The sequence below is a fragment of the Ursus americanus genome, chromosome 9 (genome assembly GCF_024610735.1).
Source record: "Ursus americanus isolate L20-20 chromosome 9, mUrsAme1.1.p, whole genome shotgun sequence".
In the NCBI taxonomy this organism is placed as follows: Eukaryota; Metazoa; Chordata; class Mammalia; order Carnivora; family Ursidae; genus Ursus; species Ursus americanus.
Window position 1 is genome coordinate 33,226,720 of NC_142135.1, and position 72,089 is coordinate 33,298,808.

General features: G+C 39.7%; 1 protein-coding gene across 2 annotated transcripts; it reads right to left on the reverse strand.

The window, feature by feature from the left end:
* Positions 1–7,239: 7,239 nt before the first annotated feature.
* Positions 7,240–49,655, reverse strand: ATP6V1C1 (ATPase H+ transporting V1 subunit C1). Of its 2 annotated transcripts, XM_087864680.1 has the most exons (14): positions 49,480–49,655; positions 33,509–33,560; positions 31,982–32,152; positions 30,694–30,761; positions 25,065–25,150; positions 24,071–24,165; positions 22,425–22,516; positions 21,331–21,429; positions 19,466–19,534; positions 12,324–12,416; positions 12,138–12,231; positions 10,371–10,468; positions 9,455–9,581; positions 7,240–8,157 (listed from the first exon to the last, which is right to left on the reverse strand). In XM_087864680.1, the coding sequence occupies exons 3-14, from the start codon at positions 32,111–32,113 to the stop codon at positions 8,062–8,064; spliced, it is 1,149 nt and encodes a 382-aa protein (XP_087720806.1). In that variant the 5' UTR covers positions 32,114–32,152; positions 33,509–33,560; positions 49,480–49,655; the 3' UTR covers positions 7,240–8,061. The 2 variants fall into 2 exon arrangements, with proteins under 2 accessions (XP_087720806.1, XP_045661783.1); XM_045805827.2 differs by lacking the exon at positions 33,509–33,560 and having other exon boundaries at positions 49,480–49,654.
* Between the last annotated feature and the right edge of the window lie 22,434 nt (positions 49,656–72,089).

The following is a 72,089-nucleotide window of genomic DNA, read 5'->3' on the forward strand; positions in this document are numbered from 1 at the left end:
ATAAAAAATAATACTAACAAAAATGGCCATTAACAAGTTGAACCCCCCTTCCATGCAGGTACCTTGTCAAAAAATCTGAACACACCATGAGGTTTAATCATCCCAATAATCCTGCAGGTTATCACCATCCCTCTTCTATAAAAGAAGAAATGGAGTCAGACCCAGGGTGGCAGGCTGCCTACGATCATAGTAGGACCTGGACCTAGCAGACAGGGCCAGCTCCAAGGGGCCGGAAGAGAAAAGCAGAACATGAGAGAGCATGCATAACAAAAACCCATCAAAGAAACTGCAGACAAAATTAAAAACAAACATTAAACAACATCCTGCTTTCAGAAAACACAGAGAAGCTAAATTACAAAGAAGGAAACAATCCAATTTGAACAAAGGGACTTTCTTCTGTGGGTAAGTGAGGAGCTCTTCAGGATTTGTGAGCCATGAGCTGAGAGTCTTCTGGCAGCGGTGATATGAAGGTGAGCAGGGAGAGGACGAGGAGGCCAGTTAGGAGGCTCTCAAAACAAACTGGGGAAAGGAAGGGCAGGGAAGGGGAGAGGGGAAAACCTCCAAAATGCCTGAGTGCCTGGCGCAAAGGGTGAGAGAGAACACGAGGTGGGGAGCCCGGGGCTTGAGGGAGGAGCTGCGTTCCTCCTTTCGACTGCACTCTTTCCTGCCTTGGCCAGTTGTCCTGCAGAGTGGTGCTGCTGGGCTCAAAATGAAGTAAGACCCAGGCCAACACACCACAGACGGGTGCTATCTTTCATATACAACTCTCCTCTTTCCAAGGGTTTCCTATAAACGGTCACTCTTCTTGCTAGAGACCTGAACTACTTCACTATTCTATGAACTTCTTAAATCCCTAAGAGAGTCAATAGAGACCAAAAAAAAAAAAAAAAATGTCATTCAAGAACGTGTGCTGAACGTCTCCTTGCTACCTCCCTGCAGAGCCTGGCATCGTGAATGCCCTGCACACAATGAGTGCTAAGTGAGCACTGACTGACAGAAGAAATTATATCCCCATCAGAACCACACAGCTGTGTTTCCAATTCTGCTGATTCAATATTTCCCATCAGAAACAGCTTTTGGTCTTTCAATATTGCAACCAGTTTACCCTCATGCACATAAAGGCACAAAGTATATGTAGTTGTCTTTTGTGAACAAAGTGAAAGCTGTCTGTGTAGCAATCTGAGGCACATCAACAATGACTCAGAAAGCATTCCTTTCCTCCTTTCTCAGGCTGGTAGGGAAATTAAATCTGGCAATCAGAGTGATAGAATCTAGGCTGGCTCTTCCAGTTATAGGAACACAAAAAGCCAAAGGACATGGGGCATATTGGAAACTCAAAGGCAACACAGCTCACGTCTCAAGCATGGCCAGCTAGGCCCGTGCAGGCCAGCGCAGCGGCCACTGGCCACAGGCAGCGATTTACATTAAAGTTAAAGAAAATTAAAAACGCACTTCCTCAGTCACACCAGCCACATTTCAAGTGGACTATGGTCCCATGAGGCAGAGGCTACCACAGTGGGTGGCATACTGTGGTGGCATAGACACAGAACGTCCATACTCATGGAAAATTGTTTGGATAGTGCTGAACCAGGCCAACTGTATGGTCATATTCGGAGGGGAAAAAAAAAGTCTATTCTTCACTCACTGACTGATATTATAGGTTGACTTCTCTGGACAGATATCCTCAAGGATTTCTTCAGACTTGATTTTACAGATCAGTAATTACGATATTTTTCCTCATTTCTCACTGTGCCTTTTTAACGCTCAGCATCACACCCCCGGTACTTAAAACTAAGCCTGATTCCTAGTACATACTCAATTTGCTGAATAAATGAACATATGTGCACACAGACGGACAGACATATCGACATGCTTTCCTTTTTTTCATTTTGTCTTGGGGGAAAACTATCACTGGCTGGCACCAGTGTTTGGGTTCTAAACACTGGTTCTATACACAGACACTTGCACAGGCGGGATTAAGTCACAAAATGAATATAAATTGTCTAAAATTTTCTGAGACCCTTATATTAACATTAATTTGTAACAAAATATCCCAAATCAGAACACTACCTAGTGTTTGTGGGCTTCTCTAAATTAACTATGTTTTGTAACCAACCAAGAGGGGGAGTGGGGGATTAAATTACCGGTTTGCTTCTAAATGGCACCAGAGCGCCCTCTTGTGGTGAAATGTAGTACCTGTGTAGTCACAATTCCTTTTTATTCTTATTTTTTAATTTTTTTAAAAAGATTTTATTTATTTATTTGACAGAGACAGCCAGCCAGCGAGAGAAGGAACACAAGCAGGGGGAGTGGGAGAGGAAGAAGCAGTCTCCTAGTGGAGAAGCCTGATGTGGGGCTCGATCCCAGAACGCTGGGATCACGCCCTGAGCTGAAGGCAGACGCTTAACGACTGCGCCACCCAGGCACCCCTCACAATTCCTTTTTAAAGAAAAGAGTGACTTTATGCTTCTAACAACACATTAAAACCTGTACTGACCTATAACTACTCTGAGAATCAGCTCAAATAGGTATCTAGATAGTCAAATTTAAAATGTGGCAAGTTGTGTTGGCGAAAAAGGTAATTATGAATTATCTATCACTCAGGGTGCCTGGGTGGCTCAGTCAGTTAAGCGTCTGCCTTCGTTCGACTCAGGTCATGATCCCAGGGTCCTGGAATCGAGCCCTGCATCGGGCTCCCTGCTCTATCTCTCTCAAATAAATAAATTTAAAAATGTTTTAAAAAAGAGAGAAAAAAAGAATGATCTGTCACAGAACTATCCAAAGAGGTCATCCACGTACTTAGGAAACCACAAAATACATCAAAATTACTCTTTGGATTTGGTATTCTCAAAGTTTCTGTTCATCCTCTGGTTTAAAAAAAAGATTATTTTCAAGTTCAAATCTATGCAGTTTTTCCTTTTTTGGTCTAACGATAATCTTTGCTGCATCCAACTTTTTTCACTTTTCTCTTAATATCCTTTTGTTTTGTTTCTTTATGCAAACCATTCTTCGAAAATCTGTTCTGGTTGTTCTTTGACACTTTTACAAGCAGAATATATCATGCCCAAACTGGGTTTTCAAAAAAGGACAGAAATGTGATTTTGGTCACTTTAGAGTTTCTGCAATTCCAATTTGATATTCTATGGCCTTGTAAGGGTAGAGGACACCTACACTGATCAGTTTCTGCTGAGGCAGAACTTTCTGGCTCTGTTGATTAATAATGTAGAATGCTTCTTTAAGTGGCAGAGTAGGAAAAGCTGATTTATTCATAACGATCCTACTAAGTGTAGTCTGTGTGAAAGAGAGAAAAATCACTCTTTGAGAGAGACCTCAAGATGCTCCCAAATCCTAAGTCAACGACCCTATCTGGGCATTCAGAGGAAGCCTCTTTCCAAGGCGGTCTCATTTGACTGGTCACCAGCATCTGAGTCTCCTGAGTGTTTAGTAAAAACGTAGATTATGCCTTGGATCTACACAAGACTTACAAACCACATCTCGGTGGAGTTTGGCAATATATCTGCATTTTTATTAAATTCCCCAAGTAAGAACCACTGTGGATCTAATCAATTTCAATATTAAGCAACTGTCAGAAAATCTCCTGTTTGTGTTTGCTCATGAACTTTTGCTTCGTTTTAAACTTTTTTCTTCTTGCATTATATTGACCATTCTTGGTGTGAAGGATGTTGTCTTGTTTCTCCTGTTTCACTTTCTTCTCCAGCTAAACCTCCCTGGGAGCTATTCCCTACTGCTGATTCCTTCCATGGTTTTACCTTGCTCCCTTTTTCTCCTACAAGTCAAGGGGCCCGGATCCAAAACCATTCTAAAGGTGAATCTGCTGGTAAATAAAATAGTTCTGGTAGGTAGTATTTCTTTTTTTAAGCCAGAATTACATTTATATATTAATCTAAAGCTACCTAGACTAGAAAAATAAAGACCCTAAATAAGTTTACATTACTGAAATGCATAAACTTCCATTTACAGACAGCTAAATTCGGAAAGTTTTCAACGCACTTCCTTTAGAACATAATACTGTTACAGACCTGCTAGGATAAGCCATCTTTTAGTGATGTTAACAGAAAAAAAGAACCACTTTTTTTCCTATAGAATAGCAAGGTTTTCATTGTAAGCTGTTCTATAATATTTCTATACATGGTTTTTAACCTACTCATTTATTACTCTGATTTTTTAAGATTTATTATTCTAGAGAGAGAGAGAAAGAATGCGGGGAGGGGCAGAGGAAGATAGTGCCTTAAGCAGACTCCACACTGAGCGTGGAGCCTGACACGGGGCTTGATTTCACGACCCCAAGATCATGACCTGAACTGAAACCAAGAGTCAGAGACTCAGCTGACTGCACCACCCAGGCACCCGGTTACTCTGATGAAAGACAGACAGACAGACAGACAGACAGACAGAAAGAAAGAAAGAAAGAAAGAAAGAAAGAAAGAAAGAAAGAAAGAAAGAAAGAAAAAGAAAGAAAGAAAAAGAAAAGGAAAGGGGAAAAAAGAAAGAAAGAAGCAGCTAAGAATAAAGGATAATAACTTCATATCTAGATCAATTTCTTATATTTTATTTCCAACATTTGGGACTATTTAAATTTGAAGTTCATGTTTGCTGAGTATCTGTGATGCACAAAGTATTACTTGAAAAGTATTACTTGGTATATGCTCCTTCAAAAAGCTCCATGGGAGTCTGTTCCACCCAGACCACACAGTGTCTGCGTAAGTGCAACTTCAGCAGGCAGGAAAACGTTCCAGTTTGAATAACTTGGGCTACTGAAATTAGCATGCAACAGCTAGACACATCATTACCCATCACCAAAAAGAAGGTCCAGGTTCCTAAGCTCCTGACAAATACCAGCACAATTTAATATCTCATGAACCACATCTAATGCCTTTTCTTTTTCTATATCACAGTCTTTCCTGCACTAAGTTGAAGGAAAGTGGTTGACTCATACAGGATCCTGTAGAGGGAAGGAGGCATTATATGGACAAAAAAGCCCAGCGGTAGAAATCTTAGGTTCAAATTCTGACTCTAACTCAAAATCTGTGAGATCTAACAAAGAAATCACCAAAGTCCTTTGCCCCTAAGCTTCCGTAAGTAGAATGGGGACCACCAGTCCTCCCAACACAAACAACATGGGGAAGGGATGAAGCAATGGGTACTGAGAGCACTGGCAGAAATGGTCTGTAACAGACACCCAATAAATAGTCTAATGAATCTCAAAGTGATCAGAGCTCTATCCTAGAGGAGAACCAGTAGACTCTGAGGCAAACAAGGCAAGAGTAGAAGAGTCCCTTCCCAGGAATGGCAGCTACCATCAAGGATATACAAAATCCAACATGGACTAAAGCTCAGAGACACTCGAACTGCTTTAACATTATGCTACATACACACACAATTACTTCATTCTAACCATTAAACTCTACAATGTCATGACTCTTAAAACTCCCAGATTAAACACAGGCGAAAAGAAGCTCAAGGCACTCATCTAGGATTCCGAGTCCATGCCTCAAGCTCTCACCAGGCACCATTCCAAAGGACTACACGTGCAGGTGGGATCTCTTTCACTCAGAACAACAGCCCTCTGAGATGGGCACTCTAGTTATCCCCATTCTATGAAGGAGGGATGGGGCATGGAGATCACAGGGCTAATCAGCAGCAGAACTGGACGAGAGCTCCACAAGAGCTTGAAAGCTACAGCTCAGCCACTCTGCATTCCTGAGAGAAATGACAGTGGAAGTCCTGAAGTTCCAAACACACACTGGGATTTTAAACTTGAAACGACCCTGCCTACCCATGTCAGAACAATGTGACAGTCCAGATAACACCTTAAAGTCATCATGTAGGCCTACCAGTCTTTCACTTTAATTGTCAAAACACATCTTCCATCACAGATTATGCCCACTGTACAGATACTAAGACTCGAAAAACACTTGCAAAAGAAGAGAACTACTGGTGATGGGTAGTAAGGAGGGCACGTATTGCATGGTGCACTGGGTGTTATACGCAACTAATGAATCATCGAACTTTACATCAGAAACCAGGGATGTAATGTATAGTGACTAACATAATATAATAAAAAAAACATTAAAAAAAAAAAGAGAAGAGAACCAGAATTTTCTGACACCAAAGACAAAAATTTTCAGCTTCCTCTTATCCAAAGGAAAACTGAAAATAAAATCTGCATTCTCAACGTCTTAAATTTAGAATTCTGACAGAGAACTTGGCTGTATGTGTCAAAACTTTAAATACACATACTCTATGACCTACGAACCCCACTTCCAGGGTCACTCTTAGAGAAACACTAACACAAGTAAACAAAGATACCTGTAGAAGGAAGTTTACTGCAGCAGTGTTTGTTAAGAGCAAAAACAAAAAATAACCCGAACATCCAACCAGTCAGCTGTATTATGGCAGAAATACATGATGGAAAACCATGCAGCCAGTGGGTAAAAATGAGGTAGCTCTAGATAGACTGACATCTAGCTATTGTGGATATACTAGTAAGCAAAAACGCAAGTGACAGAATATACGCAGTCTGATCCTACAATTATTTAAAAATAAACCATGTTTGCTTGTGTGTGATATATATGCTGTGGAAATATAGAGAAAGGCCTGGAAAAATACATCCACTCCCTCGAGAAGAAATATGGGGGACTGGAAGGGTCAGCTCTCATTTTTTACTTTCTAGCAGTCTGAATATGTTTGAAGTTAGTTTCTTTTGAAATAACAATATAAATTTGTGAAGTAAAAAGGATCTGGGAGGCTAATTTCTAGAAGGAATAGAATAGTTTAGAAATGCCCTGGGAGGGGCACCTGGGTGGCGCAGTCGTTAAGCGTCCGTCTTCGGCTCAGGGCGTGATCCCGGTGTTCTGGGATCGAGCCCCACATCAGGCTCCTCTGCTGGGAGCCTGCTTCTTCCTCTCCCACTCCCCCTGCTTGTGTTCCCTCTCTCGCTGGCTGTCTCTATCTCTGTCAAATAAATAAATAATATCTTTAAAAAAAAAAAAAGAAAAAGAAATGCCCTGGGAGTGCACAGGAAGGGGAGCCCTGCCACAGAAACCTCTTTTAAAAGCTCCTTTGGGATGCTAAATGAAGTCGTCCAGTTCAGAGACTTTTACAACAAATAATGCCTCTTTGGACGATGTCATAAATGATATACACGTCAAAATGAAGGCTTTTATAATTAAAAAATCCTAGGAAGGACACATGTACAATAAGGACAGAACAAATGACTGAAGCTGCACAGTTTCACTACATTTTATTCAGAGTTGGCCCCACTTCCTAATTATTTGAGGGAACTCAAAATCTAGTGTCCCAATGTAAATATCCATCACATATTGAAAAATAATCTTTACATTTGTGCTGCGACCCAACACTGGCACACTTAAATCCTACGCAAGTCAGACACAAACGGTCAACCCTTGATACGGAACAAACACCGGGAAGTAGCACAGCAAGTCAGCTCTGCTCTCCTTTATTAAACTCCCAGCCTGAACTGTCATCTTCCCAAGTTACACACACCACGATACACCTTTGCACAGGTAATTTTATTCTCTCCTGTGGGTGTCAACAGTGCTCAGAGATTGGAATTTGAAACATTCAGAAAGCACATACCTGAATATCATCACATTTTGTTACATCATGATTCAGTAACTATTAAACAGTTATGTCTACTAAATACAGTGAATGAAATGGTATAAACGTTTACCGTTCCCTTGTAAACAAGGCTTCTGTGCACAACAGTAACAAATGGAATTAATGCATACCACAATATCAATGAAGAAAGACCTTCTCTTTAAATAAACTATTCTGTTTATAAATAAACTCTGATTTTTTTAGTACACATTTACAGACCTGATCAATAAAAAGAAATAAGACATCTATTTTCCTTTAAGAAGAAAATATTGAGATGGACCACTATGGAAGAACTCACTAGGAAAAGTGGTCAGAAGCAAGCGAAGGACAATAGGGAGTTAAAAGTACTGTCACACTGCAACCTATTTCTGTTAGAATACACCAACACAATGACAGGATTGTCTGGGAAGGAGCTCATTTTTACTTGAATTCCAGCAAGTTGCAATCAATCTTGTAGTACACATAGGGGTAGTACTCCTGTTGACTCAGGTTTAAGCCTGGAATATCCATAGGAGCCTACAGAAAAATCAGACAATTATCCAAATGAGAACTTACAGAAATCAAAGAAAAGAAGAAATTAAGTATGACCATTTACCTTCTTAATGAACACCTACTCTCGGGCTAAGTGTATATGTTTACGCTAATTTAATCTGAGTTAGGCATTACTGCTCCCATTTTGCCAATGAGGAAACACAGATTTGGGTAGTAAAGCCAGATTTAAGCACTCACTGACTCCAAAGCCTATATGTGCTTAACCATGATCCTATAAACCTTTTTTATGCATAATGTATAAAATTACTTCTTAAATCTCAGGCTTGGGGTATTCAGTTTATGGGGCACATGGCTCATTAAAATGTTGAACAGAAGTATACCAAGTATGATTTTAATGATATCACTTATTATTTATACATGTTTTAAGAATATACAGGTAGGAGGGGTGCCTAGGTGGCTCAGTCAGTTGGGAGTCTGCCTTTGGCTTGGGTCGTGATCTCAGGGTCCTGGGATCGAGCCCCAAGGTGGCTCCTTGCTCAGTGGGAAGTCTGCTTCTCCTTCTACCTCTGCCCCTCCCCTCCACTCATGCTCTCTCTCCCTCTCTCTCAAATAAATAAATAAAATCTTTAAAAATACATATATACTGGTAGGAAATTATGTATCAAATAGTTGAACCTCATATTTTATTGATAATTACATGAAAATGTAGACAGTAATTTCCTGCATTTTCTTCTATCAAGAAAAACTGACGTTTTGTGGGTTCTAACTAATGCAAATATGAGATACTACCATCCTAAAAAGGAAAAAAATTAACAAGATATTTGAAATTAAAAAACATGAAATAAAAACCCACTACAAGTCTGAACAACAGCAATAGTTTGCTTATACCCTCCTGTTTGAAAGAAGATACACACCAGTTTAGAAAAATGGTAGTTCCCTTTAAAATGCTCCTCTGACTTCACTACTTGTAACAAATACAACTGAATTAACTACTTATTTTCTTCTTTGCTGCAATTTATTAACTTTGTTAAGCAAGTAGTACAGTAGCACGGTTGTTTATTTCTGCAGCTATAAACATCTGATCTATAGCAAGACCATGACTGGCTTAGAAGCAAAAGCACTGCTCTAACTAGTACAAAACAGGGTAAACAACGTAAACTACTTGCTATGTTTAACAAATTAATTGGGAACCTCAAATTAAAAAAAAGACTGAATAAATAATGCAATATTTACAATCCCTTTTCCATTTATCTCCTTCCAATAATCTTTTCTGAAATTTATTCCAGTTCCTACTCTTCCAAGGTACCTAATAAGTACTTACATCAATAATAGCTGCTGCACTGCTGTCTAGATGTTTATACAATTCATATAATACTTCTCTTAGTTTCTTCATTGTTTTCTTATTGGGCTGAAGTAGCATTGCTTGGAAGTTCACTGGCAAGCCATACCTTATCAGGAAGCAAATGTACAGTATATAACACAAGTAAACACATAAAGAGATTTTCTTTTCAAAGCAAATATTCTCATAGTCTTCTTTAATGAGTTAACAGAGAGAGAGTATCTCATTTTAATGACCACCTTTACAAGTTCAACCTCTGGTCCTCACCATCCACTAGAAATCCTTATAATGAGAGTCCACTGTCTACTAGGAATTACTTTTAATTACTCTTCAATTTTTAATCTATGAATACCCTCAGCAATAATATGTACATTTAGGAGACACCTTTGTGATCAGGAACAACATAATTACATCTTGAAAAGTCAATGAAATTTACAAATAGCGAGCAGGGCTACAGATAAGTATTTTGAACTACTTCCAATATGAGCAAAATGTACAGAGGATCACAAGATGTTTGAGATTTTTAAGTATCTCAAAATAATAAACTATTTTAAGTTAATATGAAACAGTGATTTCAAATAAATCATCAGTATAGTGTATACACCAAACTATACGTAAAGTATGTGAAAGACCTGCTTTTAAACAAACGTTAACTAGATATTTTATAATCTACTTTGAACTTAACTACAACAGCAAAGAACCAGGGAGTACAGCAGTATGGATCGCTTTTTCCCTACCTGGCACCAAGGACAAGACTAATATGAATGTATGATACTGACAATCTCTTCCTCGTGGTTGTCCCTTTGGTTTCTCTGCATCAATTTCCTATTACTAGACTGTATGTTATAACAAAGAGGTCTAACGTAAAGGGATCAAGTTTCTCGATTAACTTCTTTACCTTAAAACAGACTCAACAAAAACCCTCAATGCTTTCACATGAATCCACGCAATAAACGCCTCACTGAAATTTACTTTCAGCCACCGTACAAGTGGTCCCTACAAAAAGGAAAAAAAAAATCACCACAAATTTGGTCTTGAAAATGGCAGTTAGAAATAAATAAACCAAATATTTTTAAAAGAGTGACTATCTAGTAAAAATCTACAGGAGAATTAAATCACATCATAATTCATTTAAAAAATGTTTCATTTATCTCATTATCTTGGACACTTCATCTTAAATAAGATTAAAAGGTTAGCCACTACGCTATAACCTGAGAAGGCACCAAATTCATGGAACCTATTCACTACACAGAAAAAGGCATATAAGTAGTTTAAACTGATACACAATATAGATGCGCCCTAGGTTTGAAAACCAAAATATAAAAACCTAAACTTATTATGCGATACATTTGAGACATTTAAAATAGAATTCAACTTAAATCAACTTCTCAGGAACAGGATAAACAGTTATGCAGTAAGTCATTTAATACATATCCCTAGACCTTAATTTTTTCATCTATAAAATCAGGGGTGTTGGTCTAGATCTCTTAAACCTCTTCACATTCGAAATTTTTAATGATTCTATTATATAGGATAACTTCTCTTTGAACTTAAAATATTCAGTATGATTTCCAGTACTAAATAAAAATACTCCTTTAAACAGATTTTAAATAACTTAATAGCCTTTCAATACGTAAAAGACATACGTCATCAGTTCAGCTAAATTATTTGGAGAACATCATTAGGTTTACTTGATGTACCAACCAATTAATTTAACCAAAAAGGACAAGACAAAGTGAAAATCTTCAGTTAAAGTATCTGTTCTTTAAAAAGGCTCTGGACCTTCATAACAAGTTGGTTTTATTGGGCATTACTTGGTTAGGATTAGTTTTCTCCCAATTTGAGATGATATGGTTTATATAATACTTAGGAATAATTTTAAATGGGATTTGCTTTTATTTTCTCTTGCATTAGAGAGAAATAAATTTTCATTCATCACACCTTCCATTCAAGCTTGTAGTCTTGGCAGCACTGGATTCAGCACTTAAAGGATTCAGCACTTAAAGATGACAAGGAAGTTGACACCATCTTCCTCCCTTGTCACGATTCCATCCCCTTTCCCCATTTTGCCTAGAACATACTAACTCTCCAGTGGTTTAAATAGAAATTGCTTCAGTATTAATACTGCAGCATTAAAAAAATTTGCCTCAAGGAAATGAAAAATCTTTCTGAAAGAACTATTACTTCGTTAAAATAAAACCTCACACTACAGAGGCATTAATAACTGCATTTAAAATTAATTCCTGACATGGATTAAGATGGAGAAATTAATTTTAAGATATGGATTTTAAGATTTAAGTTTGCTTAGAGAAAATTCATTTTGATTAATAGAAAAAATAACTAAAATCAAATGTCTTAAAAGTAAAATCAGTTTTCTTCTCTTTTAAATAAAAAGGAAAAAGCAACACTTCTTTTTCTTTTGCTTAACACTGACAATAGTAAATATTAAGGGGCGCCTGGGTGGCTCAGTCGTTAAGCATCTGCCTTCAGCTCAGGGCGTGATCCCGGTGTTCTGGGATCGAGCCCCACGTCAAGCTCCTCCGCTGGGAGCCTGCTTCTTCCTCTCCCACTCCCCCTGCTTGTGCTCCCTCTCTCGCTGCCAGTCTCTCTGTCGAATAAATAAATAAAATCTTTAAAAAAAATAGTAAATATTAAGAACACATACAAACTGCTTTTTCTTGTCAGTAGAAAGCCTGTTCATTTCTTCTTTATCTGCTTTCATCTCTTCTTCATTATACTGGAAGTCACGAACGATGAATCTAAATTTGGGGTGGGGGGAAAAACAAAATTGTCAACACTGTGTATATAGGTGATCTAACAAATTTAAAAACAAACAAAAAAATAATCTTACTTGTTTTCCCTGGCTTTGTGTCTGAAGTCATCAACTGCCTTCCTAAACAAGGTGACATTACAAAGGTAACTGTCTTGGTCCTCTGAGAGAACACTATGAGGGGAAAAAACAAAAAAGTCCATTTAAAGCTTTGTATTTATCGCTCTCTTTCACACTGAGGGCAGAATTCACAAACAGGAGGAGGAGGAAGAGTAGGGTATGGAGCCCTTCCCAAACCACCTCAAGGCTAACTACCCGAATGGCCTCTGACGCTGAGGACACTGCGCGTTTACGATGTGTTTATTTACAATGCCTTAACAGCCCTATGCCATTTACCTCTTCCTCACCCAACAAAATCCACAACATTTACTCAAGTGAAACATCCAAACTCCAAGAACCATGCTTTTCCATCTACCCAGTGCCAGACTGGCTGAGGCAAAACCAGTAGCTAGTTTCTTCCAGAGTCTCCCTACTTCCCTGCTAATAAGCACCTTCTTCTCTTCTGGAAACCGAATTCTCTCTACCTCTGTCCAGCCCAGCCCAGCCCACTGAGGCCTGACTCACCCTCTCTGCACTGCCAATACCTCCTACCTCAGATCTTTCCTTCCCACTGCCCCCAACACCCTAACTCAAAAACAGACAAATGCAATGGTCTAGCTATCCTCTGACAAAACACACTTTTATGCACCTCAGGGCTTCCTCCTAGGCTCTAGAAGATCCCAGCGAGGTCAGAACTTCTATCCAGTCATGGGTCTCATGGACATCACTGGAAAGACGTTTCCAGACACAACTGTAGGGAAATTTTAACTGTCGTATAAATTTCTAATGCCCTGGGGAAAAGCTGTTTGGAAAGGCAGACTGTACGGTTCATGTACACTGTGATTCTCACTTGGCTTTCAAAAGTTACCTATAGCTACTTATGTAGAGAATCCCAGATGCAGAGTCGACGAAGCTATACACTGAACTATTCAACAGTGATGTTGTTGGGACAGGAGCATCACTTAATGGTGTGTGGAGGGGTCTCCTTTCCCTTCTATCTTCTAAGTATTAGGGTTTTTTGTTTGTTTAGTTTTTATTTACAATGTGGTACTTCTGAAATTGGAAAAAATAATGTTTTACAAACCTGAGGGAGTGCTTGTGGAATTCAAAGATACTTTACTAAATATGGCGGAGAAAAAAAAAGCAAGTTTAGTTTTTCCAAGAAGTCTAAGAACTGCCTGGTCAGCAGTTAATTCAGGTAAATTCAGGAGACAACGACAATACTTAATGGCAGAACAGCTGTAGGACTGAAGCCACCCTGGCTCTTGGTCTACCTCTCCAGCAGTAGGACCAGCAGAGGCCTCTGGGAGGACTGACCACTGTCATCACCAACACAGAGAGAAACTCAGCTAATTTGGATTTAGAACATTTAAACTTCCTTTTCAAAGTTGCCCTCTCAGGGCACCTGCGTGGCTCGGTCAGTAGCACGTGTGACTCTTCATCTCTAGGTTGTGAGTTCGGGCCGCACACTGGGTGTGGAGATTACTTAAAAATAAAATTTTTTAAAATAAGAATTAGGGCTCCTGGGTGCCTCAGTCAGTTAAATGTCTGCCTTCAGCTCAGGTCATGACCCTAAGGTCCTAGAATCGAGTCCCACGTCAGGCTCCCTGCTCAGTGGGGAGTCTGCTTCTCCCTCTTCCTCTGCCTGCCACTCCCCCTACTTGTGAGCTCTCTCTCTCTCTCGCTGACTCACTTTCTCTCAAATAAATAAAATCTTTAAAAAAAAAACTTAAAAATTAAAAAATAAATAAATAAATAAGAGGTGCTCTCTCAAAACTATTACCCTTAATTCTTGCTCCTGGTGCCTATCAAATCCAAGGCAAGGCAGCTACCAAGTGCACAGAACTCAATAGAAAATGTTTAATGATCTTCAGATCTCCCAGGCTTAACTCTGTAAAATGCACACTGCCATCAAACAAATCCAAATCCAACCTGACAGGCTAGTGCAGACCCCGAACAATATTCCTCCACTGTCAAAGTTATCTTTTAAATTCACACAGTACTTGGCCGTTTTAAAGCATTCGATGTTTGCCACAGCTCTGTGACAATGAGCCGGGTGTCTATTACGCAGGCGCCTCTATCATGCAGAGACCCAAGGCACAGCAAAGTTGTCTGGCTTTATTCAAAATCCTTATGGTGAAGGAAGACAAGATAAAAAGTCAGTCTTATTTTATGACTAAATCCTGCTGTGCTACCTCATTAAGAAAAAATAAACAGAAACCATTTGCTTTTCCTTCCTATCCCCAGGAAAGGTATTTCTTAAAATATTATAAAAAACAAACCACGAGTCCTTGGGATAATGGACTTTCAATCATTTAACATGTACCGAGCCTCTACAAAGGTGCCCACCTCTCGCTACATATTAGGAATAAAACTAAGACAATGTGGTCTGCTGACCTCAAGGCATGGTCTAATCAAGGAAACAGAGAGAAACAAGTAATACAATACAGAACTGCAAATGTTATAATAGAAGATATATGTGATATATTGGGGCAAAAAGGGAATTAATAACTTTATCTCAGGAGGCATTAAAGAGTTTCACAAAAGCAGTGATGCTAAGTGGAAGTCTGAAAGACAGGCAAAGCAGAGAACATGCCAGTAGAGCCCCACAGGCAAATGCACACAGGTGTGGAACAGCATGGCACATTTGGGGCTCTGCCAGAAATAAGCATAGCTGGAACACAGAGTACGGGGGTGGGCGTGTGTGCACACACGTGTGCCAATAATAGATTGGTACACCACAAAAATGAAAATGGCAGCAATGCAGGAGACTGATGAGAGGAAGAAAAGAGTAGAGATAAAAGAGACCAGCTAATGGCAATTACAATAGTCCAGGCAAGAGACGGGAATTTAAACTGAAGCAGAGGCTGTAGCTACGGGACTTGGCGAGGCGGGGCGGGGGGGGGGGGGTGTTAAAGTCAGTTGAACCATATGAAGTTGTTGGTATCTGACCATTTTTGACCTACAAAATAGCAATTTCATATGAGTCAACCAAATGCTACTGCAGGTAGAAATAACACAGCTGTTAGATTGGGTCCTGGGAGGGTGGGTGGTGAGGGAGAGGTAAGAGTTCAAAATGACTGACTACCACAGTCTGGTTTGGTAACTAGGCAGATATTGCTGCCACACACTATAAGGGAGATGGGCGACTAGGCTGAGATTGGGGAGATGATGTCCTATTGGTAGCTACCTGTGGCGCAGACATGTGCAGTGCCCAGGAGAACCCAGGTGTGGGAGTCTGAAACTATGGGGATAGCCAGGCCACAGATGGGAGATTTCGGAGTCCCAGCACTGTAGGCAGAGGTCAGAGCCCTGGGTGTGGTTGAAAAGGTGCTGACAGAAGATAGGCTGTCCTGGTAAGACAGAAGAGCCCAAGACTAGACTCGCCAATACTCAGAGCTACCAGATTCTCTCCGGCTAGCTCAGGCAATTCAGGCGTAGAAGCCAGCAGGCTGCATTACAGATTAATTCGGGGAGGGAGTTTGCAGGAGGTCACAGGGGCCAGAGATGATGGTGCAGGCAAGACAACAGCTAAAGTGATGACTCGAGAGTTCAGGCTCAGCAGGAGGGGAAGCATGACTGGAGGAAATCAACAATGTCAGAGCAAAGGGGTGGGGACTAGAGATGTGGACAAGGTCAAAGAGCAGGTTCTGGGACAGTAGAAAAGATGAAAAGGAGGCTCTGGTTTAAGAACTGGATTACCGATTTAAGATTCCAGAAGTAAAGCCTTTCTAGAAGTTGAGGGTAAGGCAAGAGACTACAAAACTCAAGTGGAGGACGCCTGGGTGGCTCAGTGGGTGAAGCGTCTGTCTTTGGCTCAGGTCATGATCCCAGGGTCCTGGGATCGAGTCCCACACATCAGGCTCCTTGCTAGGCAGGGAGCCTGCTTCTCCCTCTGCCTGCTGCTCCTCCTGCTTGTGCGCTCTCTGACAAATAAATAAATAAAATCTTCTTAAAAATAATAAACAACAAAAAAACTCAAGTGGAGGTGATGGTTTGTGAGCTGCAGGGATTGGGGAGATGAGAAGCCAGAAGCTGGGGGGTTTATCAAACAAAGCCAAAACCAGCAGCGACCTTAAGTGACATATGAGACCAAGGCAGAGAAACAAAATGAAAGCCAAAAGGAGAGGAAAGAGTTAAGAAAGTGCCATCTTCTCATGATTAAACAAGGACTTGGACTGTGCCTGAAAGGGAGCTTAGTTTAGCTTAACCCAGGCGGCACAAGTTCTACTAGGTTCAAATAAATGACCCAAATGCACCCCTCCGTTTAGTGCTACTATTTATTACCTAGTAGGAGCAGCACCATCCTCACACAGGCATAACCAGGCCTGAAGGAAACGCAACGTTCTCCAGACACTTCACGGCATTTTCAGTCACCCATGTGAGTATCCGTGCTCCTGGAGCCCACTACCTCGGCCTGCTGCTCCCGATTTCTTAGCTTGGTCCCAAAACTCAGACCTGCCATCTTCTCTGTCCCCTAAATAATCTGCCTGTGTCACTGCCAAGGCATCTCTCCTGCTTTTCTTCATAAAAGTTATCTTTGCAATCCCAGCTCCAAAACACAGGGGAAACTTTTCTCTGCACAATGGCTAGAACAGTTCTCCCTAGGCTTTCGGAGCTGGCTTCCTCTAGCTCCCTGACCAAAACCCTCTGTGAAGCACCAATGCGTTTGTGGTGCTGCTTCCAAGAACACAGAAAAGGCAAAAGTTAACTAGTGATCGGACCTGGTCAGACTACCTTCACAAGGAAAAGTAGACAAAAAGAAAAGTGGTAATTCTGAGTACAAGTGAAAAACACCTCTTTCTGAACAGTTTTTCCAACGAGAAGTAGAACAGCCGCCCAGCCCCCACTTCTCTGGCCGTAACTGTGCATGGCATTTACACTCATCCCTGCACTTATCCACACAACAATGGTGGGAGTTCAAATTCTCCAATGATTTTAAGACTTAAGTAGAATATTTTACAAATAGCTGGATTCTAAGCATTTTTTCAGTAAAGTTATTTCCTTCCGGTTTGAAGACAGTATTTTTCAATTCATTCTTCACCTCACAATTTCACTTTCATCTTCACTGCTCCTAAGAGTCAGGACTCAAGTGCCAAAAAGTATTACTACTTACAAATGACTTAAAAATGAAGCACTTAGAACAATTACTAGCACACAGCAGCTACTCAAAAATGTTGTTATTATGATACGCTAAAATTTCAGCATCAAGTCACAGAGATCTTTCCTGAACAGTGGCCAAAATTCCAAACTAACCCACCACAGCCTGTGTGCCCCACATGAATGAACCATCCTGTCACGGGGCTGGTTGAGCTGCTGCTGTTCTTGTGAACGAAATTTAAATAGCTACGCTTTCATGTCAGTGGTTCTAAACGTCTTTTGAACGAGAAGCAGGTAGAATACAGGTTTTCACTGACTGGTGGTCAGGGAGCACTCACTCATCATTCAGAAGACAGGTGTTGTCTATGCTGAACTCTTACTGCTTGGCATTTTTTTCCTTTAAGCTACTAATGTTCAAGAGATGTAAATCTCTGAAGTAATATTTTTAAAGTCCTTCTTTCGAAAGAGTGAATCTGAAACTTATCTACACACCACTCCCCTGGACCTTGGGTCTGGCATATGTACTAGCTGTGAGGACATGTGTGTACACTGCGTCTCTGGTCTCCTCCCCCCCCCCCCCCCGCCTCTCAGACATAAAGCCAACCTCTACCGCTTTAATGTCCTACAGAGTACAAAGGTATAAGAAGTTGTTATTTGTCAGGATAAACAGCTTCACTGGGAAACTAATATGAAGACTAAGGCTGTCCTTAGTCTTCAGTTTACCATGTGAAGGGCTGGTATGAATTGAAGGTATTCCCCAAAATGGGAAAAAAAAAAAATTCGTGATGAGCAGAGGTTTGCGGTTTAGTTCTCAAAAAAACCAACATTTGTGAAACTATCATAATCATATTACCTTATATTTTGTATATCTTATCAAGCCTTGAAATAGCCTCATAATGTGTACTGGGAAGGTACTATGCTCATTTTACAGACAAAGAAAAATGAGGCCCAGAGAAGGTAAAAGACTTACCCCAGGTCACACAGCAAGTTGGTAGCAGAACCAGCAACAGAACTCAAATCCCTGGGCCCAGCACTCTTTCCATTATACTAAGCTACCTCCCATATGACACAATGAAACTGGAAAAGAAAATATTGCATGGGCCTAACCTTACTAATACCACTTCTTCACTATCTGCTATACCTTTCTCACCACATGTTGCCACCTCTTGAGGCATAGCATACAAAAGAATCCTTGGGGGGTACATATACACTGTATTTAATATTTTCTCAAGAACATCTCATGTGGAATCACAGAATACAGGAAAAAATAACATGGTAGTGTCAACAGTACAAGACCTAACATTAAAAAACCTGACTTTCAGTCCTAATTTTGTCACTGGACACTAATACAGTCAATGCAGCCAAATGCCTTAGGCAGCTAATATTTAATTCTTCTGTATTTTTACTTCTTTATCCACAAGAATAACTGCTCCAACTATTTCAAAGAATTGTCATAAATACCAAATTAGACAAAGTATATCAATCCATAAATTTAAAAACACTTAATATAAGTTTTTTATAATGGAAAATATAGATTAGGTAGAATCTATGCTCACTGGAAAATGAGATCACGTGGTACTCTAGTCTAGCAGCTGTTTTGGTACACTTACTTTCCAAGAGAAATGAAGAATTACAGACACACAGTAGGTATACAATAAATATTGAACGAAGAATTTTCAGAAGGTGGCACAGCATGGCAGAAAAAGTACCACACCAGTGACCTGGGTTCCAATTCTAGCCCTGCCATTAATGAGATATGTGACTCTGGGCAAACCACTTCACCCCTGTGGTCTCAAACTTCTCCATCTACAAACATGAGGCAGTCGATCAGACTGTACAAAGTCCCTCCCAGGTCTATAACTGTGATTACTAGAGTTAACGTAACTTACTCATATGATGAAAAAGATGGTTCTGAAACCGTAAATTTACCACAAAGAAAAGATAAAGCTATTTCCTAACCCAACATCCCAACTATAAAAAGGAATTCTAGGAAAGAAATGGGTTTTACAAAGACTACTACTTACTTGCTAGACCTTGGAACTACCATTTCAGCTAGTGTTTCATACTGCTTAATCCAGTCGTTATGGTTTAACCTGCAGAAAAGGTACAGTAAATAGTGGAAAAGAAAAACAAGTCTTACCTCCTGCCATATCCAGAAAGAGAAAAAAAATATGGGACAAACAGGAAGTTCAACTAAAGTATACTTCAAATCTATGTAACCAAAAAAAAAAAAATTTCAAGTTTCCTACTGAGAATGAGTTTCAAACACAGTAAGTGGTGAGGCAGGAAATACAGTTCACCACTCTTATATCCACTAACTATTGCAAAAGAGGCACACCCCAGAACTAAGTTTGGAAAGGAAGTAAAGCGAAGTACAGATTCTAAATGACTTTCAAACTTCAGAGTTAATATGCATTACCTTATTAAAAATAAATTAACTTAAAAGGCCACACTGGAAATCTCTATCATGTCTATTCACTGGCTGTTTATGAAAGGCTGAATCAAACTATATTTACTGACAGCACAGCATACCAGGAAGCATTGAGTAAATTAAGTGACAGCAAACCATGCTGCACAGAACGTTGTGCAACAACCCTCTCTAGAGACCAACGGTTTGGGGCGTGTGCAGAAAGACAGTTATGTTTCCAATTTAATGAACTGTAGTATTTGTAGGCCAGATAGTGAACAATTCAACACATAAGGTACCCTAGGTCCCATAATGTACAAAAAACTAAAAATTTCTGATCTTAAACAGAAATTTTCAATAAAGATTAAGACGAATCTTTTATCTGGGCAAAGGTTATTTTTCTACCTATAAGACACAGATACACAGAAATTTATTATAAATAATCAGTGCTCTAGTATTCGGCAGTAAGGGGAGAAAAACAGAAGTCATATAATATTGCGGCCATGGTAAATTCAAGGCAGGTGCTTTCCCACCCTTTCCAGGACATACCACTTTCCAATATTCCCAGTTCCTTAACCAGACAGAAATGGAGAGCACAGCAAAGGAAGAATTCGTGCAATGATACTATGAAGAATCCCCAAATCTCCCACCTCAGTTTGGATCCTCCAAAGATTCCCTGATGGCGAGACTTCAGTGCAAGTCAGGAAGTGAAACCACTAACAGTGTCTCTCTCCCATACACATGCGTGCATGTGCACAGAATTACTAATCCTTCCTATGAGTATCGAAAAGGTTTCATTTTACCAAGATTAACTATGATCGAATGTTACTTAACACAGAAGACCTAATCTGAAGAAGATTTCAAAGGGTTCTCTAATCCAGCAAACTAGGCCCAGAACCTATGCCTGTTTTCGTAAACAAAGTTTTACTGAAACACAGCCACACCCATTCACAGTATGGCTGCTTTCAGCTACAACCACAAAGTTGACATGGCAGAGTTGAGTAGTTTTAAGGGACCCTTGGGCTTGCAAAATGTAAAATATTGACTATATGGCCCTTTAAAGAAAAATTTGCTAGCCCCTGACCTAAACCAGCCTTTGCTTTTTAAAGGGTTTAATTCATCCTAACCAATCATAAAGACTTTCCAGAAAAATACAAAGAGCTTCCTACTTTGAAAAATCTAAATTCTGTATTTTTAAAAAAATCTAATAATTTAGCATTATTTAATTTTTAAATAAGCCCACTCTACTAAGCTGCTAAAGTTGATTTGGAATCGCAATTTATAACTGATGTCTCCATTACCAGATTATAAACTCAATTCTACTACGTGTGCCACATGAGTACATGTTGGTTCACAGAATGAAGGACAACGTAATAGTTCCTTCACAATTGGGTTCTATGGAACACTTCGAATTACAATATCAGATACTAACATTTTTCTTACAATAACAAGTAAAAAAACTTTTGTAATTAAAAGACATACTTGGGAACTACAACCAGTAATGTGACGAGATACTCTGAATCAAGTACAAAGTCATCCTTCTTCACAATTTCTGCTAAACTTCTAGTTAGCAAACTTCCTCTGAGGAATAAGAAAAAAATAATCAGGCTGATAATGCCTCCATAACACAAGTAAAGAAAGAGCAGGCTAATTATATTCACATATATATACATCTCGAGAAACAGATTAATCTTAACATTTTTACTTTTGTAAGAAGTCAAATTTAGCTATTTCTCGCCCCCACTATTAAAGAAATGTCAATATTTATCAAAATTTGCCTCCTGTACCTCCCTTTGTGTTTGCTTTAATTATTATAACTCAGCTCTTCTCTTGATTACAGATATAATACCTTGACTGGGCAAGTGTTATTCATTATATGTCAATTAAAGTCTATTTCATCATAATTACAACATTATATCATCTAAAGACAACCTTTGATTTTCCTCCCTCTCCCTGGGTATCATCTGATACTAGGCAATTTTGGTTGGTTAACCCAATAATCAACTCTTTCAAATCGGTCTTCATTTGGTCTCCCAGTACATTTCATAATGCAAATGACTTGCCCTGTTTGTATCACTGATGGTATCCAACCAATTTTCCCTCTGGAATATGAACACATAACTTGAATAGTTAAATGCTTAAAGCTACACTTGCAGGAGTCATAGTGCAATGAGATCAAGAAAACAAACATGTACTATTTTTTTTAAATCTAACATGTAAAAAAGCTAAAACAGAAAAGCAGATAAATTACATTGTAAAAGGATTCTTCAATAGAATTCTTTTAAGCAGCAGGTAATTGCTATGCAATTAAACTATGATTTGATTTAAAACAATTTTAGACAATTTTTCAGTAAAACCTCAAACGCATAAAGGGATAAACTAAACAAGTACAATAAATCAGCCTCGCATCTGTTTTGACTAGCCTGAATTAATAAACTTTTCTCCATGAAGTAAACACCGTTTTGATTACAGAAATGGCATAAACTGGAATTCGCTAAACCCCAACAATAGCTCGTTCAGTGTATGCTAGAGTGCTTCCCCAATCCTTAATATTCACATATACTTGATACACTTACGCATTCTTCCGTTCCAAATTCTGAAGATTTCCTTTCAAGTTATTATATGCAGATGCTCTAGATTTCAGGTCATTGTCAATTTGAGTCACTCCCTTTAAAAATGAAAAAGAAAAATAGGCAAGATTTTCCTAAATCTGCCTCTACTAACACAAATAAAGTAGCTGTACTTGAACATTTACTTTTAAAAACACCATCACTGGTTGCCAATGTTAAGAACTATTATTTTAAAAGCACAACTTTAAAAGGTCATTTTAAAAAATAATCTACTTCATTTTTAATAACCCTAGTAATTTCCATATGAATCTTTTCTACTAAAGATAATGTTTTAGTCCACATGTACTTTAATTACCATTATGATATTACTTAAACCACGTAAATGGAATCTATCTCACTGGGTACAGAGATTATTGATTAAAAGGCTTTAATTTCAGAAGGCCAAAGGATTAATTTCCAAAAGGAATAAACTACACAGTTTTGTTGTTCACAACACCACTATTCTTACACAAAATACTTTTGTGATTAAATTACAATTGTGGATGAATATATTTATAAATGTTACAGAAGCTGATTTTAAAAAAAGGCCTAAAACTACTAACAATTTAGGAAGAAAATACAAATCAGCAGATTCAGCATCTGAAGAACTAGTTTTGACTCATATCTACCATTATTAGCTATCTGGCACCAGGGTAAGTCAATTCACCTCTATGAGCCTGTTTCCTCATCTATACTAGTATCAGAAGATGATGATTAGATCCTTGATAAGAATCAAAAGAAAATAAGGCTCAGTCATAGTGAGAGCACCATTTTATATAATCAAATTACTCGTTTTCATTAAATTATAATGATGAATTCAGTTTTAAAATCCTTAACAATCTACTCATTTATATTTAACTATAGAGCACATTGTTCAAATGAAGTCATTGGGAGCCAGGAAAAAGTCTATCCAAGTAATTTAAACCATACTTTTCATCCTAGCCAGATCATAACAATGTTGTCTACCTGCCCTGTGTATAGTTTCAGGTATGACTTTTACATTTTCTCTCAGGTTCAAGGATACAATATAAAGGAACTCTTAACTTGGTGAGCTCATGGATGAGCTTCGCAGGATCTGTGTACTCTCTGAAACTGTACATAAAATCATGTGTACATGAATACTAGCATTTTTTTGGGGTAGAGGATCGATACTGAATGTCAGAAGGCGTCAGAGAACCCCTAAAGTTTAATGTCTGAATCAGTACTACACGTAACCATGCTACACTAATCACTGTCATCTACCTGAATGACTACTAAATCTTTAACAGATTCCAATTTCCTGTTCTACATAATCTCAGTTACCCTTAAATTTGTATAAATAATAAATATAGAATTTTAAAGTTTACTTTCTTACTTAAACAGCACTGATACAATATTTAAGTTAACCACTTAAGTAAGTAAATACAACTTGGATAATGTACGCAGCAAAGTGTTATATTTCAACATCTTTCTTTTTGGGCAAAGTTGCACTAAGGGTACTTTCCGTTTCTATCCAATCACATATCATTTAAAGTTGCTTTGTCAAAACCTAAAGAGCATTTCCCAGCTAAAAACTTATAAAATAAATAAAACCACTATAAATGTGTCCTACCTGTGTCATTTTTTTATCTTACCTTGGCGATTATTTCAGAAATATTTTTCAGGGACTGCTTGATTGGATACTTAGCCATGTCCCACTGAAACCTTGTTATATAAGTAACCAAGTCAACTGAAATAAGGAAATAAGTTAATTACTTTTTTTTTTTTTTTTTGCTGAGAAGCAACAGAATGTTTATAGTTTCCTACACAGTAATAACTTTTAATGCTGAAACTTGCACTGAGAAAATCAGTAAAGATGTCACCATTGCTGGAGAGTACTGATTTTAAAAATGTGAAACTATTATTAAGTAACATAGAATAATCAACATTTTTACCTTGTAATCTGACTGGATCTCTTCTCCTTACTCAAAAATTTATATTTTTACATATACACATATATATGGGTATGTGTGTGTATATATAGATATATATCCATACACATATATATTAAAATGCTAATTTGATGACTTAAAAAATGGGATATGCACATACCCATCATATGCCTCATATGTAGGAGAAAGAGACACAAGATTAAGAAACTACTTCAGGGGCGCCTGGGTGGCACAGCAGTTAAGCGTCTGCCTTCGGCTCAGGGCGTGATCCCGGCGTTATGGGATCAAGCCCCACAACAGGCTCCTCTGCTATGAGCCTGCTTCTTCCTCTCCCACTCCCCCTGCTTGTGTTCCCTCTCTCGCTGGCTGTCTCTATCTCTGTCGAATAAATAAATAAAATCTTAAAAAAAAAAAAAAAAAGAAACTACTTCAAACTGTCTCCTCAATAAGCAGAATTTGACAAAAGTATATTCTTTGCCAACTTACTCAAACTGAAAATAAATCTATTAAAACCAGGTGATAATTGTTTCTAGGAGTGTACACTTCAACTATCTTCAAAACACAGACCCTTTCACATTCAAATGAAAAGAATAAAAAATGCAGAGTCAAAGAGACACTCAACAACTATTCCCTGTTTTCATAGCTAAGTCATTCACCTTATGTTAAGTCAATATCAAATCCTGAAATATTAGCTTACCTCCATTGGCCAACAGATTCTCCTGAACTTTATCTTTACTATCCTCCAACACATCAGCCATGTATTGAGCCACTTTCTTAACCACCCTTGGGAGGGGAAAAAAAATTAACAATAATTTTCAGGAAAAAGTCCTAAATTCCATGCTATACAATGAACGCAGTACATACACACATGAATTTGACCATATACGTTCCCATCATACCTATCTGTATAATATAGAACAATGGGTCACAACTTCTATAAATAAGGTTTTAAGGATAAAAGGGACCAAGATTTTGTTATATGCAAAGCTCAACTGAATAACTGTAGAGTTTTAAAGAGACTACATGCAATATGTTTATTAAGTCTGGAAAGAAGGTAATGGGAAACTAGTGAGAAACATACATTATATGACAAAAATGGGCCAATGAATCTGACTGCAAGGACCAACAACAAAGGACGGAGGCTGGGAGCTAGCATTCACCACATACGCTTTCACTTAGGACAAAAGAGATCTGACAGGCAACAGAATACAAGCAACAGTAATGGTGAAGAATGAGGTCCGTATTATTTATTCATTAACTATTTATTGAGCATCTACTATGTGCAAGGAACAATGCTAAAGAGAAACCATAGTGCCATAACTACTGAGGCACCTAGGTATCACCTTGTCAATCCCTTCATTTTATGTAAGTAAAGACGCCAAGGTATAAAGAGAGTAAGTGACTTAATCACAAAAAGTCACAATACCACAAAACCAGCTAATGGCAAAGCTGAGACTAGAAACATGGTGTCTGGACTTTGGTGTTCTTTCTCCAGTTCTATGTCTGCCTCTGGGCCCTGGGTGGGATACAAAAGTATAGAACACAAAAAAACAAAAACAAAAACAAAACACTAGTTTAAAATTGCTTAAAATCGAAATGGAGAGATACCAGAAGACACAAATGACTAAATACAAAGTATCTATGGTTAAGTGCCAGCTGAGAATACCAGGTTACAGAGAGAGAAGCGCAAAGGAAAAAGGGATCACTTCTAGCCACTGTAATCAAAAAAGCATAATGACTCATGAGCAAGGCAATGAAGGACAGGAATGGTTCTGAAAGGATGATTACAGGGGAAGAAAGTACATTCCTGCTGCAGGGCATCCCTGAGTCAACATCAGGAGGGGCAGAAAAGCAAGGGCATTCAGAGGATGAAGAGGGATCCAGACTGCCCGAGTGCTGTGCTGAGAAGGGGCGGTTAGACTAGGAAGGTAGCCTGGAGCCAGCTGGCCAGGTGGATAGCCTCTGATGTCAGACTTTAGAGAGAAGTGTATGTAACATGGTCAAAACAGGGCTTTGGACTATTAATCTGAGGATCATATGCTCAACGGCAGGGAGGGTAAACGGGTAGACAAATTAAGAAACTCCTGCAAGGGGTGCCTCGGTGGCTTAGTAGAGCTCTGACTCTTGGTTTCGGTTGAGCTCATGATCTCATGGGTCCTGGGGACCAGTCTGGCTCCGTGCTCAGTGGGGAGTCTGCTTGAGATTCTTTCCCTCTGCCCCTCCCCTAACTCACAAGCATGCATCACGCTCTTGTGCTCTAATAAAGAAATAAATCTTAAAGAAAAAGAAATTTCTGCAACATGAACCAATAAGGGTCAGAAAAAATCCTATGCTATATGACCTCAAACCTAATACAGTAGAACTGTAGAAAAAATTATGTAAGCTGCTGTCTTCAACACATTTAACTTGCGATTTGTACATACACTTGGCTGTATCTCCAAAATTCACTTATCCCTTCAAAGGAGACAAGCCGTTATTCTCGTGCAATTTCACAAGCGTCTTATAAACAGAACCATTTGCTACGAAAATGCAAAAATGTCCATATGTTTACCACAGAAATAGTTCAGAGTGTAGAATTGCCTAGTGTCAAATTTTTAAACTGAGTGTGTAATTCAGAACTTCCCAATCTCCCTGTGCATCTCTACAAGAGTATCTATGTCAAAGTACACATGGTCACCTTAAAAACTGCTCTGATGATTAGATTACTTGATAAGTAAAAACTGTAATTTACTCCACATATCACAGTGTTCAGACTTTAAAAACTGGAACACTTAAGTCATTAAGCTACCATCTGTCAATTCTACCAAGGTCTAACAACTACAGGATTCTTAAATTCCTCATATGTTTCAGAAAAACTGACAAAGACAAGATTGCATAACAGTGCAGAAAAGAACAGAGGACAAACTGCACAAGTAACTTTTAATTCCACAACCAAATGAACTACATTTAATCCAAATACTTCCCAGATTCCTTCCCTAAAAAATGCGAGCAAACCTTACGCTATAATTCAGGACATCCCAAAGACCTACAGAGCCACTGAGGTGATTAATAAGGATCCGAGTAATTACATTCTCAGGCATCTCCCTTCCTCATGTCTCCAGTTGTCACGACCTGAAACTGTAATGAGGGGATGGGACTGTAGGGAAGATACTCACCTCAGGGATGGCAACTACAAAGAGTTTCCTCAAACTTTTTCTCAATTAAAAATGTGTCATCAAGAAACCAAGAGATGTTCATACCATAGTGCTCTGAGAATATCATCAATAATTATTTTCACATCTGCCCTATAATGAATACATGGAATTACTATCCGTAAAGTACTTTGTTACTTTTTCTTTCATCCTTTCACTCATTCTTATTGCCAAGTGCCTCGTCTTACTTAAAACTTCTAATATCTCTTGCTTAATCTACTATAAACCTGTCTCCTAAGTGGCTTTTTTGCCTCCTATATTAAAGACCATCAGTACATCTTTAGGTCTATTTACTTCCTATACACTGACATGTTAAAAGGTCTCTCTGCAACATCAGCCTCTATTACCCAGAGACATTGCATTACGGTGGTTCCATCAATAAAGAAAAGCTTAATAGCATACATAGGACACCCTTCCAAACAGACTTCAAGAAGTTCCCTTTGAGCTTCAATCAAATACACATTTCTAAGATTCTCCAAAATTCTGTATCTTACAAAATTGTACCTATTTACCCAAACCCTAAGTACTTAAATGCTCTGTATTCCAAGAATCAAAGGGATTGTAGACTGGTTCTGCCAATTAATCAAAATACAAAAAGTGATCAAGGATCCCAGATCCATCTTCAGCTGAAATACAAAGCAAGTAAGTATCAGGAGTGACTGAAACTATAGTTTAGAAAAACTCTTTTACTATAACTGAATTTTAAAAACAAGAGCATCACTATCTTCAAATAAATGGCATAACATTTTATATTCATGAATCAAAGACTTAAAATTGTTAGGATGGCAATACTCCCCAAACTAACCTACAGATTCAACACAATCCCCATCAAAATTCCAGCTGACTTCTTTCCAGAAATTTGACACGATCCTAAAATTCATATGAAAATGAAAGGAATAAGAATAGCCAAGACAACCTTGAAAAAGAAAGACAAAGAGAATTCACACTTTCTGATTTCAAAACTTACACTATAAAGCTACAATAATAAAGATAATGTGGTGCTGGCTTAAAGATAGAAATAGGATTAGAAAGAAATATAAAACAAAACTGAAAGCTCAGAAATAAACCCTCACATTTATGTTCATCAATTGGTTTTCAGCAAGGGTGCCAGGACAACTCAATGGAGAAAAAACAGTCTTTTCAACAAATGGTGCTAGGAAAACTGGATACCCATTGCAAAAAAATTAATTTGAGACTCCTACCTCACATCATATACAAAAATTAACTCAAAAAGGATGTAAGACCTGGGGCGCCTGGGTGGCTCAGTCAGTTAAGTGTCCAACTGTTGATTTTGGCTCAGATCATGATCTCAAATTTGTGGGACTGAGCCCTGCGTCAGGCTCCATGCTCAGCACAGAGTCTGCTTGAGATTCTCTCTCTCCCCCTGCTCGCATCCATTCACTCACACTCTAAATAAATAAAATCTTTAAAAAAAAAAAAAAAAGGATGTAAGACCTAATGTAAAAGCTAAAACTATAAAACTCATGGAAGAAAACATAGCTATAAAACTGTGTCACTCTGAATTAGGCAATGGTTTCTCAGACATATCAAAAACACAAGCAACGAAAAATAGATACATTGGACATTAAAATTAGACATTTTATGATTCAGGAGCACCTAGCTGGTTCAGCTGGTGGAGCAGTGACTCTTGATCTTGAGGTTGTGAGTTTGAGCCCCACATTGGGTATAGAGATTAAAAATAAAATCTTTTTTTAAAAAATTGGGGGGGGGGCAGCTGGGTGGCTCAATCAATTAAGCATCCAACCTTGATTTTGGATCAGGTCATGATCTCAGGGTCTGAGATGGAGCCCCGAGCAGGCTCAGTGCTCAGCAGGGAGTCTGCTTGAGATCCTATCCCTCGCCCTCTCCGTTTGTCCTTCCCCCTGCTTGCATGCATGCACTCTCTCTCTCCCTCTAAAATGAGTAAATAAATCTTTAAAAAAAAAAAACTGTGCCTAAAAGGACACTATCAAGAAAGTGAAGACAACCCACAGAATGAAAGAAAATATGTGCAACTCACATCTAATAAGTGACTTGTCCCTAGAATATATAAAGAACTCTTACAATTCAGTAATAAAAAGTCAAATAAGACAGTTAAAAAATGGGAAAAGGATCCCACAGACATTTCCCAAAAGAAGAAACACAAATGGCCAGTGTAAATGCATGAAAAGATGCTCAACACATCACTAGTCACTAGGGAAATGCAAAGTGAAAATGCAATGAAATACTACTTCATATCCACTAGAATGGCTATAATAAAAAAGATGAATAGTAACAAGTCTGTCAATAATGCAGAGAAATTAGAACCTCTATACACTGTTAGTGGGACTATAAAATGGTGCAGCCACTTTGGAAAACAGTTTGGCAGTTCCTCAAAATGTCAAAAGTAGAGCTACCAAATGACCCAGTAACCCCACTCCTAGGTACATATCCAAGAGAAATGAAACATAGGAATATACAAAAATTTATACACAAATATTCATACCAGCATTATTCTTATTAGCCAAAAACTGGAAAAAAATAACCTAAATGTCTACCAACTGGTAACTGGATTAATAAAATACGGTGTATCTGTACAACAGAATATTCTTTGGTAGTAAAAAGAAATGAAACATCAATCCATGCTACGACGTGGATACACCTTGAAACATTATGCCAAGGAAAAGAAGCCAGTCCCAAGAGACCACATTTTGTATGATTCCATTTATATGAAATGTCCAGAATAAGCAAACCTTATACATATGTCAGAAAACAGATTAGTGGGCAGGGAGTAAAGGGGACAAGGAACAGGAGGTTTGTGATGGTGGTAGTGGGAAAGTGATGAAAATGTACTGTAACTGATTGTGGTGATGGCTGTACAACTCTGTGACTATACTAAAAATCACTGTACACTTTAAATCGGTGAATTACATGGTAAATTATATCTCAATAAAAATATTAAAGACAGTCCATTTTCATACTTCACACAGGTGTATTTTATTGTATATAAATTGGACCTTTATAAAGGTGATTTACAAAAGAAAAAAAGTCATTATTTTCTAAAAACCATTCCAATAAGCAGAATATACATGTGATAATAACCCCAATGTCCAGGTAGCCTCATTTTGCTCTAGTCTATGCATATAAGTACATTACCCTTCTACAAATGCATCCAGTTTAGCCAGTTCATCCGACAAACCAACCAAGACATCCAGTGTGCCAACCTAGAAGGGAAATAGACCATTTTACTACCTAAGTTTCATTCCCCCCCCCTTTTTTTTACACGGTGATACAACATCTTGATTTGAAGGGCCCACAAATCTTAAGTTTTCCACATTTTATTTCATAATGTGCAAGTGTGGTTAAAAAATGTTTGTCAGACATTTCAAAGGCATTTATATGTATAAGATAATCCTCTAATTCATGGGTAGAACCACTATCTAAGATGTGCAGATTCCACGACGGCAGGCCTATGCCTCTGCCTGTACTGCCCAGTGACGGGTGGATCATCTGAAGTCAGGTTTACAACAGCAGCTCTGAAGTAGGGGTCCATGACTATCAGTGTCTCAAAGGAATTTGTAACTTCCAAAATATTAAGAACCAGCAATTTTATTTTTTTTTAAGATTTTATTTATTTATTTGACAGAGATAGAGACAGCCAGCGAGAGAGGGAACACAAGCAAGGGGAGTGGGAGAGGAAGAAGCAGGCTCCCAGAGGAGGAGCCTGATGTGGGGCTCGATCCCAGAACGCCAGGATCACGCCCTGAGCCAAGGCAGACGCCCAACAACTGAGCCACACAGGCGCCCCAAGAACCAGCAATTTTAAGTATGTCTTAAATGAATGCCTGCTAAGTTAACAGCAAAATAAAATAAAAATATGATTTTTTCCATTCAGTAAAATTACTGACAGTCTGCTTCCCTTTGAGGCTGCTAGGTTATGGGTGTTCAATAAATGTTAAATAAATTAGCTACATTAAATAACGAGGCAAGATTTGCCAACTATGATTAAAGAGGTAAAATGGTAAAACAGTTACAACATTACTGAACACTGTATGAATTTAATTAACAAAAAATTAGGTTCGGTGTGAAATTTAATATATATTACTAAGATTTTTCACTTCTGAAGATATTTGTGAATGAAGTATGCCAAATATTTTCATAAGATTTCTCATTACAATTTAAATTATAATTTAGAAAAGCACAAAAGTTTAAAAAAATGTTATCTCACTTTGGTAGTTTACTTTTAAAATCTCAATTTCCTCATTATTTAAAATCTGAACATCAGAGAGAACAAGATAAGTTTTCAATTATGCCAATGGCTAGAAATGAGCGCTTTTTTTGAAGGAACCCAGATATCTCTTTTTTCTAAAGGTAAGCAGAGACACCTGTCCTCTTCATGATGAACTCATATTTTGATGAACTATTTTGTGCCATGCAGTTTTACCTTTAAGTCAGGAATGTTAAACTTTGAAGCAATAGCAAGATTATTGTTCTTCGTAGTTGCCGCGTGCAATTTCTCCCAAGTTTGCTGACATGTTTTCTCCCCAGGAGCAGATATAAGCCAGAACTCAGTCATATTTGTTACCAAGTATTTTTTCCAAAATCAAGAGTGACTCTGAAAGGTAAAAAAAAAAACCAAAACAAACAAAAAATATTTTTAATACCATTTGTTCCTAAAGTATTTGAGTCACAGGATGAGATAAATATTAACCTGCTTCAAAAATAATCCAACAATGGCAGGTGATCCAAGAAAAGTCAAATTTACTTACCAGAAGTAAATCCACATAAATGGTAAAAGGGGATTTATTTATGATACGAGGAAAAAAAATGACAAAAAGACCTAACACATGAAGTATCTAATTTTTTTAAATTACAAAACATCTAAAATGGGAATTATTCAAAGAAGTGAGACTACTTAAAATACCAGCTACCAACAGTTTCATTTCACAAAAAAAGTAGAAGAGTCACAAATGCATAGGTTTATCTTAAACTTTTAAAACATAAAACCCAAATAGGAAATTTAAAAACATGCATAACTTTTACCTTTGAGAAGGAATTGAACCAGTGCATTTGAACAGTAGCCACTAAATAAATTTGTCACATCTGGCTTAGCAACCCCTACAAAGTTAGCCAAATCGGTCGTTAACTTTTATCCATATTCAACCTAAAGGAACCTCCTCAAATCACTGGCATATACTTAGTTGCCATCAAACATTTATAAATTTGCAAAAAAATCTTGCCAATTGGCCTTACACGTAAAAATATGATAGGGAGGGTTGATACAACACCACTGGATCTGAGTGAGAGGCTGTGGATCCCCTTTCCATTAAGACACAACCAACCCCTGGGTGCCTGGGTGGCTCAGTTGGTTTGCCTTCGGCTCAGGTCATGATCTTAGGGTCCTGGGATTGAGTCCCACATTGGGCTTCCTGCTCATTAGAGAGGGCCTGCTTCTCCTTCTCCCTCTGCCTGCCGCTCCCCCTGCTTGCACTATCTCAAATAAATAAAATCTTAAAAAAAAAAAAAAAGACACAACCAACCCTCTTCTACAACCTCCCTCCCTCTCACATGTAAAAATAAAAGTCTAGAGCCAATCTATTCAGAATCTAAGTAGGTAAAGTACACAAACTCATAAAAATGAAAATACTACTGTATTATTATTTCCACTTTAATATGTCTTCATTAGAACCACCATAAACTGTCCTACTACCAGTGACTGCTGATACTCTCCTGAATAGAAAATAACTACCTTACAAAGTTGTCCTGATAACAAAATCATATAATGAATGTGAAAAGACTTTGTAAATTTAAATTTCCTTTAAAATGTAAAGTATTATAGCTAATCATAATGAACTTCTATTAATTTCATAATTTCACTCAATCTAATTTTAGAATTATAATTGAAGTAATCCCATGCAATTATTATACAACTCAAAGTGCACTGAACACAGATGCCATTCTATATACTTACTTATTTTTTTCCAATTTCTGTTTGTAGAGCATCTACTATATACCAGGTACTGCTGTAAATGTTTCATAAATCATCATCTCGGTCTTCCCAACACCTCTATGAGATACATATCATCCTCCCCATTTACAGGTAAGAAATTCAGACAGGTTAAACTGGTATAAATTTAGATGGTGATATTAAATGACTATCTCAAAAATTCTACTCTAAAATGATTTTTCCAACATTAACGATAAAGATGCATTTAAGAGCTCTACTTTCTCAAATGATCAACAAACTAAACACAAGCTTGTTGGCGATGGCAAGCCCAGACAAAGCATTCAGTCTGGCCAGAAAATAGTACAGCTTAACTGACCATCCATGGAAGGAAGCCACTCAGAGCACCAAGTTCTAAAGAAGTCATCCAGATAAACATTGACTTGAAAACAAAACCATCACTACACTACCTGAGAAACTTCAAACGTTAAATTTTTAAGTTATTATATAAATATCATTCTACCCATATTCTTTTCCTCCTTAATTTTTTCATTCAACCTGTTTTTGCAATGTAGTTCATTCATTTTAAGTGCTACGAGGTATTTTATGAATAACCTAAAATTTATTACCCATTTTCCTCTGGAAGGATAGTTACATTTTACTTTTTTGCTATTATAAACAATTTTGCAGTGAACAACCTTGTGCATGTCTGGTTTGGTGAAAGAGTTTCTCCAAGACAGACAGAAGTAAAACAGCTGAATTGAGTATGATCATGTGGTAGACTGTCTCCAAATATGGAGGCGACAAGTCTTTCCATGCTCCAATGCAATGTGACTGCCACTCCTCCCATCAAAAGATGGATTCTGTTTCCCCTCATCTTGAATCTGGGCTGGTCTTGTGACTTGCTCTGACCAACAAAACTCAAGAAAGCCACAGTATGTGAGTTCAGGGCCCAGGCCTCAAGAGACCTTGCAACTTCCACTCTGTTTCTTTTTCTCAGACCACCATGGAAGGAAGCATGTAGTCTAGTCTACTGGAAAATAAAGAGGCCACATGGCAGAGAAACAGCAACACTAGGGCTGACAACCAGCATAAACTGCGAAATAGCTCAGTTTCTTGAAACTTCCAGCGTAGTGAATGTTCCAGCTGAACGCAGCCCCATCAATGAACCCAGGTGAAACAAGCAGAAGCAGCACTGAGACAACCCACAGAATCAGGAGAAATAAGAAACCACTGTTTTAAGCTACTGAAGTTTGGGGTCGTTTGTTATGTATTATGAGATAACGACAAAAACCATCATCAACTTTGCTGGGTACTGTCAAACAGTTCTCCAAAGCAGTTACCAAATGAAGTTCCCACGTAATGGTATAAATTGTTCATAAATATGTATTTACAGAAAATATAGAAACATGCATAGGAGAAAGGTGCTTTAGCTATGTATTTAAGATTTCTTTAAAAAAATATCTGGGGAAAATATGGCAAAATGTTAGTACCTGTCAAATCTGGGTAGTGAGTACATGGATGTCTGTCAATCTGAAATATTTGAGCTTTTCTGTATACTTGAAATATTTCAAAACGAAATATTTTAACTGTTAAAAGAATGTAATTACTTTATGAAAAAATAAAACAGAATACTTAGCAAATTTATAAAAACTATAATTCTAATGAACTCTCAAATGGAATATCCAGAGAATAGTCTCGTTACTACGTTAATCCTCCAAGCACAACTTTTCTAATACTAGTAAAGATGCTTTCTAATCTGTTTATGTTATGACCAAGTATAAAAATATATTGAACAGGGGCGCCTGGGTGGCTCAGTCGTTAAGCGTCTGCCTTCAGCTCAGGGCATGATCCCAGAGTCCTGGGGTAGAGTCCCACATCGGGCTCCTCCGCTAGGAGCCTGCTTCTGCCTCTCCCACTCCCCCTGCCTGTGTTCCCTCTCTCGCTGGCTGTCTCTCTCTCTCTGTCAAATATATAAAATCTTTAAAAAAAAAATATATATATATATATAGAATATATATATATATATATATATATATATATATATATATATATATATATATATATAGAACAGAAACCTTTTTGATGTTTTGGGATTTTTAAAAAATACTTTAGGGTCAACATATTCAGCAGCTCTAATCACATAAGGTAGTAAAGGTCAGAGCTTGGACTACACCTGTATTAATTACAGGATCCATCTCAGTAAGTTGCTTTTTAAATTAAATTCCTGATGAAATGTTGTAGGTCTATCTCCTGCTTTCCTGTCGTTGTATAATCCTGTTCTCTACTGTACCTGGGCCACCTCACCTAAGCAGCTCCAAACCTTGCTATCTTTTCACTTGCCTTTGGCCACTTCAGCTTTGGCTCTTCCCTATCTCTGGTCTCCTCCATCTAATATTCTCACACTTATCAAATCTAGCTTTTTTAGCCCAAACACCAATTACAGGACAACCTTGAATTTTAAAATTCTTGGTTGATTAGAGAATCCAATAATATCTTTCAACCTCTTTTAATAATTCAGATCTTCTACGTGATGGTAGTTTTTGGGAATTTGAGGTTTGATTATAATTATTTATACAAATGGTTCTGTTAAAGTATATCTGATGACATTTTAAAGCTCCTCTCCCCTCAAAATAGGTGATTAAATCAATTAAGTTCTTCCTGAGATTTTTTTTTAATGATTTTTTATTATATTATGTTAGTCACCATACAGTACATCCCCGGTTTCCGATGTAAAGCTTGATGACTCATTCGTTGCGTATAACACCCAGTGCACCATGCAATACGTGCCCTCCTTACTACCCATCACCGGTCTATCCCATTCCCCCACCCCCCTCCCCTCTGAGGCCCTCAGTTTGTTTCTCATAGTCCATAGTCTCTCATGTTTCATTCCCCCTTCTGATTACCCCCCCTTTCTTTATCCCTTTCTTCCCCTACCGATCATCCTAGTTCTTATGTTCCATAGATGAGAGAAATCATATGATAGTTGTCTTTCTCTGCTTGACTTATTTCACTTAGCATTATCTCCTCCAGTGCCACCCATGTTGCAGCAAATGTTGAGAACTCATTCTTTCTGATAGCTGAGTAATATTCCATTGTATATATGGTCCACAACTTCTTAATCCAGTCATCTGTTGAAGGGCATCTCGGCTCCTTCCACGATTTAGCTATTGTGGACATTGCTGCTATGAACACTGGGGTGCATATGGCCCTTCTCTTCACTATGTCTGTATCTTTGGGGTAAACACCCAGTAGTGCAATGGCTGGATGATAGGGTAGCTCAATTTTTAACTTTTTAAGGGACCTCCACACTGTTTTCCAGAGTGGCTGTACCAACTTGCATTCCCACCAACAATGTAGGAGGGATCCCCTTTCTCCACATCCTCTCCAACAATTGTTGTTTCTTGCCTTGTCTATTTTTGCCATTCTAACTGGCGTAAGGTGGTATCTCAGTGTGGTTTTGATTTGAATTTCCCTGATGGCTAATGATTTTGAACATTTTTTCATGTGTCTGTTAGCCATTTATATGTCTTCATTGGAAAAGTGTCTGTTCATATCTTCTGCCCATTTTTTGATTTGTTTATTTGTTTCTCGTGTATTGAGTTTGAGAAGGTCTTTGTAGATCTTGGATACCAGTCCTTTATCTGTAGTGTCCTTTGCAAATATATTCTCCCATTCCGTGGGCTGCCTCTTAGTTTTTTTGACTGTTTCCTTGTCTGTGCAGAAGCTTTTTATCTTGATGAAGTCCCATAAGTTCATTTTATCTTTTGTTTCTCTTGCCTTTGGAGATGTGTCATGAAAAAGGTTGCTTTGGCCGATGTTGTAGAGGTTGCTGCCTATGTTCTCCTCTAGAATTTTGATGGATTCCTGTCTCACATCGAGGTCTTTCATCCATTTGGAGTTTATTTTTGTGTATGGTGTGAGAGAGTGGTCAAGTTTCATTCTTTTGCATGTAGCTGTCCAATTTTCCCAGCACCATTTATTGAAGAGACTGTCTTTTTCCCACCGGATGTTTTTTTCCTGCTTTATCAAATATTAGTTGCCCAAATAGCCGAGGGTCCATTTCTGGGTTCTCTATTCTGTTCCACTGGTCTATGTGTCTGTTTTTGTGCCAGTACCATGCTGTCTTTGTGATCACAGCTTTGTAGTACAGCTCGAAATCCGGCATTGTGATGCCCCCAGCTTTGTTTTTCCTTTTCAACATTTCCTTGGAGATTCGGGGCCTTTTCTGTTTCCATACAAATTTAAGGACTATTTGTTCCAGTTCTTTGAAAAATGTCCTCGGTATTTTGATCGGGATAGCACTGAAAGTGTAGATTGCTCTGGGTAGCATGGACATTTTAACTATGTTAATTCTTCCGATCCAATTCCTGAGATTTAAAAATTATCCAAAATGCAGCTTCTTCAAAGACTGTAATAATATGAGCTATTACAGTAGATGTCACTATCATACCATTTAGAGTTCTAGAAAATCTTTTTCATCCAACAGGTTTCCAAAATATTTCAAGAAGAAAAAGCACCCCATTTCTTATCTATAAATACCTGCCCTACCCTATTTCATTGAGCTTTTACTATGATCAAATGAAATAACGTCATGATAATTCTAAGCAAAAGTGGAGTCTAGTAACGTCTAGAAAACGGGTGCCTGGCTGGCTCAGTCAGGGGAACACATGACTCTATCACAGGGTCGTGAGTTTGAGCCCCACGTCAGGTGCAGAGATTACTAAAAAAAAGAAACTTAAAAAACATCTAGGAAACTTACAGAAAGTATTCTAATTCCATCTTTCAACTGGAGCCCTCTCTGGGGCCTGTTTGGTTATGGGGAGGAAGAGGTGTCCTCTATGTTTGATACTGTGTTAGACACGTCTCCTATGCTATTTCACTTACTCAAGACAGCCCTATGAGCTAGGCAGTAATACTTGGAGAGGTTACTAATTTACAAGGTTATACAAGTGGCAAATGGGGTTCAAATCTCACTGCGTTTGACTGTAAAGCTATGTTCTTTCTATTGTGTCATGCTAGAAGAAAATGTTCTGCACTCAGACCCACCTGAGCTCTCCCTATTTGGAGAGATCCACCTGTAACCTTAAACCCTTTCGTTCTGTTTCTTTCCAGGCTCTGAGCAACCCACAGGCCCGAGGAATTCTTCAGATAATGGGACCTGATCTGAGCTTCCCTTCCCTTTTCGTTTCATCCAGGATCACCACAATTTCTAAAACAGCAACACCCAGCATCGCAAACTATCCTAGCTCCTAGAAGGAACAATGATATCTCCAAACAGAAAAGCAAAATAAATAAGAGATTCAAAAGACCTGGAGATAGAATATAAATTAAATTTAAAAAGAGACCTGGATTTCAGAAAGAAAAAAGCACAAACTTTGGAGTCCATAAGAGTTAAAATCCTAACTCTATCCTCTCACTAGTTTCCTCATCTGTGGAATATTACAAATCCCTTCATAGAGCTGTTGGAAGAAGTCAACAAAATGATGAATGTAAGAAATGCCCATGAGAATAGCATCAGTAAGTCTTTTGCAAAATCCCTTTTTCTCTGTTTCTGAACAATGTCCACTGTTATCCTGTGGATACAGTCACATAAAAAAATTTCTCCTTAAGGAGTGCCTGGCTGGTTCAGTTGGCAGAGATGTGACACTTGATCTCAGGGTCACTGAGTCCAAGCCCCACACTGAGTGTAGGGCTTACTCAAAAAAAAAAAAAAATCTTTAAATTTAAGAAACTTTAAGCTCAGTTCCAAATAAAATTTGTCTTTGCAGATGAATATACATATATGCTTTTTGGGATCAGAAGATGAAATCCATATTGTTAAACACATTTCCCCTTTTATCTCAGCTGCAGGAAAGAGTCAAAATCGGGTGTTCGATGGTTATCTTCTCATCAAGAACCTAGACACTTCCACCTCCTCTGAATGCTGCTCTGAATTCCTAATCATTTCCCTTTATTTCATCTTATATATTGGAAGTCAACATAAATAGAGACAAATCATATGTTAAACAAAGAGAAAATTAAAAGGTACTCCAATCAAACGTTGGAGTTCCTCAAAACTCAGATCTAGTTCTAAGTCCCTCTGCTGTATGTGGGTATAAATGTGTATACACAGAGTGCCAGGGTGGCTCAGTCAGTTAAGCGTCTGACTCTTCATTTCAGCTCAGGTCATGATCTCAGGGTCACAGGATCAAGCCCTGCAACCGGCTTCATGCTCAGCTGGGAGTCTGCTTCTCTTTCTCTGCCCCAACTCCCACTTGCGCACTCTCTCAATTTTTTAAAAAATCTTTTTAAGGGGCGCCTGGGTAGCGCAGTCGTTAAAGCGTCTGCCTTCGGCTCAGGGCGTGATCCCGGCGTTCCGGGATCGAGTCCCACATCGGGCTCCTCGGCTGGGAGCCTGCTTCTTCCTCTCCCACTCCCCTTGCTGTGTTCCCTCTCTCGCTGGCTGTCTCTCTGTCACATAAATAAAATAAAATCTTTAAAAAAAATTTTTTTTAAATCTTTTTAAAAAAATTTAAAAATGTGTGTATAGTTTTTCTCTTGAAGATGTTATCTATACTCAAGGAAATTCCAGGCTAGACACTAAACACTCTCCCAAATTTTCATCTCCAGCCCCAGGCCCCTCCGCTGCATCTAGAGCTGTACCCAACAAGCCTCCTCAACTAACTACAAGACGTCTCCACTTGGATGTCTCAAAAGCACCTAAAACCCAACGTTTCTAGTCAAACTCTTAATCTCTTCCCCAAAACCTTGTCCTACTCCAGTGTTCCCCGAGTTAGCACAGGTGTACCCCTGCAACATTAGACAATTAGAATTGTCAAATGTCATCAAGATAACAGCCAACACTTATGAAGCACTTCCTATTTACTAGCACCAGTCAAAACACTCCATACATAGTATGTTTAGTATGTTTAAACAACCTTATCAGATAGGTAATAGTTACAAACAAAGAAACCAAGGCACAGAAAGTGCCTCATATATTAGGAGATATATAATATGTATCTTATATCATGATTTGCTAAGATGATAACATATATCATTGTATGCTAAGAATGAAATGTATTATATGCTTTCATAGCACCTTCTTTTCAGTATTTCCCTGAGGGACAACTTTTTAATAATGTCTTTCTTCTAAATAAACTGCCCCTAGAGTAGGTGGAAACCATGACAGTTTTTGCTCACAGCTCAGTACCTGGCATAGAGGCCAGTATGTAGAACCTCAAAAAGTATCTGATGAATATTCCTTTTTTTTAAGATCTTATTTATTTATCTGAGAGAGAGAGCGCACCCGTGCTCATGAGTGGGGGCGGGGCAGAGGAAGAGGGACAAGCAGAATCCCCGTTGAGCAGGGAGCCCTACGCAGGGCTCGACCTCAGGACCCTGAGATCATGACCTGAGCCAAAGTCAGATGCTGAAATGACTGAGCCACCCAGGCGCCCCTGAATGCTCTTGAATGAATAAATGTGAGAATTAAATGAGATAACATAAAGTACCTGGTTTGTAACTGGTTACCTCCCTTCACTTCCCCTGTATTTTTTAAAATCAATTTATTGAAATACAATTTATATACAAAATTGCACTCATTATAAAGGTACTGTTTAATGAGTTTACAAACGTACACATCTGTGTAACCACCACTACAACCAAGATTAAAAACCCTTCTGTCATTCTAAAGCCTTTCCTCACACCCAGTCCCAGTCAATTCCCACTGCACCGCCAGCCCTGGACAGATGATGATCTGCTGTGAAACTACAGATTAGTTTTGCCTGATCTAGAAGTTCACTGTAAATGGAAAATACATTATATATTCTTTGTATAGGACTCCTTTTGCAAGTCTTTGATATTTATCCACGTTGTGTGCATCAGTAGAAGTACATTGTTTTATTGCTTACTATTACATGACTGTACTACAGCTTGCTTATTTATTTGTCTGTTGATGGACATTTAGACTGTTTCTGGTTTGGGGCCATTGACAAAAAAGGTGCTATGAACATTCCACTACAAACTTTCTGTGAAAATATATTTTCATTTCTCTTGGAAAAAAGTCAAGAAGTGGAATTCCTGGGTTGAATAATTAGCATATACTTAACTTCATAAGAAGCTGCCAAACTGTTTCCCAAAGTAGATATATTACCAAGGTATGCAAGTTCCAGCTGTTATATGTGCTCACCCAACACTTACTGCTGTGAAGTGTTCAGTACTGCTGTCTAATTTACCAAGTTGGTCTTTGCTAACATATGCTGTGGCTTAAGAAAAATTTGCCAACTCCACAGCCTGGACTTCACTGAGCTTCTTGAATCTCTGTTTAGTGTTCATCAAATTTGAAAAAATTTCACCCATTATCTTCTTCAATTTTTTTTTTCTGCTTCCCTTTCCCTTCTTTTGAGACAAAAATCACACGTTAAACCACCCAAGGTCGAAAAGCTTCTCTCCATTTTTTTCAGTTGTTCTTCTGTGCTTCAGTTTGGGTACCCTCTTGCTCTATCTTCTACACTGCTGAACTTTTCTTTAGAGTATTCTGCTATTCATCTCACAAAGTGAATTTTTCACTTTAGGTGTATTTTTCGGCTTTTTAAATTCCTTTTTTTTTTTTTTAAGTAGGCTTCAAAGCAAGGCTTGACTGTAGTTATACTGTGAGCACAACAATGGAAATGCATTGCTTTGGCAATAAGGGGAGAAATGTTCACTTTCGTTAAAAAAAAATAAAAGAACAGACAGAGCTTGAATAAATGTCCCACACATTCATATATGTGTAATTAATTTGGAAATGTATAACGTGGTACCATGATTGATAAAATATAAATTCATTTGAAAGCATTAAAAAGATACAACTTGCCACTATTAATATCCCCAGTATTGCTAGTTCTATAATACAGAAATGATTTTTGTTCTGTGGTGCTCAGAAACCTTATGTATCAACCCACTTTTTGCATGTTATCCATGGCAACTTATAAACTTAAAAAGTGAAAAGCAATATGAAATATAAAATCAAGTACAGAACAAAACAAAATCTGAGTAAACTCGCTGTGCTCAAGAAACGCAAATTTTTATTTAATTTATGAAGGAAAGAATACAGAGGATTTTGAATGCCCTACATAAACATAGCAAGGGGCTTTGTGACCACAGTGTAGGGTCCTGATTCATTCCCAAAACATTCCCTTGAAAATTTTTTCCAGCTCTAAAAATACTGGTGATAGGAGGCTGAATAACTCACAAATACGTATGCTCCTAGTTTGCTTCTTTCTTGGAAATAAGACTCAAATCTGCCAGTCTGCACTGTCATCACAACTAGTGTCCTTGTCTGAGTTTTTCTGCCTTACCTTCACAATCTTTCTGAATTCTATCAATCTTGACCTCAGGCGGGCCTGCCTTTAGTTCTCTTCCTACTTGCCTCTGCTCAGATAGTCCATTTTGCACAAAACTTCTCTTCCTGTCTAAACCAACTCAAACTTCCCTTAACAAAATGTTTTTCCCAACTAAGCCTAACCAGGCACTAAATCCATTATAATCCCAAACCAGTATGTTCCCCTCAGTACGTTCTCCCTCTAACCCATTTAAACCCATGTAATTAACTGCATTAAAGCAGACATCTATTTGGTGTTTTGTCACATATCTCTTGCTTAACTGTAATTGTTTTCAATTTAGGGTCACATCATTCATGTCACCAAATGCTGTGGGTGCTTAAGTTTTCAGAACTGTGGTAGGATCTAAAAAGCAAACAAATAAAATGCACTCCCTATCTTGAAGGAGCTTACAATCATGTGCACACAGGTCTGTATGAGTAGGTAGGTCTTTGTGTGCTGTTAGGGGTGGGAGGAAAACTTAACACAGACGACAACAGAAAAAAAAAAAAATCGAAGCAGAATACACTGGAGGGGCTCCTGGGTCGCTCAGTCGATTAAGTGTCTGACTCTTGATTTCAGCTCAGGTCATCATCTCAGGGCCGGTAGGTGAAGCCCTGAGTCAGGCTCCGAGGCAGGCTCTGTGCTCAGGGCAAAGCCTGCTTGGGATTCTCTCCCTCCCTCTCTCTACACCCCTGCCCCGCCCCCCTGCTCGTGCATGTGTGTGCACGCACACACACATTTTCTCTCTCTAAAAATAATATCTTTTAAAAAAAAAGCTACACTGGAGCACAAGAGAAACACTGGTCCAATTTTTAAAATACTATTTTGTCTGACTGCTGTAAGTATGCTGCTTTAAAAAAAAAAGTAACAATTATTTTTCAAAATGGGAGAATGAAAAGGAGAGACTAAAGGAAAACCTGGGTACAAAGCTCTGAGACTGTTTATTTACTGTGTCAACCCACTTCTGGGAATTTGAAGGCTGTAGATTATTTTTCTACCACAACTGATGTAAATATAAAAACAATAAAGTAATAACCACCACAACATAAAAGGTTAGGATTATAAGCTCAAACAGAGATCTGCTGGCATTTCTTCTTAAAGGTGTGAGCCTGACCCAACACAGGAGCAACCACAGAAAACAGTACTGAACCCCAGTAAGTGTTCAATACTTAACTGATTTTAATACTTTCAAGAAACCAACAGTCTCTGAAATGCAACCACTTTTCACAGTAAATAAAATTTCACAACAAATTAAGACTGACGGTGGTTTACATGCAAAACCTTTTCAGTCCTTGAAAATACCAAGTTTACTAAAGTGGCCTATTTCAACAAGCTCAAGAAGAAACACCTCAGATGTCAGTGAAATATCACGCAGCCTTCCAATTGCAATATATCGACTTTTAAGAGAATTCATCACGTAAAAGATTTACCACAATCCATTCATTTTAAAAAGCTGCCACATCCTTCCCCAGAAATTGTTAACACCATACAAATAAAAAGTAAAAACAACTGTTTCCTCTCTGAATATTAAAATTCTACCCTTCAAAACAGAAGCATCTAACTGAGGTTGTGGGAAGGGCTTACTGGTAATAAAACTTGTTTAAAAGTTTCCAATAACTAAAAGGGGAATTTTACCTTTCAAGGAGTAGTTTCATGATTCATTTGGAACGAATTTAGAAATTGCAAGAACACGTACTTTCTTTAAATAAATCTTAATTTTTGCCTTTTTGTTTTCAACTGTAATATTTAAAATTGCTCTATAATCCCATTACAGGGTACCTAAATTTCATGCCATAATACATTTAAAGATGAAAGACAATTTTATCTTTAATAGACATATTTCATAAGCTACCATCTTTTTTTAAAAGATTTGAGAGAGAGAGAAGGGGAGAGAGTGCGCGCACAAGTGCATGAGCGAGGGAGTGGGGGGGGTGAGAGGGAGAGACTCTCAAGCAGACTTCCCCACTGAGCGCAGAGTCCAATGCAGGACTCAATCCCACGACCAACAAGATCATGACCTCATCCAAAATCAAGAGTTGGATGCTTAACTGACTGAGCCACCCAAGCACCGTAAACCACCATCTTTTTATTTCACAGTTCACTAAAAATAAATTTGTAAAAGCCAAGCCTTAACTTTTGCACAGATATCGGTCATAAAAACTGAAATGTTGGGAAGCGGAGGTGGATGGTGTTAGTGTGTGTTAGGGAAAATTTCTTGTAATTTTTAGTAAAGCTAGATGAATTGGTAGAAATGGCAAGAGGGCACTGTATACCTATTACTGAAAGTAATCATCAGGACCTTCTGAGCTCCCGGAGACTTCCTCTCTGCCACAGGCAACTCACCAATGACCCAAGGAACAAACAATTCCTTCCATGACAGGGGAATCCCTGAATCTACATTCATGGCTCCCAAAGTGTTACTTCTCTTTTATTTTGGGCTGGTATTTTATAACAGTGATTGGACCACAATACCAAATTCCACCAGAAGATGCTTATATCTCTAACACAATGTAGCCTGAAATTCACCAAGTTACAGACTTAAAACAAGTTAGTTTTCCCCAATTCATCACTCCAGTAAGCTTGAGATTCTGTTTATTCAGAGTGCAACCACTTACTGAATATGCACTATGTGATAAGCACGTCAATATGCTATGCAATTTTGTGTTTAACTTCTTCAAAGATGTTATTACCACCCCCACTTGTAGATTAAAGGACAATTAATGAAATTATCTGCCCAAGATCACACAGCTAGTGACTATACACATTTTACATGCTAGTTTATTAAAATACTACTCTTAACTTCTATACCCCCAACATCTAAGAGAGTGCCTGTCACTTAACAAACACTCAAATATCTGTCGAATAAACGGTAGCACCACATGCAAGTGTTTTGTAACCAAATGGTACCTCTCTCCTCCATGAGTTTGGAAATGTATGGGAACATTTTAGGTTGTCCCAACATGGAGGCTACTAACTGCATTTAGTGGATGGGGACCAAACAACAGACCGTCCTGCCCAAAATGCCAGTAACATCCATACAGACACATTAAGCTATAGCCTGCTTCATAATGAAAACCCTTCATGGTAAAGTTAATCCACCTGTTAATCAGCTTAATTTACAAATAACTTCCTATTCACTGACAGTTTCCTTAAAAATATATCAGTTTCTTTTCATAAAACACCGTTTTTGCACCTACCTGGAATTTCATTTTCAAATACACACACACCTCATTTTAGATAAAGAGGTAATGCTCTTTTATTCTCTGATGTAATCAAAGCACCTCTCCTCCACTGCCCACCTGACTCCTTTCTGAACTCAATAAATGTTGAGCAGATTTACACAGTGATATAACATTACAAGTAGATTTACCACTAGAAAATAATTCTGCTTCATTATCAAGAATACAGTTTGAAATTTCTGGTTCCAAGGGTCACTCGTGTCAATAAGAAATTTTAGAATAACCTGGGTCATTGCCTGAGCTATCTTTCCAAGGGCACTATAGTAATGGTTTCTACTATGTCTTAAAAATGTCGATGAAATGAGAATCTAACATGAATTAGTGTACAACTAAAACAGCATATAATTGCACATCCAAAGGGTGAAAAAGATTTACTTCCGCAGACAGATCAAAATATGTACAAGAACAAAATTTAACTAGGAAATACTAAATCAAAACTGTAGCTATCCCTAAACAGACTCAAGTTCAATAGGAAGATTGCTTAGGAACTGGTGGACTCCAAGGAGATCCTTCTGCAAAGGTTTATTTTGGCATTCCAGTTTTGCTCTTTGGCCAATGGAATTATCTCACGAGTTATGGAAATAATCACAAAATAAAATTTCTGAAGCCCTGAATTTACTTTTTAGGTTGTAAAAGCCAATGTAAATGAGGTTCCTAATACTGATATGCCAAAAATTAAAATCTTCTGGCCAGTTCTAAAAGCAGAATTACACTAAGTACCTAGCTCTCAGGATTTACTTCAGTCAGATCCCGAGTACTGTTTCTTTAGATTTTATGTAGTCCCTGCAAGATACACCAAAAGAGAAAAAGATCCGGGAGTTCTGAGACACAACCCCAAGGCTCGATCTTCACCACAACTTGAAACTTGCTTGTTGCCAAAGAACCGTGATTGACAACCTGAGCACTGTGAGTTCCACTTTGTTGCTTATTATCTCCTCCCGCAGAACTGTGAATTGACTAGCTCTACCCAAGCTTACAGAAAAGCAGTTTTTAAAGCGCTGACCACCACTGCCAAATCCTGAAGGTGTCCTACTAGAAAAAGTTCACCAAAAGTGCTAACGTGCTGAATCAAAGATTACAACGTACTTCTGGAAACTCACCCTCTCTAGATATGATTGTGGTTAAGTATTATGTAGGTAATCAGCAGGAACAATATACCAGCAGTCAGCACACTGTGAAAGTTCTGTCAGACTGAGACAAATCTGTTTCTAGTTCCAAGGGTCTAGACAGGTTCCTATCTACAAAATGAAATGCATTTTCATCTACTCTCTCTCAAAGACCTATGAGAACAAAATAAACATGAAAGTTAATTGAGTCCACCCTGTTACTACTATTCAATGAAAAGTACGCTGGAGGAGTAACATTACCAAAGGATAAGTCTAGAAGGCCAAAACAGATTTTTGCAAAGGAATCTCCAGTCAACCCCCAAATGATCCAGCCTCCCCTGTCCTCAGGACTGCTTAAGGGTAGTTATAACTACACTCAGTGAAGGGTCAAAATACAATCTAATCATTCCCCAACTCCTTAGCTCCTCTAAAAGTGAACACGGTTAAACCTTCTCCTTAATTCCTTAGTGGAGAGAAAAGGTAGCCTGCCTTCAAATCCTTCAGTGGCTCTCCATTTCCTACAGGAGGAAACTATTAAATTGCTTTGCCATCTCTTGGCAGAAATTACAACAATGTCCTCCCGAAGTGGTTTCCCCTCATTCAGTTTTGCACCCTCCACATTCTCAACAAAATTTTATTTTTAAAAAACACTTCTAATTCCCTCTACCACCTAACATCTTCACTGGCTTCCCTTTGCTTTTAGGATAAAAGCCTTGCTGGGCCTGATCCCAGCCTTCCCCTGCCTGCCTCTCTCACATAGTTCTCTCCAAATTCTACCCTGCTAGTCCTCCTACAACTTCTCAAAAGCTTTATTCCTCTTCACATCTCAGGGCACTGACATACGCTGTTTCTTCTGTTTGGAACACTTTTACTCACATCTTCACAGCCTTTTTAGCTTCTTTTCGGATGTCAGTTTGAAAGTCGTATGCTCCAAAATGCCTCCTTTGAACGTTCTATAAAGGCCATGTCCTTTACAAACTCTTTCACACCACTGTTATTCCTTCCAAGCACATTCCACACTTGCATAATTATTTATTAAGACCCATATCCTCCACCTGACTGGAAGCTCTATAAGAGTGATCCTGTTTTCTAAACCTCCATATCAGCACAGTACTTGGTATAAGGCTCAATATATATCAGTTGAATGAATGACTAAATATCATTCAAAGTCTTCATTACATGACCCCAACTTTATTTTTTACTTCTCTGGAATTCAAATCCACCATAAACCTGGACTTTTGACTCCCCTAGAAGCACTCTTTTTTTCATCTTCAGGCCTTCAAATCTTGTGGCTTTCCCTACCTAGAAAGTTCTCATTTCTCTCCACCTGTTCAAGTCCCACTGGCTTAGAAAGATCCAAACCCAGTTATCTTTCCTCCAGGATATTTCCTGATAGTGTCAGTTCATACCTCTATCCCTGCTCCACAATTCCAAAGCACTTAGCAATTTTTTTGATAATTACATATAATCTCATAGTACTTCAATGTGTCATATGTGCGTGACTTATCTCCCCAACATTGGTGCGAACTCCTAAGGCTGGACTGTTTACACCCCCACTCTCAGAGCAGTGCTAAGCACTGAGCTCTCACTGAAATATTTGGTTTTTCCCTAACATACCAGATTTTTCCTCTGAAAAGAGTATCAGCGTCTCTTTACTCGTTTCTCAGGTGATTCAATTTGCCTTATGTGACTCTCCCCTCAAGTTCCTTTTCAGGGGTTTCTTGCCTACCCTTCCCCCATTCTAATAAAAAAATGGTTTGATAATAAAAATAATAATAAATCTTGTTCTGTCCCCTGCCTACAAAGACCCAGCATCCTCTGTGAGAGTCCCCTGCCTGTAGTGACGGGCTCCTAGACCCTTTAAACTGCCATCCCCGCGCTACTCACAAGCGCGTACGTCCAGTGAAGGGTCTTGAGCTCGCTGTGACCTCACACACACCATCCCAGATCCTCATCTGGGCTACTCTGTCACATTTCATTCCTCTAAATCAAGGGGTGTGGATTCGCTTCCCCCCCACACACACTTCCAAGGAGAAATGTCCCAGACCCGCAGCGTTTCTCCTTCCTGTCTAGGCTATTCAGTACCCCCCAGGGCCATTTCTTTTTCCCTTCTTCCTCTTCCTTAGAAACCGAACCCACGCCCAAGATTTCAACAAACCGACGACGAGAAACCAGACACAACCATCCAGCCAGCTCCAACGCCACAACCTCGGCCCCTGCGCCCACCCCCATCCCTCCCAGACGGCGACCGCAGCGCAAGGTTCGGCCTGGCCAGGACTCCCCATCCGGGGTAACCATCGCTCACTGACCCAGGAAGGTGTCAAACGACGAAGTGGCTGCACTAACAGGTACAGAGGCAGACAGCCTTGCAGACGTTAACGGCTCAGCGCTCCATCCCTCCCGGACCTAAGCTCCGGCCTCACGGCTTTCTCGACCCCAGCGCCTACGGAGCAAGTCACGTGCCAGCCGGAGAAGTCAGCTGACCGAGGCGCGCGCCGCTTCGCCTACGCGCGCGCCACTGCGCAGCCGCAACTGCCGTCGCAGCGGCGACCTCCGCGGAGGGGCGGGGCTGGGAGGCTCTCCGGGGCGGCCGGGAGACCCGGGAAGGCTGGCGGCCGCTGTGCCGGGCTAGGTGGGGTTTGCAGCCTCTCCCGGCGTCCTAGCGCCGTCTGGTCCGCCCCCTGTGAACGTCATCGCCACCATCCCTAACGTTATCTCAGTTTTTCAGGTTTCTGTGGGTCAGACTTTGTCTCCAGCCGCCTGCACAGGCTACTGCACTCGGGGTTTTCTTCAGACAGCCTCGATTTCTGAGTAATATCCTTAATAGTTTACTTCAGCTGATTCACATTTTCCTTCCAGTCCACTTCCAGTTAATTCCATAAATGTTCGTGGAACATACTGTGCAGTAGGCATTCTGCTATTTTTTTTTTTAGGATTTATCTACCAGAGCGAATCACTCCTTGCCATGAGAGGGCACGTTATCTAGTTCAGGAGTATGTGTGGCGTGTGATAAACATCACAATAGTTGAAACCACATTTCATAATGAGAAACCAAGAAAGGTCTGAGAGCAAAGGCATGCACGGAGGGAAAAAGCATATCCTTTGGAAGGAAGAAGGTAGCAAGCCGCTCTTCTGAACCCAGCATGTTTCATTGGCTTGGGAAAATAAGGGGGTATTATTCTAATTTATAAGTTCTAGAAACGATAGAGAAATTTGGGATTTTCTAATTTAGTTCGTTTAGATTTACAGATGAGGAAAGTGAAGAACCAGAGGTCACAGAGCTGTTTAGCACAAGAGCGTAAACATACCTCATTTAAAATCCTCGTTTTGCTACTATCTGTGTGACCTTAGGCCTCTAAAGTTCAGCTTCTTTACCTGTGAAATGGTGGTAATGATACACACCTTTTAGAGGTATTGTCAGGACTGAAGAAAGTATGCATTTAGCACAGTGGCTGGCACATAGAAAACACCCAGTAAATGATCACGAGGATCACTGTACATTACAGGACCCACGTTTTCTGAGCTATCCCATGCCTTTTCTGCTCCTGGGTCTCTGTAGAAATTCACCACAAGATTTCCTAAAGCCTCAGTATTAAATTGGATAGAAAGTAACAACCAACCAAACTATCCCCAACCTGATATTTCTTACCAATTCTGGATGAAGTTCAGGCAATTCCAACAACCAGTCATATAGCACAGCTTTGGAAACTTGTCAGGAATTCCAAAAGCTTTATCTAGCAGCACAAAAATGGGCCTAAAGGCAATATTTTGTTGGCTCTGTACTGTCCAATTAAACTTTCTTCAATGATGGAAATGTTATTCTGTGCTGTTGATATGGTATGCACTAGCCTTATGTGGATACTGAGCACTTGAAATGTGGCTAGTGTGACCAAAACTTAATTTCAAATTTTATTTCACTTTAATTAAAATTTAAATACACACGGGAGGTTAGTAGCAACTGCTTTGGACAGTGCAAGTTTAGGGTCTACATTTGAAATCTTTTGGGTTTTTTTGTTTGTATGCGGCCCTGAAGCAGAATTCTAATCTCAGTTTCTTAAATTTTAAACTCAAGTGCATCCACTTCCAACTTCCTGACACTTTCCAATGTTTTAAACACCATGTTATACTTGAGAGACAGTGTAATGTTGTGTTCAATAAATGTTAGCTCTATTACTAGGCCAAGCATATCTCATTCAAAAATCTAGCACGCATATTTAATATAAGCAGGGCATGATTGCTTTCTAATGGCTTCTAATAGTAAGAGAATGTGTTTTACAAAAAGAGAGGAAGCTCACTTTTCTATACTACACATAGGAGCATGCTAAGTATGTCAGTATTTATGATAGGCATGCCACACTTCTCCCTCCATTTCCTACTCTCTATATACTCCCCACTAGGAAGTACCTTTTAAGCTTAAAGGCACTGAAAAAATGCATAGAGAATATCTATTTTTTCCTCACAATTTTTTCAAGGGAAAAAGATCAATGTTTTAATTAAACAAAGTGGGGGAAGAATTTGAAACTAATAGCACAATAGAAATCAAAATCACACACACACACATACACACAAAAGAAATCAAAATCACTTCACCCTCCTATAATATTAAAATTATATGGAAAGTTGGTACTGGTATTCCCCTGAGAAAAGGAAATGTCCTTGTCTAGGAAAACACCTTGATAAACTAGGAACATGGAAGATAAACTGAGCTTGGGTAAATGGAGACAAACCAAAGGCATAACTAAACTACTTTCCAGATTGGAAAGAAACAGAATTGGGGTGAAGCGGTAGGAGGAAAGCATAGGGAAGTGAAGGAAAGAGAGAAGAGAGAGAAAGCAACATGATAAAGGGCTTACAAAAACAGGAGTGCTTAGAACTCCATTTGAGATTGCTCTCATGTAAATCTTTTGCCATCTGCCCAAATTTTTAATAAAGTCTAAGTTCAAATGCTTCATATAAGTTTTTATTTTGTGGAGATTTCTGCTCTCGGGTTATATTACATGAGGAGCTCAGACAAATGGATAAGAACAATCAGTAAGATCACAACACACAAATGAAGAAAAGACACAAACAATTAGGAAAAGAAGAGATACCACTGGCTAAAACATATGGAAATATATTCACCCTCACTAGTGTTCAAAAATATAAATAAGACAAGGGCTCCTGGATGCAGTTGGTTGAGCGACCAACTCCTGGTTTCAACTGGGGTCATGAACTCCGGGTCGTGAGATCATGCCCTACAACGAGCTCTACACTCAGCATAAAATCTGCTCAGTTTCTCTCTCCCTCTCCTTCTGCCCCTCCCCCCTGCGCATGCTCTCTCCCTCTCAAATAAATAAATAAATCTTTAAAATATATATATATAGGGGTGCCTGGGTGGCTCAGTCAGTTAAGCGTCTGTCTTCAGCTCAGGTCATGATCTCGGGGTCCTGGGATGGAGCCCCGCATGGCGCTCTTCTCCCTCTCCTCCCCATTTGTGCTCTCTCTCACTATCTCTGTCTGTCTCTCTCAAATAAATAAATAAAATCTTTAAAATATATATATATATGACAACATAAATATCTATAAAAATATAAATATAAACAAGAACTTACATTAGCAAAGCTAGAAATATATATGTGGTAGCCAATGCTGGTGAGAATGTGGTAAGATAGATTCTTATACTGCTAGCAGAAATGTAAACTGGTACAACTTTTATAGTCAGCAATTTGACTTATGAAAGTGAAGGCTTAAAAATGTTCTTTTATTTCATCTACAGTAGGGTGGAAGTAATTCACAAGATTGGAAAATATTTATCCAAAATATGTCCATTATATCATAAAGTCTATTTTCATCAGCAACAACATCAATTAAAGATTTAGTCGAATAACTAAACCCCTGTGAAGGTGAAGTGTTGAAAATGGTTTGAGGTTTATATCTTGAATGTTGAGAGTTTAACATTCATAATTAACGAATAGAATACACTAAAGCAGTGGCTCTCAATCAGAGGATATTTGGCAATGTCTGGAGACGTTTTTGCTTGTCACGACCTGTGAGGAGAGGGATATTAGAGGTGTTTAGTGAGTTGAAACTGGGGATGCTGCCAAACACACCACAATGCACAAGCCAGGCCCCCACAACAAAGAATTCTCTGGTCCAAAAGTCAACAGTGCTAAGGAGTGAGAACCCTAGTACTAGACCCATGAAAGTCTCAAATTCCAAAGGTTGTTTTTTTTTTAAGATTGATTGATTGATTTTAGAGAGAGAAAGATAGAGAGTGTGGGGGGAGGGGCAAAGAGAGAGGGAGAGAGAAACTTTAGCAGACTCAGTGCTGAGTGCGGAGCCCCCCCACGGGGCTCGATCCCACCACTCTGAGATCACAACCTGAGCCAAAACCAAGAGTTGGACGCTCAACTGATGGCATCCCCCAAACACCCCCTAAGGCTTAACTTTTATTTTTTTAAGTGATCTCTATGCCCATCGTGGGGCTCAAACTCATGACCCTGAGATCGAGAGTCACATGCTCTACTGACTGAGCCAGCCAGGCATCCCATTAGCTTCCCAAATTCTTGATTACCAACATGATATATAATATTCTCAGTTCTTTATCTGTAAAATTGAAACAATAATATCTACCTCTGTTGTTGTTGTAAGAATTAAATGGAATCATGTAATAAATTATAGTCACATTGGCACTTTGGCTTGTCAACCAGGCTCACTCACCAGCTAAGAAAGAGGTTCCCATATGCCAGCCTCACAGTGAATTCTGGACTTGTCACAGTCACAAATTTCTACATATCATGCCCCTTGCTTGAGAAGAATAGAAACAAATTTTTTTTATCAATAAATGCCAACTATTTAATGAATAAGAGCTTTTTAAAATAGGTTTTCATTTATTCCTATCATAACAATAGATATTAATTATTTCATAATTAGAAAGTATAGATAAGCAAAAAGAAGAAAATGAACATCACCCATCATTCCACAAGGCAGGGAAAATCAATTTGGTACATCTTTCGAGAATATTTCAATTCAGATACACGCACATATGCAACCTTTGCCGTAGGTTCAGAGCAGCTGGTGGGGAACGTCTGCGTCCGATCTTCCCCAGAGCAAGAGTGTAGGACATCCATCCTCTTAGTGCCTCAGCTGGGCTGTCAGCTGAGGGATGTCTGACATTGTCTTCATTCCATCCCCTGCTGTTAACCAGGGTCACCTGTAATGCTTCCTCATTCATAAAGTTTTTTCTGAGCCCCATAATCATACATATAACAACAGCAATTAGAGCTAGGCTTCTAACGCCCTTAGTTTTGTGCCCAGCACTGTTCTGTGTGCTTTGCGTAGATTAATTCATTTAACCCTCAAAACAACCCTTTGGTACAAGTATTATTATTATCCCCATTTTACATACGAGGAAACTGAGGCATGAAGTGATAACGTAATTTTACTAATTAATAAGGGGCAGATCTGAGTTCTGAACCCAAGCTGTCTGGCTCCCAAGTCTTAACCTCTGCAGCATAAAGCTTCTTGTACTATCTCTTAGACATACTTCTTTCATACTCTGAATTCTCATGGCATTCTTATGGCATTTAGCTAATTTCACTTGCATTACAATGTATCAACCTTACCGAGACCACCTTTTATTTAGTCTCGAATGTGCGTTGTAGGTAAGCATCCAGTAGATGATGAAATAGATTTTACAATTAAAGGAAAGGTCAGATTTTCAAACATTTAATGACAGAAGGGCAGGGAAGAGGTCACTTAGTAATTAAACCTGTCAATTCCTCTCTTCTGTTCCCTGCGTTATAGGTCCCTGAACTAATAGAAATTATCATCTTTGTCATTATCTCCTTGGAAATGTTATGAAGCCTTCTTGGGAGCAGCAAATGTTCATAGAAGTAGGAAGATAAAATATGTTTTTTAAAAAATCATTCTGTCCTTTCACCTGTATTTCAAGATTTTGTTCACTTTATTATTTCTTTCTAATTTGTTCATTCCAGCTTTAAATAACATATTAGGAAAGATTTTGAACAACTTCTGTTCTTTACTAGGAAGTGGCTGGCTACAGACTAAATCTATTCAATTTTCATCTTATTTACACCAACAGCCTAAAAGTAATAGCAAAGGAGTTAGCATTCAGTAGTTATAAGGAACTGATCAGTTAAAGAAAAAAAAAGGAAAAAACATGCAAAAAAACAACTGATAATTATAAACATGTTTTCTTTAGTAGCCCATTTATTGTTACATCTAATTCCTCAATTTACAAACATCCGTCTTTCAACACAGTTAATAATACAATTGATTTGCTGAAGGGAGAATGTGTTTTTAAAAATTACCAACAGAAATAATGAACACTCATTTTGAGTACGCTTTCAATACTTTCATCTCAGCCCTTACTATTTTATTAAATGTATTGGTTTATGTGACTCAGGGGCAAATGATTCTTCATAGATCTCTCACATTTCTGCACGCCCTGTTAGGAGAGGCACTAACTGCCTTTTCCCCAGACTTTCTTTGCAAGGATGTTTGTATGGCACACAGCGTTGGAACACAGAGCTAGCGGCTCCTTCTGAAGTGCTGGACAGCCGTACTCACTGTACTACCGCACAGTGAAAGATCTGGGTTCTGTGAGCTCAGGATTACTCTCCTGTAATGAAATCGACTCTGTGTCCCCACATCCATCCAGGCCCATCCATGTCCCCGCCAGGGGAATTGGGGGAACTGATACAACTATGCTGATGCTCCTGTCACATACTATGCTGTGAGTACAAGTCCTCGGTCTCTAACCCAGGGGTCTTGTGTCTGCAGCTAGCAGCCACGAAACTCTGACAGGCCAGGCTACCGTGTAGGGTTAAATCTCAGACCCTTCCCAGTTCTTGATAGTGTTTGTGACAGGAGAATACTTCAGAGACACAGCTTTCTGGAAGAGGAAGGATGAGGATCTCATGGCCTGATTAATGGAATTTGCAAGATGGCCATGAAAATAGATTATAAGCCTAATTGTACGGTCCCCAGGAATCAGTTGCAGTTGTATGTCTACTAAGCACTAAACGGCCCTCTGCTTTACAGGCTGTTACTGAGGAGGAATTGTGTGGGTGATTGCAGGCCACTCGGTCTCAAAGACTCTAGATAGGGCCAAGGTTGCTATGCTGTGAACTCTCCTCCAGGCAGAGGCATTTCCTCACCATTCTGGCAATCAGCCTCAGGTCCTCCCTTTACAATGACTAGTACTCATACTTGTCCTGGGTGAGCAGAAGGTCACCCCCCCCCCAACCAAAGAACAGTTACAGAGATCATACGGATAATGACGGCTAGGTTGAGAACACCACTCACCAAGTCTCCCTAGACTGGGGACATAATAAACGACTGTAAGTTTATAAAAATGCCTTGTCTTTCTTGCATGGTTCTTGCAGATGAAAGGTCTGGGTGAGAGTAGGGAATGACTGGGGAAAAGTGAAGGGGTAGCCACTGGAATGGAACACGCTGGTTTTGTGATAGAGGAAGGAGAACAACCCAGCTCCCAAGCAAGTAACACCCTAGACCTCAGCAGGTGTGGAGGAGGAAGGACCTTGAGGATCTTTGTCCTTTAGATCATCCCTGGAGCCTTCTTCAGGCAGGAGAACCTGTTATTGTGATTCTCCTAAACTGTCGTAAGCACTTTCAATTTAACTCACTGCTTTCCCCTGCAGGATGGCTCTGAGAACAGTTTGAGGTTTGATTGTCATTTCCCTGAACCTTACCAACATGTTTATCCAAAATAGCAAGGAATGGTCCCAGCTCCTGCATGTCCCACACAAAACACCTGTCAACACCTCTAGATGTCTTCCCCAACCCCATTTCTATAGTCACTGCTCAGTCATTCCAAAGGGTGGATAAATTTTAGTCTGACTTCCCTCACACAGCTCCTCCTTAAACAGGACTCCTTAAACAGGACTAGACTCTGTTATTCAACGTGACCTGAGAACCTTAAGATTTAACAGCTGGTGGGCAGCTGTTTGAGGTACAATCAGGCTATGCCCATTGATGGGCATAGGTTTAACTTGGGGGGACCAACAATTGTAAACAATGCTTTCTTTCCAGGGTTACCATGTACACTCCCAGGACTGTATTGCTTGCATGCCATCCAGGCATTATCTTGACTTACTTCCAGAAACACGGTGATTTGCATCTTAGGAATGATCGTGAGAACATGAAGCGTTTAAGGAAACACTACTAGTAGATCGCATAGCCCTCAAATGACTGTGAACCCAAAACGAAGTTCAAAATCAAGACTTTGATTACCTGGAAGAGCTTCCCAAATGGATAACTGGCTCATTTTTTATGGACAGTTGATGTTCAGTTACTGCTACAATGAAAGTTATCCAACTGGGAAAAAGCAATATAAAATTTGTCTCTTGAGTTTAACTGAAGTGACCAGTGACACCAGCTCGGCCCTGGAAAGCATTCAGGTCAGCCTCAACTAACTGGCCAGGGATATTATCAATGGTAGAATTGCTTTAAACTTCTTCCTCATGGGCCAAGGCAGACGCTATATGATTGTTACTACATCCCGCTATTCCTACACTAATGCCCTGGGCCAAGGGGAAAAACCAGTGGAGAAACTTGGGAGAGTCCCCTGACTTCTCTTAAGTTAGACCCTGGTGGTTTATGAGATCTGTTCAATGGGCTGAGGCCATTGCTATAGGATGGCTGCCTCCTCTTGCTGGGATTCCTGTTCATAGTGGCTTTAATAAGATGCTATATGGGATATTGAACATATTTGGCCCCAGCCTCTGTCAGTTAGGTTAATCAGAGTGGCCAAGGGAATAGCAGTCATATTTATGAAAAAATTCACAAGAAATCAAGACGGTGTAGAAAGGAGGGGTAGGTATCACTGGGAGATAACGCTTCATGGGTTTCTTGCATTTCTGCTGTTGTTTTGGACTTTCCTTTTTTCCCCCTCCATTTTCAGGGCCAGTTGACTCAGCAGGTAAGTTGTTACACACTTCTTAGCAGATCCTGACCTCCACGGCCACTGTCCTGCTTGGATTCTCTTATTAAGGATGTTTGAGTAACATTGGAAGATAGAGATACTATCTCTCTCTAGAGCAAAGTTCTGGAAAGCATTGTTTTTAAGATTTCATTTATTAATTTGAGAGAGAGAGAGTGCACATGCGAGCAGGGGGAGGGGCAGAGGAGGAGGGAGAGGAAGAGGGAGAGAGAATTTCAAGCAGACTCCGTGCTGAGCATAGAGCCCCACATGGGGCTCAATCTCATGACCCTGAGATCATGACCTGAGCTGAAACCAAGAGTTGGGCACTTAACTGACTGAGCCACTCAGAAGCCCCTTGGTAAGTAATTTTAAAAACAAATATTTATTTTAGGATAGTTTCAGATTTATAGAAAGGTTGTGAAGATAGAGTTTCCATGAACCCTCCACTCAGTTTGCACTACTATCATCCTATATTAGTATGATACATTTGTCTAAGTAAGCTTTCATGCCATCCAATCTGAAAGATTTGGGTCCCCTAAGCTCAGCGCCCTCTCCTGTAATGCAACCCACTGTGTGTCCGGACACCCACCTGGGTCTGTCCACATCACCCCTGTGGGACTCAGAGGCAGGGGTAGCAGACATAAATATGCTTATAATTATGCTGCTTACCATGTGATGAGTTTTAAATAAAGTCCTTTTTGGGGCTCTTAGCTGGCTCAGTCAATGGAGCATGCGACTCTTGATCTCAGGGTCATGAGTTCAAGCCCCATGTTGGGTGTAGAGCTTACTTAAAAATAATAATAATAATTTGATAAAAATTTTTAAAAATATACATATAAAGTCCTTTTTCTCTGACCCCAGAGATGTGTGCCTTATACCAGCATCCATTAAAACATGGAAGACTTCTTTGTTAGCTTGAAAGCAAGATAAAATCCCACCCTGCACATTTTTTGACAAGCCCTCTCTTCCTCCACCAACTCAGCTCCTCAAAGGCATGGAACAAGTTCCTGTTCAATAAATAGATATTTATTTAGATATATAGGTATAACATATATATATGTATAATATATATAATATATATTAGGTATAATATATTATATATAATATATAATATATATTAGGTATAATAGATATACCTCAAATGAGCTAATAACTTAACAATTGTATAGAAAGAATTTGAGGTTAAAGTTCAGGTTTGGTCCTATGGATCAATCTTTGCCTACCGATTGCAGGGGAATGGAACACCCTACACAGGCTCATGGGAGTGAAGCAATCACAGGTTAAAGGTAGGACAAAGTGCAATGTTGGGGAAGTTGGACAAGTAAGAGGACTGGAGTACATAGGAAGTCATCCCCACGCTGCCCAGCGACAGGCGGTTCCAGCAGACATGCAGTGGGAACCACGAGCCTCTGGCCTGAGGTTCAGCAACAGCCCTGTGGTCCTGAGCTGTACAGCAGCAAAAGGCTCGCATGATGCGGGACCTGGATTCCAAAGGAGGGGTCCTCAAACAGGTGAGGATGGACTTTAAAAAGTATAATTAATAGCACTTTGTGGGGGAGGGAAACAGTATGTTGAACACAAATTAACATCTGACAAAATATTCTTGGCATCACTGATTCTCTGGAGAACATGAGAGTTTTGTGATAATCAAGAGTGAGCATGGGGTGGGGCCCAGGTGGCTCAGTCGGTTAAGCGGCTGCCTTCGGCTCAGGTTATGATCTCCGGGTCCTGGGATCTACTCCTGTATCATATCGGGCTCCCTGCTCAGCAGGGAGTCTTCCTCTCCCTCTCCCTCTGCTCCTCTGCTAGTGCTCTCTGTCTCTGTCTCTCTCTCAAATAACTAAATAAAATCTTTTAAAAAAAAAGTGAGCATGGGCTGGATAAAGGGAAGGGGTGCTGTAAAGCACGATCTTAGACAGACTGGGTGTTAGGCAGGGGTTCAACGCACCAGGAAACGTGGTCCTGGCTCTGCCACTTGCTACAGTGTCTGATTCTCGGTTCTCTCATTTATACCCTCTGCAAGAACATCCAAAAATAGCTATTGCTGTGTAAAAGCATATAAAATGATCTTTTAGGTATAAAAAAATAATCCTACAAAATTAAATCCAGTTTATATGACACTACCAAATCCACCATAGCATATAAACTATTTCGTTTTTTTCCATGGCTGCATTATTTACTAGCTGTATGATCCTGGACAAATATCAAATTCCTAACCTGTTAAATGATATGAATATTAGCACCTCATAAATTTTGAAGTTTGAGATAATGGAAGTGAGAGTGCTTTGAAATCATGTTTGCTGTACAATTTGCATTATAGTTATGATTATTATATACATTCTCCAACCAGGCTTTAGACACACACACACACACACACACACACACACACACACACACACACCCCAGTAAGGGGAATGAGTACAATGCAGCATAAAAGGATGAATTAAGAAAGGGAGGTAGATACTAATCGGGTATAAATGAAAATGACATTGGCAAGGTGAAAGCAAGCAGGAGTGAACCTGCTGGTTGGAATTTAGACTCTATTTCTTCATTTAAAATAAGAGCTGTGACAAACTAAGGTTTTCTGCCAATAAATGTAAATTTTACAATCCAGAAGGAGAGACTAGTCTCTCCCTCCACCTGTAAGTTTCTGAGTATGATAAATTATAAAGAAATGGGGGGTTGGTTAACTGGTGTTGGGGAAGGATAAATATGAACAAATATTGTCAATCCACAAAAGCAGCCTGATAATTTTATGTAATTGTATTCTGAAATAAAACAAATACCACCAAATTTGGAATTTGGAAAGCACTGTTTAATTCACCTTTTCCTCGGCAGCCAATAAGTTTGGGCCTGGAAGGGGCAGAGTTGTACCATAAGTTCCCTTTGTACATATGGTTCTTTGATAAGAATTATAAAATACTATTTTGTAAATCCTAGCAACCACTTTACAAATATCAGAAGGGAAATCACTAGTTATTTAATTTGATGATTCATTAAATACTTTTTTAAGACATTATGCCTACCTACCCCAACCACACCCTTACAGCTACCCTCCCTAACACCCATGAAACTTGTACTAGAACCCCCTAGGCTTCTTGTTAAAAATGCACGTAACTGGAGCCATGAAAAAAACTGAATTTGAATTCTGAGGCAATTGTGACTTGGCACACAGATAAAATACAGATGTGTTTTATTTTATTTTTAAGATTTTATTTATCTATTTTGAGAGAGAGAGAGAATGAGCGTGAGCAGGGGGAGAGGCAGGGGGAGAGACAGAATCTCAAGCAGACTCCATACGGGTCGTAGAGACCCTGAGATCATGACCAGAGATGAAACCAAGTGTCAGATGCTTAATCAACCGAGCCACCCAGGTGCCCCTTGGGTATGTGCATTTTAATAGAACTTCACTAAATTTGATAAATCTTTGCAGTAGAACTGGTCCAGTAGCAGACATGAACCTGTGCATGGCTCTATTATTCATTTAGCATTTAGGGTGATCGAGTATGTATTTGTGCCTCCAACAAATATTCTTAAGTGCCTACTGTATGTCGAAACTGTACTAAAAAATTTGCTGTCTTTTTTCGAGTGTCAACCACCAACTCCTTTCAGATAGGACCCTAAGCAAACATTTCTTTGTAATCCTAGAGACCGATAATGTAACCTCCATTTAAGAGTTACCCACTCAGGGTCCATTCACTTGTCCTTCCTTTCTAACGGAATCCCATTTTTGTCCAGGGACCCATCCGTATAGCCAAGTATTTCAGAGGAAATTGTCAGGAATAGATCTGATTCCTCTGAAGGCAAAGCCATTACCCTTACCAAGATTGTGTCGGGTATTTGCATGTGACCTATTTCTGGCCAATGAGGCATGAGGGGCAGTCTGCTGGGATGCTTCATGAAGTTTCCTGCCTCCTCCAAGAGAGCTACAGGAAAAGGTGGACTCTTTCCTCCAAATAGCTATAATTCTCTGACATCTGGAACTGCAGTCTCTAGTAACCATCTTGCTACTTCTGTAAGGAAGAAGTTTCCACTGGGGACAGCAGAAAGGAGAAATGGGAAATACTTGGGTCCTTAATTACTTTGTTGAGCCTCTAATCAACCAAAGACAATGTCTACTCTACCTCAGGACTTCCAATTCATTGTTAACTCCAGTTTGAGTCTGTGTTTCTGTATTTGCAGCCAATGCCTCCTGACGCTTCAAGATGATGTTGACAATGACTGGAAAAATAAAATGATAGACTTTCCATATTCACAGATGGTGCTCCTGACCACAAGTGAGGTTTATTTGTGGGGCTGTGAATAAAAACATCAATGTAAGACCTACAATCTTTACTCCACAGAGCTTCCCTCTTTCTCCTAAGCCCCTATACCCTCCTCGTGGGCCTTTCAGATGCAGGAAGGTCAGGAGAAGGTGAGTGCCTCCCACAAATGTCTAGTGGCCACCACTGTCCTCTTTGGCCACCCCCCACCCCCAGCTTGAGTTTGTCTCCTCTCTCGGCTTACCTGACACTTGTTTACTGTATCACTTTCCTTCCTTACATGTCAAAACTGTCCTCCCTCTCCTTCGATGGCTCCCTTCCTCCTCCACCCACAAAAGATGAGTCTTTCTAGGGGCGCCTGGGTGGCTTAGTCAGTTAGGCTGCTGCCTTCGGCTTGGGTTACGGCCTCGGGGTCCTGGGATTGAGCCCCACGTCAGGTTCTCTGCTCAGTGGGGAGTCCGCTTCTCCCTCTGCCTCTCCCCACTGTTCGTGCCTGCTCATGCATGCTCTCTCTCTCTCTCTCAAATAAATAAATAAAATCTTTAAAAAAACAAAAAAAGTATGAGTCTTTCTAAAGAATGGACTCTCCATTCTCCATTTCTACCATTCTACTAGAGTTTGTGACTGCTGAGCAAACAATTTCACCTTGATATTGCACTCTAATCAAAATCAGTGTGTTCAAAGTCAGACCTACCAATTTATATCTGTACACCATCTCCTTTATCTGGAAATGATACTGTAGTTTTTCAAGATTAAGACCTTGATTACGGTCCTCTTTGATTTCTCCATCTTCCCCACAATTTTCGCCTGGCACCAAGTCCTAACAAGCCCTCTTGCATAATTGCTCTTGCCACACACCCCTTCCTTCTGTTCTTACAGCCACTGCCCTGGTTCAGGCTCTGACTTTATCACTTCAGACCTGGAATACGGCAGTCTCTCTAAAATGCATCCCTCTCTGTGTCCTCCCCCTGCCTTGCCCCCAGTCCTTCCTGCATACTCCAAAACAGCTCCCCAAATCACCGATCTTCAGTGAGTTCCCACTGCCTTTAAATTCATGTCCAAACTCCCTGGCCTAGCAAGGATCTAAAATGAGACCCACGGTGATCTTTCCAGGCACGGCTTCAAACATGCCTCTCTCGGAACTCTTCAATTCAGACAAGCCAATTTACTCCTCATTTTTCACATACTCCTTATAGTTTCTTTCCTTCAGCCTTTGGTTTACACTAGACTACCCTTTGCCTCCTCCTTGTTGCCAGCTAGCAAAACGGAACCATTTTCCAAGGCCCAAGTAAGAGTCTGGAAGTGTTCTGATTACCTCATATGGAAGTTATTCACAAAAGTAATAATGATGACCTAAAACAGTAAGTACTCTTCAATGAGTGCTTACTCTGTGCCAGCCACTTATAAAATGTGGATGACAAAACCTACCTAATGGAGTTACTATAAGGAGTCAATGAGCCGATGTACATACCAGACCCTGGTGTATGTGGAAGGTGCCCAAAGAGATTGGCTGAATTGTCACTAATTATGCCATTGAAATGTCGCAATGCGGTTTTGCTACGGGTCAAAATGCCACCATGACTCGTCTACTCAAAACAGAATGAATGTAGAGGAAGTGCCTAGGATTACCGTTGGGCCTGGGAAAGGAGAGACCCAGTTCTGGTTCCTCACAGCGTCCCCAGCACAACTTTCTGAATCTTATGCAAATAATTATGACCTTGTTCCAAATCACATATATTGTCCGGTGATGAGCTTATTCTTTAGGTTTCTATTACATGTGTGTGTGTGACATAGCTCTTCACTTCTTTGTCCTGGGCACCAAAATGGAGAACTCAGATAGCATTAGGGAAAAAGTTCCTTCCAATGTGATTAGAGGAATAAAATCATGTGGGAGACTAAAGAGAATGCTCTTTTCTGGCGGGCAAAAGCTCCTCGTAAATTTGTATCCCCTTTAAAATAAACAGCAAAGTTTCCCCCCTCGTGCTGTATTTATCCTTGCAGTTTCTCAAACCAAAACACAACTTAAGAGACCGTTACTACATAGGAATGCTAACTACGTGGTTTGCATGCGAAGTCTGGGACAATCCTTCCTCACATTCCAACTCGAGGAAGGAAATTAGCAATTTAAATCTCTCTTTGAAACATACTGTGGATTTACTCCTCAGAACTTCCCCTAAAATCCCAAACTGCATTCAATCACACTAAAGTTAGGACGTTATGATTTACATAATAAGTATTTGATAATAAGCAAATATTTCACCCTTTATAAAACTGAGATAGGAAGCATAGTTAGAATTTAGAGCTACTTAAAAAGATTCACTTAGTCCAAGCAAAGCCCTGATCAATCTGGTGCTTTGAAAAACATGGCAGGGAACATTCATGAATGACACAAGGTTTAAAATTCCTGCAGAGAGAAGGTCCACCTGCCCCAGTAGGGGGCTGGATTGTACCACCCAGAGAGGCAATTTCCCTTTCTTGGGAAGTCAGGTATAAATTAGCATGTCAAAGACAGCCAAGTTGTTCCCTGGAAAACTACAGCGTTCTCTTCTATCCCAACGTTCTTACATAGTCAGGGCTCCCCGCTTAGGTTTTATCCCCAAATCGCCTGGGGTGCTTGTTAAAAATACAGATTCCTACGCTCAACCCAAGGCCTGAAAAATCTGTATTTTCAACAAACACCCGCGTTTGGGCTGACTCATCCTTCAATCCACATCACTTTGCAGAGAAGTTTGGGGTTGGTTTGTTTGTTGTGGTAACAGATCCTCTGGCTTTCTCTCTTTTGAAGCACATCCTCCCAGCGTGCTGTAGATTTCCCAGGTGTGCTGCCAACTTCCAGCTCTGTCCTCTGAAGCAGATCTTTCTCTTCTTTTTCATCAATATTCACCTTTGCGGGGCACCTGGTCAGTTAAACTGCCGCCTTCGGCTCAGGTCGTGATCCCAGGGTCCTAGGATGAGCCCCGCGTAGGGCTCCCTGCTCAGAGGAAAGCCTCCGTCTCCCTTTCCCTCTGCCTGACGCTCTGCATACTTGTGCTCTCTCTCTCTCTCTCTGTCAAATAAATAAATAAAATATTTTTAAAAAAATATTAACCTTGGGGCGCCTGGGTGGCTCAGTCGTCAGGCATCTGCCTTCAGCTCAGGGCGTGATCCCGGGGTCCTGGGATCGAGCCCCACATCAGGCTCCTCCGCTGGGAGCCTGCTTCTTCCTCTCCCACTCCCCCTGCCTGTGTTCCCTCTCTCGCTGGCTGTCTCTCTCTTTGTCAAATAAATAAATAAAATCTTTAAAAAAATATATTAACCTTTTCTGTTGTATCCTTTCTTCACGGGGGGCAGGGGGGATGAAGCTTTTCCAATGAGTGTAAGAGAAAACCAGTAACAATTACTCATGTGAGCTTTCATCTGTGACTTTCAATGCCTTCATTATTATTTTTTTTCTTCCATGGATCCCTTTTCTGAATAATGGTTTTAAATACATAAAATAAAATAAAAAGGAAACCAATTATATTGAAATACTGCTCAAATGTGTTCTAAAAGGTACAGTAGTAATGTGTTCTTCTTTATTAATATATTAGAAAACAAGATCTAGAGGCATGTTTACTCGTTTTCTTAATTTTAAAATACAGACAGTATAAATGATATTTTGAAATATTCATAGCAACTGTAACACTATATGAAATTATCTATGATTTGTATTGGTGACAAAGTCTTAGGTAGTGCTAAGGTTTGTTGACTACATTCATAATTAAATTTTCAGTTCAATGAGATAGAAAATAAAGATATTTTTTTTTTCTTCATGCAAGCTCATGGACCCCCCCCCCCCCTCTGAATTCAAGGTCTTTGGGCCTTGGGTTCAGGTTAAGAAATCTTGCCTTCATCAAATGGCTTGATTTGTGGAAATGCCAGTCACCATGGTTGGCCAGCACAGGCTCTTCTTATACAAATTTTTTAGCGTAAGTCTCTGACAGTTACCCACCATATTGCCTGGCAGTTAGTAAGGGATTACCCATGGTTTGGAAGCTTCTCTTCCATGGGTGTTTATTTGTCCTGTGTCCCCTTGCAGTTTCACCTTTTCCAGGGATTCCCCCAGGCCTTCACATCACCATCCCATCCCTCTGTGGAATCTTCCCAGGCTCCCAGGGCCTCCCTGGACCAGGCCCCCTGTCCCCTCCCCAGGTCCAGCTCGATGCTCCAGCCTGTACCTCTCCCACTCACTCCCCTTCAGCTTCTACTTTCCGCTGTGTCCCCAACAAAGCTCCTGTCCCCTCTGGAAGTTACCTGGCTGTGTTTTCCAGTCTGCCAACAAGTGCTTACAAAATCCTTCGGTGGTCTAGTCCCATGAGGGATATGGAAAAATACCATTTCTCTTGCCCCACTGATCAACCAGATTTGGAAAACATGTTTTTCATCCTGTAGTCATAGGCATGAGTGATGGACACATCAGCAAGTTACTTGGCTTCAGCTTCAATGCACACCAAAGCACTGACCTGGCCAGCTTCTCTAATTGAGTGCCAAGCCCCCAATTCACACCCACATACAAACAAGCAGTTGGATGGGAGCAGGGAGGGAAGAGAGGGAAGGGAGAGATGAAGGGAAGGTAGGAAGAGAGAAGTCTCCACGTTTACACAGGAGGAAATTTAGATATGAGAGGCTCAATAACATGTCTAAAATCAAGAATAATAATAAAAATAAATATATTATATTATTATTGTATTAATAAGTCTTGATATAATAATAATAATAATAATAATAATAATAATAATAATATTTCAGAGTTGGTGGTTTTTCACTTGTATTCCCTGGAAACAGAGTCTGAGGCCAGGAAAATTCCTAGGAAAACGATGTATTAGGGAATGTTCCGAGGAAAAATCATTAGGAGGATAAGAAAGTGGGGCGGGGAAGAAAAGAGGACTATGTAAGGGTGACACGAAGCAAAGGTGACTTGGGGAGGGGTAAGTCACATCTCAAGAGTCGCCCCATCAGAGGACAGGGATGGGAACATGTGTATCCCCATATCTGCCAGTCCTCGATAAGGGCTTCCCTGGAGGGGGGGAGGAATGGGGAGGGGGGTCATCGTCGGGAAATCGGGCTCTCTGGAGCGCAGGTAAAGCGGGCTGTGCCAGAGAAGGTGTGGCTGGCGGTGGAAAGCACACCCAGGGTCAGTACACACTGCTGGCCTGGGCTGAGGGGATCCCCAAAAGCAGCAGCATTATGAAAGGAAAGAACAGATAGCTCTGATTTTGCTGTTTCACATCCATATGGAAACCAAACATATCATTCCCCGCTGAAGAAAAAGCAACCCAAAGAAAGTAAGGAGTACGGTTCTCGCAGTCGGGAGGCCTGGGGTTCAGTCCCGGTTTGGGCAGCAACACGACCCTGGGGAGCCGGTCAGTCCCCGTGGCCCTCAGCTTGCCCTCAGGACCCTGTGCAGCCTCAGAGGCAATGGAGATGCCAAGTAAACACTGGTTGGTTGACTAAAATTGTATTATTTCAGTACGGTAGGAATTTAGGTCGTGGCTAACCTCCAAGCTCCCTTCCTGCTGGGTCTTGAACAGCGAGACTTCCTCTCGGTTTCCATGTTTCTGTTGTTCTAGAGGAGTTTGCTTTTGTATATGTGATTCAGCTCTTGAGAGGACACCCATGACAGTCATGTGAGATGTGTTTAATTTTGTACAGTTCAATTGTATATTAGCAACAGGGTTTACTAGATGACTCCACTCTTCCAAGGAAAAATCATTTAAGATTTTTGTTCTAGGAAGCTTAAAAGAGGAAAATATAAATGCCTATTTTCTTTTCTTTTAAAGATTTTATTTATTTATTTGACAGAGACACAGCGAGAGGGGGAACACAAGCAGGGGGAGTGGGAGAAGGAGAAACAGGGTTCCCGCTAAGCAGGGAGACCCATGCAGGGCTCAATCCCAGGACCCCAGGATCATGACTTGAGCTGAAGGCAGATGCTTAACAACTGAGCCACTCAGGTGCCCCTAAATGCTTATTTTCTTTGCGAGTATCCATACCGTGATAAAGAAATAACAAAGAGTGGCTTTTTCTCCAAAATATATGAATAAATGACTCTTCTTTTTTCCTTCTCAGGATGAGATTTTCGCTGTTAGACTTGTACTCCAGTTTTGTGGTATTCTACGATTGGTTTACAACTAGAACGAACATCATCGATGCTGTTACGTGAGGCAGAGTCAGGTGTGGGGAAGGTCTCTCCCCTGAGCCATAGACCCAGAAGCTCGGCCCAGAAGGAGGGATGTGCTGCCCTGCTGGGGGCAGCACCGCTGGCTGTCAGCTCCTTCTCAGTGGGCCTCAGCTGCTTAAACTGCTTCATCCCAGGTCATGACCTTCCCAGGAGGCCCAAGTCTGGTGACTGAGAAAAGTGGGGACATTAAAACGTAACAGTTTTGGCCTCACTGGGGAAACCTTGACAATAAATGCATGCTCCTGACTTCCCTGTTGGGTTGCTAAGGGCTTTGTTGGGTGGGTGTGGCAGCTAACTTCTTCCTCGAAGCAGTCCTGCTTCCTCTCACGTCCTTTTACAGGTGTTAGTTAGTCTCTAATCAACATCTTGTACCCCAACCTTCTGGAGACTCTCACCTGCAACAGTTGGTGCTGGGAGTGGTCCCAGAACGCAGGCAGTAAAGTGAGGGTTTGGAAGTGGATCACACACCACCGGGCTGGCTGGGAGGACCCCATGGGTCACTGGTGGCCGCTAATACAGGTGGCCGTTCAACCGTTACATCTCCCAAGGGGGGTGGGGGAGGTGATTTGGGAATGAGTACCAGGAGGAGAAAATGCACTAGTGGGTGCATGGTAGCAGCTATTTGAGACTTGGAAGGTAAAGACAGATACAAGGACAATGGGACTGGGAGGCTATTGCCAAGTCCCACTGACGGCTACAGAAAGTTAAGGAGCAGCTGAGGTGAAAACCAACTATGAACCGACGTGTGAAAGCCAGAAGGCTCATGGATATTTAAAGATGCTCCTTCAGACTGGCAGCGTGGGACCAGAAAAGTTTTGGACTTTCTCAGCGAAGAGACTGGACTTCATAAAAAATGCAGGCAGGTCTGTGTCAAGATCAGGGCCTAGGTTAGAAAAACCTTTAATCCGAACAGATGGAATGAGATGTTTTGGTGGATGTCCCCAAAGATCTTGACATCTCAGACTCTGAACTTCCTAAGCCACTGGCCGCCCTAGGACCGGCATGATGGGCACAAGAATGGAGAGGCCACAGTGACAGAGACGGAGGCTGAGAATATTTCCAAGAGCACGTAAAGGCAGCTCTCACCTTGCGCAACAGTGCGGGATGGTAAAAATGACCACACGACCTGGGCCGTCCGGGTGGTGCAGTCGGTTATGCGTCCAGCTCTTGGTTTCGGCTCAGGTTGTGATCTCAGGTCATGAGATCAAGCCCCGCATTGGGCTGTGTGTTCAGCCCAAAGTCTGCTTGAGACTCTCTCTCCCTCCACCCCTGCCCCCAGTGCGTGCACGCAGTCTCTCTCTCTAAAATAAATAAGAAAATCTTAAAAAAAAAAAAATGACCATGCACCCTAAAACCATGCAAAGCAATGCTAATAATTGATGGGAAAGATTATGATTGTACTGCAACTTTTAAAAACTTTTGTCCAAAAAAATGAACCAAAAAAAAAGAATAAAAATCAGATTTAAAAAAAAAAGTTTTGTCCAAATACTAGAAACTGTGTTATTGTTGGTTATAAATGTATAGGGAATTGAAAAACAATAGTACAATGAATATATATTTAGTACGCTGTAACTTAAAACATGAAAAATCCTGGAAATTAGTGGTTTATTCCTGTGTAAGTAAAGTTAGCGAGAGTAGTTTGGACAGTGTTTACCTTCTTGCATACTTTTTGACATGGAGAGAGCATCTCTTTATGCCTCTGTGGAGAACTGTTGTATTCCTTTCCAGTGTGCACCAGCTTTCCACATTTTATGCTTTGCACTTTCAATGAAATTGAAATTTCATTTTATGAAAAATTTCAAAGAGTTGTTTCAGCATGAAGTGTTTGCCAGGTCTGCTTCCTCTGGGACAGCTTGATCTTCTCACTCCTCCTACTTTCTCAGTCCTGTGGCTACCTTCGGCCTTCGCTAAGTTCCTTTGCTGCACATCTATCTAGAGGCTCCCGGAGGGCAGTGGGGCACCATGTTTCCATAGGCAGCTGTTTCTTCTACAATTCGTTTGACTTAAATTGCACTTCCGGCATTATCACTTTTGGAATTTTTTGCTGCACTTTCATCTTCGTTGGCCAATTCCCTCTTCCGAGTATCCATTATTGTCAACTGTCACTTGGGTTTCTCCATGGGGAAATAGACCACACAACTAGATGCTTGGCTGCCTATGTGAACTGAGCAAAGATGGGCAGTGAACAGCTGCAAACTGTTTTTGAAAGAAGTGATGTGATCAGTACTGATCGTGATAGGCATCTTCTATTTACATAGTGATTTGTGGACTAAAGAGCTAACCTTGGGGTTTGTACTCTATGCAGTCACGCACAGTGAAGATACTGTTGTAACTGAAATTTGAACCACGGTTGTTGGGGGACTGGTGTTACTTAATGGAAGTCTGTGCGTATTGAAACCAGGCAAAGCAAGGACTCACTGTAGTTCCAACACCTGCCAAGACTGATTTAGCTAGGCCACTGTCCAACGGCCAGTTTGTCTGCACCAGGTTGAAAGCTTTGTGGTGCTGTATCACAGTTCAACTTCTGCCCAATCCTGCTCCTCCCCCCTCAGCCTTTTCTAAGTGTTGATCCCTTACAAACATCCTACCTCAAATTTCATCCCATGTCCACTTCTACTTTTCCAACAATGTGTGTCCATAGCCTGAGACCTTTTCGGGTTAAACAATCTATCATGTAATTTTCATATTTTATTTTTATTTTAGAAGTAATATTTTTAAAAAAATTTATTCTGTGATGGTGAAGATGTTATCATTGGAAGAAAGCTCTTAGTCCCCTAAATATAAGATCTCCATTAAGCCAGGTTGCGGAGATCACTATAGTAAGTTGTGAGTGATAATGCTGTTTATTTATACGATGTGTCACAATTTACAAAGCATTTTTATATTTACTGGATTACTTGTTCCAAACAGCCACTCCATACTCTAAGCAGCTATTTGTATTCTCCCTTTTAAGAAAAAAAATTAAGATAAACTGCAGAATGTCTAGGTATAAATCCCAGAGAAAATTCCCCACTTGTGCTCAAGGAGAAAATACAAGGTTTTTCATATAAGTGAAAAATTGAAATAGTGAAAGATTGGAACAACCTATATGCCCCTGAGTAGGGGAATAGATAAATAAACTGTGATATATTCATAAATTACAAGACCATACAGTTAGTTAAAACAGATGAGATACAATACATAATTTATAAAATATATCAAATCTCAATATAAATCTCTGAACATAATATTGAGTCACTGAATGGAAAATTTCAGAGTACTTATATCATATCGTTAAAGTAAATTTTTTAAATAATGTAAAAACAATACTAAACAATACATATATAGAACTTTTTAAGTATTTCTATTTTTTTAAGTTTGTTTATTTATTTAATTTTTAGTAATCTCTACACCCAGTGTGGAGCTTTTACTCACAACCCTGAGATCAAGAGTCACGTGTTCTTCTGACTGAGCCAGCCAGAAGCCCCAACCTTTTTAAGTATTTTTAAGTAGACTGGTTAGATGCGTGCT

What these genes read in the sequence shown, in the direction of transcription:
- ATP6V1C1 (XM_087864680.1), bottom strand. Translation starts at nt 32,113, where the DNA reads ATGACTGAGTTCTGGCTTATATCTGCTCCTGGGGAGAAAACATGTCAG. An exon ending in TTTCTGAAATAATCGCCAAG is followed by an intron (nt 22,517 to 24,070) that starts GTAAGATAAAAA and finishes TCATTTTTAAAG; the next exon opens with GGAGTGACTCAAATTGACAA. An exon ending in CTGACAAGAAAAAGCAGTTT is followed by an intron (nt 10,469 to 12,137) that starts GTATGTGTTCTT and finishes TCCTTTTTGTAG; the next exon opens with GGACCACTTGTACGGTGGCT.